We start from the raw sequence: 53,528 nt of genomic DNA, 5'->3' as shown, positions 1-53,528 counted from the left end.
AGTTCCACATGTCCAAAAGGAGTAGGAAGAAGCAAAGCTTATTAAATCCTACCCCTCCATCTGGTACTTTTACAATCAGTAACTGTTACATTTGTTCACTTCCTGCTTTCCTAATATAGTTCAAGTTTTTTATTATATATATATATATATATTTTTTTTTTTTAAATCATGTACCAAAGTACGAGGTGATATGACCATACAATGACAATTTGGTGATCCCAGCCCAAACCATAAGTTTACTATATTGAACTTTATGACAATTTTACCGATTACAAGGGATGCTCTCGTCAATTGGTCACCGACCAAAGCCAATCACATGTGTCCTGTGTCAGATAAAGTTGCCAACACTCATATTGAACCGACAACGGATGTTGTCATGTATTACCGTTACAATCCAAACTAGTCTGTAAAACCTCATGGATTCAGTTAGACAGTTTGACACAGGCTATGCCAATCAATGCTAGCGTGTTTAATCACTACCTTATCCCTAGCTGTCAGTAGCAGCAGCTAGCTAGCTCACTAGCTAGAGTTATCTGCCTAGCTTCTCATCTTTGGACTCCAAACATAGTGATTATTTAAAACAAACAAGCGATGCGGTTAGTGTGGAGCTTGTTTTTGCCCCACAAGAAAGCTATAAAGTGGATATCCCATTCACGGGGTATGTAGTAACTTGCCAAAATTACTGATCAATAAAACACAAATAGTTAACCCCTCCTACCTGAAGACTTAAATTGTATTAAGTTTTAAAATAAGCAGGAAATATTTATATATTTTTTTATTTATTCATTTTATTTATTATGTTAATTGTGTAATATTTTGCAAAATTTACTCCAAAACATACATCATATTAAATTCAGGTTTGTGTCATATAGTAAATAAAATAATTGTTCACACAATAAAATTATGTATATATAATTTTTAATTAAAATTATAAATAAATTAATTTAAAATATATATACATATATAAATATAAATAATGTAAATATAAAATAAATAAAAATATAAATATATAAATAATATATTATATATAATATATAATAAATTTTATATATTTTAATATATAATTTTATATATTTATATATATATATATATATATATAATTTTATATATTTTATATTGATATTATATATATATAATATTAATAATCTGCTAGTTGAATTGTCTAATGCCTGGCCAATACCACATCATATTGAACAATCTACAGTTAATCAATGTGATCGGCATCAGTAACGGCAGGACTCACCCAGGATGATCGGAATCAGCATCAAACCCGGATCGTAGCATCTTTACTGACTGAATTTGGGGTATTTTATTAGTTATTAGCCATATTGGTCTCCATATCTAAGAAATATGCAAATACATTGCTGAAATATTTCATTGAGTGTAATGCATCTCCAATATCAGAGCTTTCGTACGTACATGTGTGACCATGCTTGTGTATGTTTGCGGTAATTGTGCATTTGCACGTGTGCACGTACGCAGATTTGCTCTCGTGTGCATGTTTAGTAGTACTACTCCAGTGTGTGTGTGGGGGGGGGGGTGCATTAGGAAGTAAAACGTGTCCAAAAATACTTTGTTGTGAAGCTGGTGAATTTCAACGTGTGAAGAAGAAACGTCACAACATTTGACAAGTCCTGTGACGTGACGTTTTCTAATATTTACCCACGGTGCGCGTGACGAGCGTGTGTAGTAATGTGTATCCTTGCCAAAGTTTCGTTTCTCCCGATGGCGGCTGGGCTTTGCATGCGTGCGCAACACGGTCCAAAGCGAACCGCGTCACCTCTACGGTGTGACTGGTGTTTATTTATAAAGCAGAGGAGGGGGCAGAGAGAAAGGGGGGTGGATGATGGGGGGGTTGAAGGGGCACTTCCGCGGTCCATCTGAGGCCACCCGATTCCTCTCAACGTGAAGGCATAAATGAATGGTGGGCTCGGCAGCCACACCATGGCGCACCAGCTTCTGATTGGCTCGGTACGGGGCCGGTATAAACCCACTCTGCATATATATATGGTACTAAGGTGTCATACTTCCAAGAAAGCGAACAGAGGCTTTAAAAAAAAAATCCACGGCTGCGGTTTAGAAACTTTTAACAAGTTACTTTTTTAACAACAAGCAGACCAATCAAGGAGGATGAGGGCGCAGATCCAAAGAGTTCCACAGATTGTAGAGCTGCTAAAGAAGAAGAAGTCCGTGGGGTTGCAGCACTTCAAGCCCACATCCTCAGTGTGCGTTCTGGAGGAAGAGAAGGATGCTGTGGAGGCTGCGAGGTGCCCGCATGCTGCTGCTGCTGCTGCAGCCGCCTCATCCTCCTCCTCATTAGGGGCGCACAGCTTGGATGCCTTACCCGGACCCACCAACTGGCCTCTGGTCGGCAGCCTGGTGGAACTCCTCCGGAAAGGAGGTCTCACCAGACAACACGAAGCACTGGTAGGGTAAATATAATTACATTTTTTATTCTATTTAATTTACTTTAATTTATTATATTCTTTTTTTAAGGTGGATTATCACAAAAAATTCGGTAAGATCTTCCGCATGAAGTTAGGCTCATTCGAGTCAGTGCACATCGGCGCACCTTGCCTGCTGGAGGCGCTCTACCGGAAGGAAGGCAACTACCCGCAGAGGCTGGAGATCAAACCTTGGAAAGCCTACAGAGACTTCCGAAACGAGGCTTACGGACTCCTCGTCCTGTAAGTCACCGTGGAATCCTCACACTCGTGGGTGAAGCTGACTTTATTTAAACTTTATTTAAATGTAACTCAGGGAGGGGAAAGACTGGCAGAGGGTGAGGAGCGCCTTCCAGCAGAAGCTGATGAAGCCCACAGAGGTGGTGAAACTGGACGGCAAAATAAACGAGGTGAGGCTGCTAAACATGTGCAGTGATTCGTATTAAGAAGCGAATGAATAATGTAAAGATGAGTTATGTTTCTGTTCATGCGTGAAAAAAAAAACAGGTGCTGGAAGACTTTGTTGGCAGAATTGGAAAAGTAAACGTGGATGGGAAAATTGATGACTTGTACTTTGAACTGAATAAATGGTCTTTTGAGAGTAAGTAGTTGTTATATTTACCCTTTTCGTGAATCTTTAATGTTGTTTATGGCTGTACTTATTATTATTATTTACTACTTTCATTTTTTTTTAATTTATAGCTATTTGCCTAGTGCTCTACGACAAGCGGTTTGGATTGCTGCAAGAGAAAGTCGACGAAGAAGCCATGAACTTCATCACTGCTGTGAAAACTGTGAGTATATACACTTTGTGTAAATTATAATTTGTAATTATAGTGTTTTAATGACAGTAGCGCTACCTAGTGGCGAAGTTGATTAACTCTTTCGCTACCAAACGTATTCGACGTATTCGACCCCGATACCCGACTCCCAAAAATGTGTTTATACATGCTTTATGTTTTTTTGCGCAAGAGACAAAAATAGGTGATGATGCAACTTCACAATAAAAGAGATTTTAAGAGGTTTTAAGTTGTAAAAATGGCCACAAGGTGGCAGAAGTGCATTTCATATGAAGTCGCCATGCATTTTTCCCATGTAATAGAGCGTGGAAAGCATGGAGCTGTGTAGCGTGCACAAGGTTGCACATTTAAGGGAAATTTGTTTGTGGAAACTGTTAATAGTTTATGGTTTTATTTTTGTAATTTTTTTCCCCATGTAAAACAATTTTTTGTGTGTTGTGGCATAGTGTAGATATTTTAGCTAAATATATGTGGCTAATTTGGTGAAGGTTATGAGAACTGATATTTTGCTGAAGTCTACCCATGTTCTACTGATGATTACTAAAAAAACGGGAAAAGGTGTTTCATGCACCATGTTTCAAGTAAGTTTTCCTATGGCGACAGTTTCACCCTGGAACAGATTATTCCTATTTTTATGACTTCCTATATGGGGAAAATTCCACATTTTTACCAAAGTGTTTTCTGCTTTGTCACACCTCTCTATAAAGCTCAGTGCAAAATCAAGCAAGTTGTGGAGTTATTTTATGAACATACTAATAAACTTAATCAAAATATTGCTTCCTAGCTATCACATTGGGTTTGGTGGAGGTTAAAAACAATTGTGACAACATCTAAAAGGAAAACAATGTATTTGCTCCTCTTGATAGAAACACAATAAAGGACCTGTGTCCACTGATACAATGATTTGCAATGAGTTTCTTGAGGCCTTCAGGTTCATCAAGTTCACCTGAGCCGAGGTCAGCTGAATTGCTGCCAGTAAAGCGGGGGCTCAATGTGTGTGACTGACACCCTTGCTTATGTACTCTCACAACAGAGGAAGGGATTATCCTGATAAATAAGGTGATGATTGGATTCAAAGAGCCAACTACCTCTCTCTTCATGTCACAGATGATGAGCACCTTCGGCATGATGATGGTCACACCAGTGGAGCTTCACAAGAGCCTCAACACCAAGACCTGGCAGGACCACACCATAGCATGGGACCGCATTTTCAGCACAGGTACTCACCCCCTCCTACTGCAGTGAAGGATGCATATGAGCTCAATGCTCCCCCTTTTGTGTACTTGAGCGAATCATAGCCAGAATTGTAGTAAACTGACTGACCTATGAGGGAGAAACAAATATTGGTAGTAAAGGGAGCAATGGGGGTGAGCTGGGGTGGGGTGGGGGCGACATTGAGAAGATCAAATAAGAAGACCGGGTTTTAGAGTGGCTTCACACAAATGGATTTCAGTCCATTAAATATTCTATTAAAAATATTCTATTAAAAAAAATATATATATAAATATTCTTGATTATATTTCAAATATAAAATATTAAAAAATAACACATAGGTCCACTTTAATATTCTATAAAAAATATATGTATAATATATATATATATATATATATATATATATAAATATTCTTGATTATATTTCAAATACTAAATATTAAAAAATAACACATAGGTCCAGTATAAATATTCTATTTAAAAAAAAACATATATATATATATATATATATATTCTTGATTATATTTCACAATATAATCAATTAATGGGCAATTTTGTATATGAGTTCACTCATTTAAAAATCTATAAAAAAAACAAATAATAAAAAAAAACGCTTACAAATAATATTCACCTGACCTCAGACCTCACACACGTTAGGTACACCTGCACAATTCATTTTAGTCAATGAATAAAACAAAAATAATATTATATGTGTAAAATATTAAAAAATAACACATAGGTCCGGTATAAATATTCTATAAAAATATAATATAATAATATAATATATATAAATATATATATATATATATTTCACAATATAATCAATTAATGGGCAATTTTTTAAATGAGTTCACATATTAATACATTTATTAAATGAGAAAAACTAATTGGCTTTAGCTGTATTAAATATAAAAATAACATAGTATCACATTTTGGGACAGACACCCTCCAAATGAATAAAGTAGTATTATTTCAACCATTCCAGGGTGTACACTGCCCCTGGCCCGAAGTCAGCTGGGATAGGCTCCAGCATACCATCATGACCCTAATGAGGATAAGCGGTATAGAAAATGGATGTAAAATATATAAATGTCACCTGGTACTCTCTGCAGTTGAGTAAATCAACACCCCGGCCACTACATAAGGGACTTTGGTCCGCACACAGTATTTGACGTGACGACCCTCTCTCCTCAGTCAAAGTTTACATTGACAAGAAGTTGAAGAAGAACGCCCTGAGCGCGCCGGATGACTTAATCGGCGACATCTTACACCACAGTGGCCTCTCCAAGAAGGAGCTGTACGCCGCCTTCACTGATCTGCAGATTGGGGGCGTGGAAACGGTGAGCCGCAAAACTGACAGATGATTTTCATGATGTAGTAAGGCTCTGGAACCGCTTCACCTTTCCCCTATTTCCCTTCCCGTAAAGGAGGCGGATTAAAAAACAAAACAGGTGGTGGAGTTACGGTGTCTCAAAATGTGGAACTGGGGAGCCTTTGACGAACACTAAACATTTCTCAGCTCCTTTTGAGGACCTCACAGAGGAATGCGCTTGGAGGAGCTGTCTAACTGAGCGATGTCTCACTCCTTTTTTTTTTTTTTTCTTCCTCAGACCGCCAACAGTATGCTGTGGGCTATTTTCAACCTGTCACGTAACCCCGCCGCACAGAAGAAGCTGCTGAGCGAGATTAGGACTGTGGTGTCTGCAGACCAGCAGCCGTGTGGAGAGCACCTGAAGAGCATGCCCTACCTCAAAGCCTGCCTGAAGGAATCCATGAGGTACACCGCCATCATATCTTACGATGCTCACTCATGACATCGTGGATGCACCCGGCTCTATTCGTGCGGTGATTTCACACAGTACCACGGAGATTAAAAAAAAAGTCTCGCACATGACCACGCTTTGAAAACAATCTCCGTGAGATGTAGTGATGGCATGACTGGCCGGCTTAAGATCTCACCGATGGGGGGTCAAAACGCTCCGTAAAACCCCGATGCCTTCCTTCACGTGCAGTCACAAGTTGTCGATGATGTTATTGAGGCCTACTAAGCACATCACTGGAGGGAATGTATATGACCTATGATTGGAGATTATACCTATAACACGGCAGTATGTTTAGCTCACGTTAAACAGCTTAGACATGCTACATTAGACCTTAGACCTAATTTTATTTTTTCTCTCTTTTTACAGGTTATCGCCATCCGTTCCATTCACAAGCAGGACCTTGGACAAAGACACTGTGTTGGGAGATTACGCCATTCCCAAAGGAGTAAGTGGCTTATTTGCAGTTATACACCTTACATGAGCAGATTACATTTATATACATTCAATTATATTCAACACATGTCTGAAGGAGGCATGTTGCCCTGGGAGGGGAAAAAAAAGGGGGGCAGCTCATTTACTGTACAAAATCCTAACTCTGCTAACGCTCCTAATCCTTTTAAAGCACTTCATTAGAAACACAGTTGGACAACATCCGTAAACGTGACAAATAAACTATAATATTGGACGGCGTTAGAATATTCATTCATTCATTCATTTTCTACCGCTTTTTCCTCACGAGGGTCGCGGGGGTGCTGGAGCCTATCCCAGCTGACTTCGGGGTACACCCTGGACTGGTCGCCAGCCAATCACAGGGCACATATAGACAAACAACCATTCACACTCACATTCATACCTATGGACAATTTTGGAGTCGCCAATTAACCTAGCATGTTTTTGGAATGTGGGAGGAAACCGGAGTACCCGGAGAAAACCCACGCATGCACGGGGAGAACATGCAAACTCCACACAGAGATGGCCGAGGGTGGAATTAAACCCTGGTCTCCTAGCTGTGAGGTCTGCGCACTAACCACTAGACCACCGTGCCGCCCAGCGTTAGAATATAATGTACCTAATTTTAACACGCCTAACCGCTGTCTATCTATCTGCCTGCAGACCGTTTTAATGCTCAACAGTCACGCCATCGGTGCCAACGAGGAGTACTTTGACGACGGCAAGCAGTTCAAGCCTGAGCGCTGGTTGCGGGAGAAGAGCACCATCAACCCCTTTTCTCACATTCCCTTCGGCATCGGCAAGAGGATGTGTATTGGGCGGCGGCTAGCCGAGATGCAGCTCCAGCTGGCCTTGTGCTGGGTAAGACGGGATGAGTTTTGGTCACCTTGGTGGTGGGTCATGGATCGGTAAAGCCGGATTTGGACTTAGTAGTTTAGAACGGTTGACCCGGATGTGGTAAAACCATAAATGCTCCAATTAGCATCAGCTATTCAATTAACCTCTGAGTCTGCTATTGTCGCTGGGTGCATGCTAATTATCACTGGTTCATCCTGATGTAGAGTTTATTACCTCAACAATATGGCGGTCACTTCTTAAGTGGTCAGCTTTATCTAGATCTGGTTGCGCTTTAAAATGTTGGAACGACTACACAGCTTTTATATGTATTAAATATAAACATTATATAGTATCACACTATAAATACAAGGTATTTTTGTGCCAAAGAAGGTAGCATGCCTTTTTTCTAGAGTGTACTGACTCATACTCGTACTTCAGTACGTGAAAAAAGACAAAAAAAATGTTTTCATTATATTAGGAAAGCAGGAAGTGAACAAATAACAGTTAATGATTATAAAAGTACCAGATGGAGGGGTAGGATTTAATAAGCTTTGCTTCTTCCTACTCCTTTTGGACATGTGGAACTGTGAACTGATTATGTGATGCATTCAATTGTAATCTGATGCATGTTCAAATGAAATTAAACCATTACCATTACATTTACCATACGGCAAAATGGCAGTACTTGCACAACTTTACCCAGTACTGCATGCGATTGAAAATGGTGGAATAGCGACTGAGCATTTAGGGAAATAACATGCCTTTCAATCACTTTTCTGTTTTTCCATCAGCTGATTCGAGACTATGAGATTGTGGCGACGGACAATGAACCACTAGATGTGATCCACTCTGGATTACTGATCCCAAACAGAGAACTACCAGTGGCCTTCATCAGAAGATGAGGTGAAATTACAAAGCATTCATATTGCTCACTTATTATTTCATTTTTTTTTAAATCTAATTAGCTCTTATTCCCGTTCCAGACGTCTGTGTTCTTCTGGATTAGAAATTTCGTACCTCTGTTGCCATGGCCCTGCTTGGATGGACCACTAACTCCCTGTATTGCTGCTCTGTACATAGAAAAACCACCACATACATTATTGCTCTTCATGTAATCATGCCATAAATACCTCAAACTTATTTAAAAATATATATAATGACTTAAGGCTGTTAAATGACCAAAATACCAATTGTGTACAAACTGAGTGTAGGCAGCTGTCTATAAATCTTATGTCCTGTATGTAGATGTCAAAGTATAACTTTATATACAGTATATATATTGTGCATGTTTATTTTCATTGTGTATATAAAAGTGCAATTATGATGTACATTGTTTTACTTAGAGACATATTTTATTCCCCTACATAAAAGAATAAATACACAAACCTCGTCTTTCTTTCATGTAGTTGCAACTGTTACATATTAAAGTATTTTGGACATTTCAAACTGTATGGATATTATAATCCTTTGTTTATCAGACTACACAAGATTTCATACACAAGATATCATATTTCTATATGACAGTAGCGTTATTATAAATATTTTTGGGTGACATCCATTAATGTGTAGTAATATACTCAAAGTGGATGGATGTAGTACAGTATGTGTTAACACAGGGAAAGGAAATTGAACAACACTACCCCCTAGTGGTCATTTGTTATTTATTGCTATTGCTGTACAGTACTGCATAGCTGCAGTGTTTATCTTTTCAGATCCTGTATTAGTCACTACATTGTCTATCGGTGAAAAATCTAAACAAATTAGCAAACATTAAAAAGTAAACAGTGAATCATAGAGTCTCACACACACAAACAGACACCCAATCAGATTATCATCAGGAAGTTCTTTTTTTCTTCTTACCCTTGACACAGTGTCGCCTGTTGTGGTTATGAATCAAGCACCTCCCTTAAACTGCACATCTGAAATTGTTGTCGCTTGCTGTTGTCTAGTTTATTTGGAAATTTGTCTGTAAAAAAAAAATAATTCAGAGAGAGATGACGTCTGACATCAGTCAGGAGGAGTTGGACTTTGCAGATTTGTTTCTTTATAATCCACCAGAGGATGACTTTTCTGGTGGCTTTATGCAAGGTATGTATACTTTATATTGACTGCACCAACATGAATGTAAATACGAGGTTTTGCTTGCAAATGAATCATAATAGATTGAGAGAGGATGCAGTATTGCAAACGTTCCATTCATGCGTCTTTAGGAAAAAAAGGAAACAACCATTTTAGCTTAAAATAAGACTAAAAACATGGACACAATAAACGTATCTTCCCTATTTTTACTTCACTATGACGGCAGTGCAGTTTACAAATGGAAGTTCCATTCTTAAAGTTAAGGTGGCAGTCTGAAGGGGAAACACACACACACACACATTGGCAGTCAATAAAAACTTTTGAGATCACAAAATAATTTTGATTTTGAAGCCCTAAACTGGAATTTCCTCACATTAATCCTTTGTTTAGGATATTGGCATACATAAAAAAAATTCTGAAAACAAAACCGGCCAACACCGGGTTGAAGCCCAGTAGGGTTGCTGATCCGGGTGTTGTTCCTGCTAAGTGTTTCCCGTACTGTACGACCGGCACGGCAAAACCAGTCCCGCAGGTGTTGCAATTGGATATAGCAATACTATATATAGATATACTCTCTCTCACGCTGGATGCGGTCAAGCGTCAACAGAATCTGTCGTGTTGTGGCTTTTGTGCAGGTTTCTGATTATGGTAATGGTTTTATTTCATTTGAACATGCATCAGATTACAATTGAATGCATCACATAATCAGTTCACAGTTCCACATGCCCAAAAGGAGTAGGAAGAAGCAAAGCTTATTAAATCCTACCCCTCCATCTGGTACCAACTGTTACATTTGTTCACTTCCTGCTTTCCAGAAAGTTTTTTTTTTTGGTTTTTGAATTTTGTAATTTTTTGTCTTGTACTGAAGTACGAGGTGATATGACCATGCAATGACATAATGGGTACCATAGTAAGTGTCAATATACATAGTGATATGTATAGCACATCATGACTGGTTCAAGACTCTTCATCCTTGTATTTAGCAAACATCAACTGCTTGTATTGTTTCTTGAATTGGCTCATCGTTGTGCATTGTTTGAGTTCCTTACTCAATCCATACCATTCCATTATGAGTTGGGAACAGCTCATAGGTTGTTTTGTTGGGTGTGAAAAAAAATCTATTTTCACATTGGATCTGCCCAACTCCCAAAAACATAATGACACTTAATTGGTCTATTTGTTAATCTCAATGAAACAAAAAAAATCTGCTAACTAATACATATACATGAAACTGTTAAAATGGTGGCCTTGTCTACATTGTTTAATCTGACATTGATTATATTGACAGCTAATGGCGAGCAACACCCACTTCAGGTGGTCAACACTTCATTCATTAAGGATGCCCCATCTCAAAGCCCTGCTAATGAAAGTTCATCATCAGAGGTGGCTTTTGACTCCACGGGCTTGGCTACAATACCAGGGATAATCCCAGCTCCGAGCCCCAGGATTGAGATCACTCCATCCGGGGACTCCCTCGGCTCTCAAGCCCTGGAGCAGAGCCCCGGCTCCAACGTTCTGGGGACCTACCGGGAGTGTGCAAGCCCTGCCAGTAGCAACTCCTCCACAGGCTGGCCAGCAGAAGGAAGCTCTCCATCAGCCTCGCCAAGCATCTCTCCTTCCAATAGGGGCAGATGTGCGACGGAGTTGTCCACCCTAGATCTCTGCCCCTACATGCAGGGTATCCACACTTGTTCTACCCACTCGTCTCCGGGTAACAGCTTCACCGATGAGCCTTTTCTCCTGCCTCAACGCCAAGGAACCTCCTCACCACTAGTCCAGCGCCGCTCCCGTTCTGTCTCACCACAAGGAAAACGCACTCATAACCAGATCTTCTCCGCTCAGGAGGCCACTCCAGTCAAACAACGCTCCCGGAGCTCCAGTCCAATCCCTTCGGCCTACGAACTCTTGGGGTCTTGTCACCTCCATCACAGGCACATTCAAGGCGCGTTCCAAACCCAAGCTCAGCTGCCGAGATTAGGTCTAGAAGACTGCAGTCTCAACTCATGTCAAGAAGTTTTGAGAAGCGTACATGGGCCAAACCTTGGTGTAGGTTACGTGAACAGGGATGGAGCTGAGGCCGGGACTGGAAGCTTCTGTGTAGTTCCAACGTCTTGGCCTCCTCATCCAGTCCACCTTGGAGCATTTGGGTATGTTACCACTGAGGTCTGTTTTTATTATTTTTCTCCTTCCTAACAACAAATTATCTTTCTTCTAAAGAGGTCTTTCTTTAGTACCGCTGCCGTCGCTAGAGTGGCCATTGCCTAGTAAGTCCGGTCAGTACGAGCTGTTGATCCAACCCCAGCCAAGATCTCACCACAGGGCTCACTATGAGACCGAGGGCAGCCGTGGAGCTGTCAAGACACCCAATGGCGGACACCCAGAAGTCCAGGTGCCCAGTTTTATCTATGATTTAAACCACTCATGGACTCAGACAAGCAGTGTTGCTTGCTGATAGAAACTTCCTGCATAAGGGTTTATATAAAAACAGGCATCCATGAAAAGTAAAATTAGCAGTGCTCCCCACAGGTTCATGATCATGACATGCCTTGTTGAAACTGCCTGTAAACACACCAGCAGGTATGCATATAAAATACAAAATCAGCTTTATTTACTGATCTGGCAAATAAATAAATGAGCTGTTGCTGCTGTTTTTCCTGGCACTTGGAGGTCATGCCTACAGCCTGTGCACAAGCATCCCCAGAGGAAGGTTTATTGATGTGAAGTTGTTCTCTATAGTTAGAAACATTATTGCAGTTAATTAAGACTGTGCGCCCATCAGCTCTGCGGTTATCAAGGAACGGCTCCGCTGGGGCTGCAGGTCTTCATTGGGACGGCTGATGAGAGACTACTGAAACCCCACGCCTTCTACCAGGTCCATCGCATCACCGGGAAGACCGTGACCACACCAAGCATGGAGAGGATGGTCAATGGGACCAAAGTGTTGGAAATCCCTCTCCAGCCAAAAAACAACATGAGAGCTGTGTAAGTAGGCCACAAAGACCTGAATAGTTGTTGACTTTCTTCTAAACGTCCTTAATTGTGTTGTCAGTAATGGCATTGGCTGCTTATGCTACCTAGATTCTTTTATTTTTATGTTGCTGCTGATGGAAACATAACATGCACCACTTCCTGTGTGCCAGCACAGTTTTTCCAAGAAAGACCCACAGCAGGAGTTTACAACCATAACCATAAATACTTTGACTAACCCAACAGTTGAGAACAATTTGAACTAAATAATATTTTATCACAGTGCATCATTAAAGTGGCTGTGAAGCAATGGCACTACAGTCTAAAACCAATATTTTCAAATATTTATTTTTCAACAAACATATTTTTAGTATGAATCTGGCACTAAATAGCCAAGATTTAATCCGCATCATTGGTATTCCGAATATAAAGGGCTCAAGCCAAGATCAGTATGTGGCGAATCCGAAGTCAGGAAAAGGCCGAAATAAACTAACAAAAAGATCTAAGTCAAGGTTTTGTTATATCCCCCAGGATCGACTTTGTGGGGATCCTAAAGCTGAGGAACGCCGACATTGAACTGAGGAACGGAGAGACGGACATGGGGCGCAAGAACACCCGGGTTCGCTTGGTGTTTCGTGTCCACATACCGCAATCCGGGGGCCAGCTGGTGTCTCTTCAAGTGGCCTCGCTTCCTATTGAGTGCTGTAAGGACGTATAGTTGTCAAGGATTTCCATACTGTTCTTATTCATTTACAGTTGTTCTGTTTCTCCAGCCCAGCATTCCGCTCAGGAGATCCCGTTGGTCAAGAAACAGAACCTCGACCGATGTTCTGTACTCGGTCGACAACATATGCTCCTGACTGGGCAAAACTTCAGCTGTGACTCCAGGGTGATATTCTCCGAGAAGACACAAGGTAAATCGAAAATGTCTCTACCATCTCGCCCAGGGTGGGTAAACTATGACGCCGGGGCTACATCTGGCCAGTGAAGCATTTGAGTCCGGCCCACCAATTGCTTCCAGAATATTTAATTTAAACTTTTAAAGATACAAACTGGCAACATGACCTGCAAGTCATCAGAGTCAATCTGAAACAACCGTTGGATGGTTTAAGTAGGTTCTCACATGTCGCAATCCAGACTACCTCACCCATAGTTTTAGAGTTCATAGTTCATATTGACTATCATACATCCTTTATTCAAGAAAATTCTTGTGTCTTATTCATTTTTTCATTTTCTACTGCTTATCCTCACGAGGGTCGCGGGGGTGCTGGAGCCTATCCCAGCTGTTTTTGAGGCGAGAGGCAGGGTACACCCTGGACTGGTCGCCAGCCAATCACAGGACACATATAGACAAACAACCATTCACACTCGCATTAATACCGATGGACAATGTGGGAGGAAACCGGAGTACCCGGAGAAAACCCACGCATGCACAGGGAGAACATGCAAACTCCACACAGAGATGGCCGAGGGTGGAATCGAACCCTGGTCTCCTAGCTGTGAGGTCTGTGTGCTAACCACACGAGCACCGTGCAGTCCCTGTGTCCTATTCAGTTTAAAAAATAACCTGTAAAATTCTAATTTGTTATTTGATATGGTCTGATGTTTAAAGTGCTCCTGAAAAAATTGGACACAAGCACATATAGCAGATTGTATGACAACCTCTACAGATTAAATAATACAAATAATAACAGGTGAATTGTCAATTTTGTTAACTCAATGCGCCCCACAAGTCAAAACATTTGTCCGCCGCTAATCTATTTGGATTCTAAACAAGGTTATTGTCAACTACATGAACAACTTCACGCTTGCATGGTTTAGTGTTTCAGTCAACAGGATGTGGTAAGAAAGACGACACTTAGAATAGAAAGTAGAAACAGCAGGTTAGTAATCCAAGACAAAAAGAAACTAAGCACTTCAAAAAACACAAATAAAAAAATATATACATTTTTATAGTATGTACTACTACTTTCAGACGGCCTACAAATCTGGGAGGTGGAGGCATCTGTGGACCGAGAAAAATCCAACGCTGTGAGTGAGTTGTTTACAGTTTTACTAAATGAGCATTAGAAGTTTCCACAATTGTTGTCATCCCGTTCCAGAATATGCTATTGGTTGAAGTTCCTCCATATCGAGACCGGACCATTTGCCACACAGCCAAAGTAAACTTCTATGTCACCAATGGGAAGAAGAAGCGCAGTGAGCCTCAGCACTTCATCTACACCCCCATGATAGGTAGTTAGCCATCTTCTGCCTTGAATGTGAATGTAGAACTCGTGCTTCTCAGTGATTGATCATATTTCTTTTGGTATCTCAGCCATTAAAGTGGAGCCACTGGATAGGTGGCAGCTTAATCTGTGCGATTACTCAGACATCCAACCTCTGTCTGGCACATCAGCAAAGTCGCTCATCCACTGGCCGGAGCAGCAGAGCAATATTCAAGCATTCAGTGTTTCCCCCACAAACGTCCATATAACCAAAGGCGCAGATCAGCAGGATTTCCAACCAGCGTTCTACCGTTCAAGAGCTGGCAACATAACCAACAACACAGAGCTTCTTTATGGCCCTACAAACCAACTCTTCCATAACAACTGTGCTGCTGTACTCCATGGTGGCTTTCTTACGGCATCAAACCCTGCCAACATCCATGCCTTTGTAGTCCCACTCCCTCAAGCTGTTACTGTCAAAAATCCTTCAGGCAAACCGAGTCAAGGCTCCGAGATCAACCACGCATTCCAGACTTATTCATCGACAGGACATCAAAGTACCGTGCAAGCGGTGCAGTCTTTGGAAAAGTCACCGCCTTTGCGATGGGTCCAAGGTGACATTTGTGAGAAGGCTCAAACCCAGGACTCTAAACCCGACTCGGTCACAGCCAACCAAGATGCTCGAACGGAGGAGAGACTCGCAGTCAAAGAGGAGGACCTGGGCTGTGTCTACCTGGAAGATGGTAAGTATGTGCAATTTTCATTCATTCATTTTCTACCGCTTATCCTCACAAGGTTTGCGAGGGGTGCTGGAGCCTATCCCAGCTGTCTTCAGGCAAGAGGCGGGGTACACCCTGGACTGGTCGCCAGCCAATCACAGGGCACATCTAGACAAACAACCATTCACACTCACATTCATACCTATGGACAATTTGGAGTCGCCAATTAACCTAGCATGTTTTTGGAATGTGGGAGGAAACCGCAGTACCCGGAGAAAACCCACACAGAGATGGATGGCCGAGGGTGGAGTGCTATTTTCAAAACAGGAAAATATAACCATCACTATTCTCAAAATCAAGAACTACAGCGGGGAAAATAAGTATTGAACACGTCAACATTTCTCTCAAAAAACATATTTCTAATCAAGCTATTGACATGAAATTTTCACCAGATGTCGGCATCAACCCAAGTAATGCACACATACAAAGAAATCCAAACATTTATGTTCATAAATTGAGTTATGTGTAATAAAGTGAAATGGCACAGGGAATAAGTATTGAACACATGAAGAAAAGGAGGGGTAAAAAGGTCTGGAAAGCCAAGAAAGCAGCTGGAGTTTGTCAGTATTTAGAAGGTTAACCTGTCCCCTATTAGTGCAAAGTAATATCAGCTGGTTTAGTCCTGATTAATGCCTTTTAAAAAGGTTTCTCACCAGCAAGGTGTTAGACAAGAAGCATTGTATGATGGGTAAAAGCAAAGAGCTGTCCAAAGACCTACGCAGCCTTATTGTTGCAAAACACACTGAAGGCATTGGTTACAGGCGCATTTCTAAACTTCTGAAAGTTCCAGTGAGTACCATTGGGGCCATCATCCGGAAGTGGAAAGAACACGGCATTACCATAAACCAGCCACGGCCAGGTGCTCCTCGCAAGATTTCAGACAGAGGAGTCAAAACAATCATCAGAAGGGTTCTCCAACAGCCCAGGACCACTCGTGGACAGCTTCAGAAAGACCTGGAATCAGCAGGTACCGTTGTTTCAAAGAAAACAATAAGTAATGCACTCAACCGCCATGGCCTCCATGCACACACACCACGCAAGACTCCATTTTTGAAGAGGAAGCATGTTGAAGCTCGTTTGGAGTTTGCGACACAACATTTGGATAAACCCATGACATTCTGGGAGAACATACTCTGGTCAGATGAGACCAAAATTGAACTCTTCGGATGTCATAAGACACAACATGTTTGGAGGAAAAATGGCACTGCACATCACCCCCAAAACACCATACCAACAGTCAAGTTTGGAGGTGGGAGCATCATGGCGTGGGGCTGTTTTTCAGCATGTGGTATGGTAGACTTCATATCATTGAAGGAATAATGACTGGAGAAAAGTATCGAGACATTCTTGATCAGAATCTGCTGTCATCTGCCAGGCTGCTGAAGATGAAAAGAGGGTGGATCTTTCAGCAAGACAACGATCCCAACCAACTGGTTGAAGAAAAAGAAAATAAAGCTGCTAGAATGGCCCAGTCAATCACCAGACTTGAATCCAATTGAAAATCTTTGGAAAGAACTGAAGATCCGGGTTCACAGAAGAGACTCCCGGAACCTTGAAGATTTGAAGGCAGTTTGTGTGGATGAATGGGCCAAAATCACACCTGAGCATTGTATTCGACTGGTTTCTCCATACAGGAGGCCTCTTGAGGCTGTAATCACCAACAAAGGTTTTTGCACTAAGTATTAAATAAATTTCAGTACGCGTGTTCAATACTTATTCCCTGTGCCATTTCACTTTATTACACATAACTTAATTTATGGACATAAATGTTTGGATTTCTTTGTATGTGTGCATTACTTGGGTTGATGCCGACATCTGGTGAAAATTTCATGTCAATAGCTCGATTAGAAATATGTTTTTTGAGAGAAATGTTGACGTGTTCAATACTTATTTTCCCCGCTGTATATCTTTCAACAAACAATATATTTATATCCATTTTTGATACCAATAATCAGCATTTAACGACGTCATAGACTGTGTGGTTCAAAAGGATGGTTAACAGAATCAGAACAGAAGTATAACAGAATTAAGTCTGAAGCCACAATAAAAAAATGGGGTATAATATACCATATATTAAAGCAGTGTATCTAAAGATATGTAAATGGAATGATTAATTATTGCGGCCCAGCCTGCAAATGCATGCAGGCATAAACTGTTTGCTTGCAAATCCTTGTGGTTTGCTTAGAGGCACTTCTCTATCCACTTTCCGGTGTTGTTACTCTCGCTTTCACTCACTCTTGTCACTTGTCAAGACACGCAAGGTGCAGAAGTGTCATGAGCATTTTCAAACAAAGAAAGCAACATGATTTCACATATGTGTCCACATAAGTCCTGCGCCCTGACCTCATTTTCATGTGGACCAAAATATTTGCTATCTGCCTTGTGGTCACACGTATAGGAAGCCGATATGCAAATAAAAGCGGTCCAACTGGTAGCAAACACAGCAGCAGTGTGGCTTTTTAGCGTGAGTGAGTGAGTGAGACTGGAATAATGGTGGATGTCAAACAGCATCAATCTTTATTCAGTATCACTAAAACGCTATATGCTGTAGTTCTTCATATAATAATTTTAAATTGTTTGTCTTAGGTTAATTCTTATTATACTTATGTGTGATTACATTACCCTGCAGACTCTGTTAGCATATTTTGGTGGATTTTAAATCAAAACATTAATATGAAAAAATAGAATTGTATGTGGGGCTGCACGGCGGTCGAGTGGTTAGCGCACAGACCTCACAGCTAGGAGACCCGAGTTCAATTCCACACTCGGCCAAGTCTCTGTGGAGTTTGCATGTTCTCCCTGTGCATGCATGGGTTTTCTCCGATTTCCTCCCACATTCCAAAAACATGCTAAATTAATTGGTGACTCCAAATTGTCCATAGGTATGAATGTGAGTGTGAGTGGTTGTTTGTCTATATGTGCCCTGTGATTGGCTGGCGACCAGTCCAGGGTGTACCCCGCCTCTCGCCCGAAGACAGCTGGGATAGGCTCCAGCACCCCCTGCGAACCTCGTGAGGATAAGCGGTAGAAAATGAATGAATGAAGACTTGTATATAACTGGTAGTACAAGAACCAAAGAAGTTGAACACCGACATCTAGTGGTCATTTACAGAACTGTAATTGAATTTAAATACTCAAAAAGGCGATTTACTTTTGCAGGCCTGAATACTTGTTGTCCATTCCTGTTTACAGTGAATGACATCATACATAGAGACCTGAGAGACAATCACAGTGATGTTGGAGGACCGCAGCGTCATGACCTCTAAGGAAGCCTTACAACACCTATACATGCATGGTTTTCAAAGTGTGGTACAGTGAGCCCCCCCTCTTAGAACAGAGAACATTTACAGTTAACTGTATAAGGCTTAAACTGATTTTCTGGACCATATTTTGTTTTCTGCTGTGCTCTGTTTAGGAACTAAAAATGTGTGGGAATTGTGTAGGAAGTAAAAATAAATGTGTTTTCCCCTTTTGATATGACTGGAAGTTATCAGGTTTGGAAAAATGTTTTGTTGTTGTTTTTTGCCTGTTGCACCTCCTCCTCTTAAGTCATAAGGGTGGGCCTTCTCACATTTGAATAACCCTGATCTACATTAAATATAATAATAAATCGTAGCATATTTCATGTTTTAGGGGATGATGTACATTATGTGACCACGTAAAGAAGAAGAAAGAAAAAACATGGCTGATATATTGTACATACCACTGATTATAGACGTCATTGAATAATCAGTAATTGGCCTGGGCTCATGTATACTTATTTTTCACTAATAAAATGCAATGGTAGAAGAAATACATATTCTGTGTATGTGCAGGCACATAATTTGCATGGGGATGGGGGGGTCATGACCCCCGCAATAATCAGATCCAGCCAATATAACCCCCGAATATAATCACATCATTCCGATTCAATAAAAAAAATATACATTATCTTGCATTACCATTTTGTTGATTTCCTTTATTTATATAATTTGCCAGCAAAACACGAGAATGTTTAATCACCCGGAAATGTAACCCCCCTCCCCCCGCTGAATACTTGGTATTACCCAACCTGCTTTCTCGCTATTGGCTATTTGTACAGTGTTCGCTGTATTTTTGACATGTTTGACATGGGTGGAGATAGCAGAACTACAGAAACGTGAAAGGGGCACTAAAAGGCGGACAGACAACATGTTTTCATTGTTGGTGGACACATACAGCTAATAAAAAAAGACGAAATCCTGATTAAAATAAATACGTTTCCACCATGAAGATGTTATTTTAACATGAACATGTTCGTTAGGAAATCGTTAGGAAATTAATATTAGTAGCTCGTTTTCAATTAAAGCTAACTATCATGTGTTTATCCAGCTAAAAGTTTGTACTATTATTGAAGGTTTCCAATCAGAGCCGGGTGTGCTCCATGCTAGCAAGGCTCCTGTATAATACATTCAAATTAAAGCAAATAAAACACTTCACAATATTGTTTCATAAAACTTCAAACACTAAACTGTTAAATAATAACACGTTCGCACACAGGTGAAATGAGGGGGAAAAACAGCTGCCATATGCAAAGGCAAACGTTAGAGGACGACATTTGCAAACGAAGCTACCAACCTGAAACAGGAAGTACGTCACAGTCGATACATCACTTCCGGTACAGCCCAGGAACCAGAGGTATACGAAAAAGAAAATCTGGTTTGTTTTATTTTCATCCGTGGCGCCATCTTTCCCGAAATTATCTCATATTCTACTGGTTTTAGCAAATTTACGTTTGACTATCGCTACAATTTATTAACACAGCGCTGTATTTTCGCATTTGGTAAGTTAGTTTTTCAATCATACTGTGCCACGTTTAGTAGTTTTAGCAGTATAAGCGCTCTGTTGCGTTCAGGGGACTGCTGGCAGGGTTGTAAAATACCATTCCCTATATAACGTTTAAGCAAATGAATGTAAAGCCAGGCGTTTACGAATAATTTGTTGCTAAGTGCTTCTGCTGTACGTACTTATGGACGTTCGTGTGCTTGTTGGGACTGTTTACTAATGTAAATGTGCATTTTCACAAACACACACACTTACCCTAATTATGTGTTTTCTGCACATAACATGTATAACTTGACTAGCGTGAATCCAATGTGTAGGGATTTATGGCGTTTTTCCTTTGTGTGTACCTCAGGTTGCTGAAGGAAGCAAAAGATGTCTGCAGATCTGGACCTGTCTCCTCCAGAAGTCCCTGAACCGACTTTTCTAGAGAGCCTACTGCGATATGGTCTCTTTCTTGGTGCTATCTTCCAGCTGGTGTGCATCCTGGCCATCATTGTCCCCACCTCCAAAGGGCATGAAAAGGTAGGAACATGTGCCATCCTTTGATATGTCAACCTACAGTTTTTTTATACTTCATAACTGCACTCTGTTCAGAGATTCCATTTATGACCTGATTGAAATCTAATGTTCATTCATTCATTTTCTACCGCTTATCCTCACGAGGGTCGCGGGGGTGCTGGAGCCTATCCCAGCTGTGGACAATTTGGAGTTACCAATTAACCTAGCATATTTTTGGAAGAAACCGGAGTCCCCGGAGAAAACCCACGCATGCACGGGGAGAACATGCAAACGCCACACAGAGATGGCCGAGTGTGGCATTGAACTCTGGGCTCCTAGCTGTGAGGTCTGCGTGCTAACCACTCGCTCGCCGTGCAGCCCATAATCTAATGTTATAGATCTATTTTTAGACATTGTCAGCACATGGACTAATTACAGCCCGCTGCTTTTCGCTGACTGAACAATTAGACTGACTCCACTGATTCAGCAAAAAATAATTAGCAATTACAATGGAACCTCCAAGCTGGAAATGAATTAATCTGTTCTCGAGTCAAATTGCCACTATCATTGATGGGGTGTACAGGCAATGTTCAAGCTTAAAAACAAGTTAACTAATGATAAAACATTGGTTACATTGATCGCAATGTATTTTCTTAAACCTCATAGTTCTGCTCTGTCAACTCCTGCCTCAACGTGCCGGCCCGCCATTGCACTCATATATGACATTTTGGGATTTTAACTTGGGTGTTTCTTTTCATAATACTCCTTACTGGGGTCCAAGTGCCACAAAAAAGCTGAAGAAAAAGCAAAATATATATAGTTAATGGCTTGATGCTCGCTGAACTTTCACAGCATATTTCCCTGCAATTTTACAGTAGAATGTCAGAATTTTACATTTGGGGGTACAACTGTAACTGTGAAATGACACTTAATTGATCCTATCTTGTTTATCTTTTCTTTGTAGGAGGAGAGTGAGTCTGTTAATGGCAAGGTAGCTGAGCAGGCAAAGAAACCCAAAGGACCAGCGCCTCAAATTCGACCTAAATCAAAGAAAGAAAGCAAAAAGAAGCGATAGATGCTTGTGTGTGTGTGTGTCAATTTAAAGTGATGTTGTCAATTGATCATGTTTTAGCGAGTATTGCTTATCTTCAAAGCTACATAAAACACTACTCATTATGGTCAAATCGTAGCATATTTGTTTGCATTTTGTATGACTTTCTTTTAATAAACTTGGCAAGAATTGTCTTTCTTGAATAACATTATTGCTCAGCTCTGTGTGGTTCTTTAATGATGATGCAACGCCCTGTTTCTTTCTTAATAGTTGTGTCTCAATTCAGGGTCTGCATCCTTCAGAGGACACCTTTTTGGTGGAACCTCAGAAACCAATGAATTGGGACACAACTATTGAGTCATTTTTGGTTGGCAGGATATATCAAGACTTCCTGATATTGTTTAGATTTAGATTTTAACAGTGGATTAATGATAATCACCTAAAGCAATACTGCAGTTGCTATTATAACTGCTTTATGTAAACCTGTACAACAAAATCTACAATACTTTTCCAAATATTTTGTATAGTATATGCTCAGTTCACGAACGAGATGATACGCAAGATTTTGTCCGCCACTAGATTGTAATGTTACATGTAAGAAAAGTACAATGCAAATATGAAAATCTATTACGATCCACTTCTTTAGGTTACCTTGCATTGAGTCTGGCAAAATCATTAATTTCTATTTATTGTGTATTATCGTCTTGCGAGACATTACGACACTCCTACATATTACACTAATTTTCTTTGTCTATTGACTTAGAGACCGTTTTTAGCATCTTTAATGCACAAAATGTATCAAATTGGCCCCCCATATATTGTATTTCTTCTCTATGCAGCCCTCTCTGGAAAAATTTTAAATGGGGGAGAGAAAAGGCTGAGAACCACTGATATAGAAAATCTTTGATGGCCATTTTTGGATGTGAAGATCTTGTTTTTCAATAAGTCCTTAGAAAACATCAAGATATTTGACTGACAGGAGCTAGGTTCTGTTATGTATATTTGTATTAGTATTATAATATTTATATTGTTTTTTATATCTGTATTTTTGCAGTATGTCCGTTAAAAACAGCGGTGCTCCTGTTATATAGAGGATCTTTGGCGAGTGTTTTTTCAGCCATTTCTGAAAAACAGCAACAGTAACTCCTTAAAATTAGTAGAGGGCTCCTGTTATGTGGAAAACTTTGACAGTATTTTTGCAGTAGATCTTTAAAAACAGCCAAACACTTGTCATATAGACAATCTTTGACCAGTGTTTTTTGCAGTAGGCCCTTAACAGCAGCAGCCTGCTTCTGTCATTTAGAGAATCTTTGACAGGCGTTTTTGCACAGTATGTCCTTAAAAATGTTATGTTATGTTAAGTATCTTATTCCATCCTATTCACTTATTCCAGTAGGTCCTTAACAACAGCAGAGGGAGGGCGCCTGTCATTAAAAACAGCAACGCTTTCCTGTCACATAGAGGATCTTTGACTATAGCGCTTTTGTAGATCATTAAAAACAGTGCAGCGCTTCTGACTGCAGTTTTTGCAATAGGTCCTTAAAAACTGTAGCACACTAGCATAAACATATTGTGTGTTTGAATTCATAACTACATTTGGTGAGTTAAACGTGTAGGTATTGAACCAATTAGAATAATGAAGGTAGTAGATTAGTTTTAATAAAAACGTCCCGCTATAGGGAATTGTATTTTATTAAAAGAGCTACCTGGGGGGTGTTTTGCCAACGCCTCACTGAAACCACTCTACGCCACTTTTACGTGAATACGAGCTTCCACGCAGCCCACTAATAACGAGGAGGAGCGGAGGGGAGGGGGGGCGCTAAACGTCGTGTTATCTGGTGGTTCCTCTCCTCTTCCTCCAAGGTGCTATGTCTGCTCCACGCCGCTCCAGCTTCCCTCCTGCCCGCGTCGACACATAGACACGCCGCGAGGAAACCCAGCGTCGCCTCGTAGCTTTGTCCGGCCCACTGATTGAAGGACTGACTGTAACGGTGAAAGAAGAAGAGGCACCCCCCGTCATGACCTCCTCTTCTTTCTCCTCCTCTCCATCAGATCGCTAAATGGGATTGACGACAGCCACTTGCCATCAGCTTGTGTGCTTATTTTTCAAATGAGGACGCCAGCGAGGATTTAACTGCTTTGTGTTATTTCAAGACGCGATAAAAGGTGAGTGAAATATGTCAATTTTAGTAGTAAAACACTTGATTGTTTTCAAGCTAGCCACTGCGTATTTTCCTCATTGTTGTAACGCAACCATTCAGTCCGCCGGTTCCATTCAAAAAGGAGAGGGGGGGCAAACATTTGTTGTTGACCGACACCCCCCACCCCCCAACCCCCCAGTACAATAAAAGCCAGGCTAAAAAGGCAAACGTCGCTTTGACTTATTAACCAAGGGGAGTAAATAATCCGTTTAATTCAAAATGGAGCTGTTCCAGCACCTGTTTAGACTCATCTGGCCGCATTTGGAACCTCAGCAGCACTTTCGTTGATTTTTTTCTTTATCCTACCAAGCTACACAGAAAATGCATGGTTGTTTTGTTTGCCCCCACGCAATCTCCCCCTCTTCGTTTATGTTGAGGAATTTTCTGCAATATATCATTTTTATAATTCCATTCCCCCGTCCATTCTCTCATTTTGACAGCTGCTACTCCTGCTGGCAGCCCAGCGCCACCCCACCCCTCATTTTGCCGCTGTTGCTTTGCCCACAACTGGTGTTTTAATCCTGAGGAAATAAGAATTATAATTATGTGCCAAATCCATTTACAGTTAGTTTTTCGTTTGTGTGTGTGTGTGTGTGTGTGTGTGTGTGTGTGTGTGTGTGTGTGTGAGAGAGAGAGAGAGTGGATGGGATTTGGACCAGTTCCAGCTCATTTACATAAAGCAAAGCGGATTCAGGCTTGCTATAGTGAATGAGTTGGATGAATCATCAACACAACAATATTTGGGCTTTTTACCTTTGGATAACCTCACAAGTTTGGGATGAATTTTGCAGGAGGGAACGTTTTGTTCACTCTGAAATCAGTCGTCGAGATTATGGTGGCACCGGCTTTGTTTGTTTGCGAGCAACTTCCTGTCTACAGTTGTAGATGGACAAAATTGGGGTAAATACATACACTGCCAAAAAATCAAGCAATGCATATCATTAAGAATGGACAAATGTGCTTTATTCAAATTTAGGATTATTACAATTTTGTGTGTGCACGCATGATCTGATGCAGTCAGGTCAAATCAATTTGGATGTAATTTGAATAACATTTCCTGTGGGCCTGCATAAACTATAATTTAGTTCCATTTGGATCCATAAAGAATTCTGGATTTGAACTCGTTTATTGTCACTAGTGACAAACGCCTTGGAAGATGTCTGTGCCGTTTGAGTACAAATTTCCCCTTGAAAAGGACGATAAAAAACAAATCCTACCTACAGCAACCTAGTTTCAGACCGTATTAACAGACTATATTAAGGAGGCATATGACTAGATATGAAAGGGGTATGTGTTTAGTTTGAGAGCTGTGTTTAATTAATAGATTAATTTAATTGTGCAGTTGTTACTTTTAGTGGGATGGGAGAATGTTTTGAAATCCTATTTCAAAGGGTGTATTGAGAACAATAATGCTCAACAATTGCTGATGTTATGTTTCGGGCTTCTTTAGACAGCAAACTAGATGAGCCTGAATCAACAGCACCTCTGCTGGTTGCAGCCGAGTACTGCACTCCAATAATAAACAGTCAATCGAAGGAATGGTCAATTATTACATCTCTGGAATGTATATAGTACATTTCCATGATTCCCTACTAACACATTTATTTTATAACAATCAAACAGTCAAATATTGACTCTCTTTGGTTGTGGTACGGCTTCAGTGAAGTAGCCTTCAACCTTTGACCACCTTCATAGAATTAGTAACTTGTGACCACTCCCTCCAGGCTAATACTTGCAGATGGTAGGAAAGGGAAGTGTTTTTTTTTTAATCAGGCAAATGCCAGCATCCTCTTTGTTGCCTCAACTTCTTGACAGGTTAGAAGATAACAAATGTGTTCTGAGCCTATAGAAGATCCGCGCACAATATTGTAAGACTTTAATGCAAACAATTATGCAACTACGGTATTTTTATTCTGGTATCCAAGTCGAGGAGCTAACATTGTAGCAACCCCCCCACCCTCTTGACTGCGACGCTCTCATTGGGCTGAAACATTGGCAGCAGCTTCCTTCATTCTCTGCAGCAACTGTTACCGTCTGTTGTGACTCATTCATTCGTTTGTCACAGCCAAATGTTGCGGATTGGCTTTATAAACGCAGATGAGGGATAGAAAAGATGAGGAAAAAGCTCTACATTGGATTAAAAACGTACTCTCGGACGTAGTTATTTTGGTAAATGTATGGTTAACATGAAGTTGAATTTGTTTGGATTAAAAACTGCATTAAAAATACCAAACTGTCATACAAGTCTAAAAAGAAGCAAACCACAAATGTAAGGTCAAATGTTAAGATAGTAACACTTTGAATGTGAGGCCGCTTACTTGACATATAACTTTGTGTGGTCTTGCTGAGGCTGCTTAAAATTTTGGAAGTGGGCGTGTCTAAAAAAAAAAAAGCTAAAGAAAAATCCAAATGTGCAGCGTTAATGCACCGTATTTTTGTAAACAAACAGTCAGTATTTATACTTATGTACTGCAGTTATTTTTATATCAATCAATAACTTACTGAATGGGACTATCATTTCTAAATTCAGGCGCCTGCTCATGTTGCATTCACAGGCAGGTTCCCTTGTATTCTTCTTAATCTTGAGTGTACAAGTTTTTTTGTTTTTTTTAAATGTCCCATTTCTTGTTCACTTTCCATTTTCCTCTGCAGCATTTGTTAGCTTTTTGCTTCTCTGTTAGAATGTTTTTTTTTTATTTTCCGCAATGATGGAAGTCACAAGTCGTGTATCAGCACATGCTGATATGAGGTCGCTCTGACACCATATTAGGAAAAAGCATAAGGCTCAGTGGCAGTGTGGGGTGTGTCATTTATACTGCATACAGTATATGGCTGTGAGAATTCATAGGCCTGCTCTCGTGTCTTGAGAAATAATCTCACTCAAGTGAGTAGACCTGGCATATTTTAGCACCCATTTTTATAACGGTATATCCTCTCAGTGGACAATAATATAGTGAGTAAAGTTGCATATAGTTTACAGTATTCAGTGTAAAGCTTGTGTAGACTTAGATTGATGTAAATAGCTGGCAACACAAGTTTGTTGACCTCAGAGTGAACATCTCCAAAGTGTCAATATTTATTAAGTGTGAGCACTATTATTATCAAACACCGCCTTAATTCGTTTGGGCAGAGTTGCACAGGTTGTAATTGGACTCCTCTTCCATTTCTCCATGATTACATCACTGGGGGAGCTGGTCCTATTGAGTATGCCCTACAGGTGCTCAATTGGGTTCAGGTATGGAGGAGAAATGCTCGGCCACACCATCAACTTCTCCTTCAGCTTCCTCAGCAAGGCACTTGGAGGTGTGTTTGGGCTCCTTATCATGTTGGAAAACCACAATTATGTTGCTTCCCATTTGTGTTGCCATCTATTTAAACAGTGTGTTGACTACTCTATTGTATATCCAACATTACTTTCTATATTATTGTGCCTTGAGAAGATTTTTATGTACTATATGTACAACCCTGTTAACCAAAAAGATGCCAAGTACTGTATAGTTCCAATTTGAATTCCAAGGCATTATTCCATTTTTGACACATTTGACACCCCTTTGCATAAATGTGTGGCCTGTCGCTGTGTGAGTCAATGTTGCGCCATAAGGATGCGTTCACCCCCTGGAGTGAGTCAAGACTACTTCTTGGCGGGAGTTGAATCAAAGCTCTCATAAGCGTGAATGCCTGTGCATCTCCTCCCTCAGCAGGGTCCTTCCATGTCTTTTGACATGTGCTGTACCCGTGTCATTATGTGTGCACGTTACATTTAAAAAAAACGCCCACTAAGCCTCAGCTGTCCGCACCATACATAAACCAGCACCTACGCATTCTTTTTAGGGCGACTGGCAGTTCCTCCTTCCTCGTCGTCTGTTAATAGCCAACTCAGACTTGCGCATCGGAAAAACCCACAAGGGCTCACGCATGTGTTGGAAAAAGGATGTGAGATGCAACCGATGTTGAGTGCGAGAGCTTCCCCGAGACACAGGAACAGCTGCTCGCACACTCACAATGTCTGGAACTGAGAGTACCTCCATCCACAGAGGATGTCTTCATGTGTCTCTGTTTCAGCCGGCCTGAAATAGCTGGTCTCACAGTGAGTCATCTTCAGCGGCCCACAGGGAGGTCTGGAGTCGCTGTGTGAACACACACACACACGTACACATACACAACATCACAACTATCCCGTGGAGGCACTTGACTTGATTTTTGTCTGCATTCACAATAGCAACGGAGTTGTCGCCACAATTGATGCTTTCAGCACCAAAAGAACAAAATGTACAGACGTGCCAGTTCTTTTTAGCGCAATTGCTAGTGTAAAACTGTAAGAGAACACAAAAGATGAGTGAACTGCACAATTGTATTGTTGTAAGTTGCAGTCGTTCCACTACAGTCCTGTATGTAGAGGTAATGCGCATTACAGAATTGTTGACAAATTCCTTTTAAACGTATTAAGGGATCCTCGTCTGCACCTAAACGTAGTGCTCGCTTTCTTTGCCCACCAAGGTTTTGGGCGAATCCTCAGAAAAAGTATGCTAGTTCAAGGTTATGGCGTGATTGTAATATATACTGTGTTTATCTGTCCTTGAAGAACATAGCAGGAGAGAAAACAATGTCAGCTGGGGTGGACTGATCATTTGACTGTATAAATATTAAATGTTTCTTTTTCTCATTGGAGAGTATTCTTGTACTTTGCCATCCACATGCAATGTATAACTTTTTTCTAATCTTGTAAGGTTGAATCCAAATAGACAATACCTTGGTGCTTTCCAGCTTGAATCCAGTTCCCTGTAGCAATATGAAAAATATCATTAGAGTAATCATTCTAATTATCAAAGAACAATAACAGCCTGAATTCTGTGTATAAACAAGGTAACTGTTATTGTCCTTCTAACTTGCAACGGTCGCTTTGCTTAGCACAACTCTCTTTGGTTTAATACGCATTGATTAAGGACAGATTGATTCCGCAGACAGCTAACTTGTCTTGTTGGCGTGTTGACACTTTTTCAAGGTGTCCCATTGGACCTGATAGAAATAGGAAGTGAAAGACTTTTACAATTAGTGATTTGTATTTGGTCAAGTACACTTAAATAATAGTGTGTATAGTGTATATTGTACATTAAAGACTTAAATAGAGGAAACAATTGGAAAAGCCTTGAAATGTTTCCCCCTCTGAGGCTGATTATTTCCACATAAAAAAAAGGATGTGTTCGCTGTGTTAAGGGAAGTCCTTGTTAGTTTTGTCTCTTTGCAGAACTATGAAAATGAAAAATTTACTAGGGATCGTAAATGAAATGTATCATATCTGTATGACTCAGAATGTACTGTTCTCTCAGCAATTGCACTGCTCAAGTTGCCGAACATGCTCCCATCAGTTTATGCTCAATGACTAGGTAGGACAAACACTCGTCTGAGGAGTTGGTGCGGGATACAAAGTATGTATCCTGTAAAGGACGAGCACATCCAGACAAGAATGGTTCGCTCTTTTGTGGGGTGAATTGACAGTCATTAGATTACAATGGAGTGGGGTCTCGGCCAGCCAACAACATTCAATATCGTTTGTGTGGTATCACCCTTTTTAGCCCTCCATTCAGATGTAACGCTGGTCATGGGCACACCTGAAAGCAGAGGCTAAGTGACTGAATCTTTAGAAAGGAATGAAAGGACAGCATTGTATTGGGGGGAGGGGGGAGGGTGTCATAGTCCTCCGCTTCTCTTCAAAATGTTCTACCAAGTAATTAAAAATGTTGGTACTTGCTAATTCTTACCAACACTGCATCCTGACTCATCAGTAGCGCTCTTCTCAGGTCTGCACATGGGGGCGGGCAAGAGCAAGCCCAAGGAACCGGGCCAGCGCTCCATGAGTGTTGACGGCACCATTGGCACAGGCTCTGACAGCGGCCACTTTCACCACCTGGGCCCCGCCCAGCAGACCCAAACCCCAAACAGGAGCCCAGCGGTGGGGACAGGCCGTCGGGGCTACCAAGGACAGTATCAGCACGCCCCCACAAACACTCCTGAGCTAGCTCTCTTTGGAGGAGTGGACCACACGGGCACCGTCACCTCACCCCAGCGAGGACCTCTGTCAGGTACGAAGCGCTGTTCAGTTGACTTGGATGGGTACATTTCCGTTACACAAGAACCAGAAATATGTCACATGCTGTCCCCCCCCATGTAATCAATTATTTATGAGTGACCCACTGTGGCGTCTTTGCTGTTTGCCTGGTAATCTCATTGCTGCTAACGAGAGGCTCAAAATCTAATTATAAGTGACTGGGAAGAATTGATTCCAATTACAGGGGCTATCCACATGGAAACATTTTCAGGTCAAAATGATAAAGTATTTTATCGTTTCAGCCTCTCATCATTCTGAGTGCCGTGAAACAGTAGTTTTTGAAAACTGAAGTGGAAGCACAAATAAACACCCTTGAGGTTTGCAAAATAAACCAAAAATGTTGATTACTGTCATTCATAGAATTACTTCAGCTCATACTGTTTTTGATTTTTTTTTATATGTGTTTTTGCAACATTTATTCCTAAAATAGGTTCAACAAGGCTTGTTAGGATGAGAATACACACCGGTAGTAAGACACTATATGTGACAGTTTGACTTAGGAATAGATTGTTTCTATTTCCGTATGTCCTTGAAATTGTCGTGAGGTCAATCAGTGTTCTTAAACAGCCTCTTTCCTCTCGACCTGAGATGTTCTGATCCATACCAAAGGACAAAATGTGATTGCGTTGTGCTACCAAGTTGTGTGACAGGAAATATTTGAAAACCTACAACATACAGTATGTGTTTGTTTAGCCTTGAGACAGTGAGTCACATCAACAACAGCAGATACTCGCTCAAGTACTTTTTACCGACCTTCAGCAGTGAAGCATCTCCCATTAAAAACAAAAGGCCGCGCAGACCTTACTTGACATTAAGCCTTAATGTGTCTAGACTGGCCAGATGGTTGAACTAATGTAGCTGCATTCAGCGAGAAAACCACTCTTCTCATACCTCCTTATCGCTTCTTTTTGAGTTGACAGAACACTAAAAGAAAGACCGTAGACAAGCACTGGCTTAAGGGCTTTGTCCTTCATCATGCACCACCGGACCTGCACGCCTGTGTGTCGATAGTTCTCATCAAGCCACAGTAAATTGTTCTATCTACATTTAGAACAGGTGTAAAATAACTGTGGATCTGTGCCAAAGTATCTTCAAGGTCTACCTGGATGCTCCTATAGAGTAGATTCATTCCACTCAATTGTTCTGGGCCGTGAGGCTTTTACGAAATTGTGATCTGGTCTGATGTCATTAACGGGCCAGATTTTAGTCGGTCACTAGTTTAAAAGCTAAAGAGAGAGAGAGGAAGCCTTGTCTTTTAAATACCTTGTTCCCTAAATGCATATGGTCTGTTACAGGAGGTGTTACTACATTTGTGGCGTTGTATGACTATGAGTCACGGACGGCATCCGATCTGACCTTTCGGAAAGGCGACAGACTCCAGATTGTCAACAACACGTAAGAAAGCCGATATACAATTCTGCACTTTCGCCACAGTCTTAACAGATTAGTAGCGTATATGTTTGAGTAAACACATTGGAAGACGAGGAAGCGCTTGCAGAATCATGTAGACACCATGGCGCTGAAATGTACACTCACCAGTCACAACATTAAGTACACCTTAATCTAATGAGTTCAACCTTTTTTAAAGAACATCTTGACTTCTAAGCATTATTGTGTTTTTGATGGGCTCCTTTTCCAGCTTCCTGCCATAACCGTATCTGCATTTTGGAATGACATAGTAGGGTCAATTTCCATAAATTTGTATGTAAATAAATAAATATATTCACAAATTCTGTGAGGATTCGATCATTCATGGATTACATACTATATTACAAAATATAATTTAATATATAAACATCGGCCCTACTGTGTTGTACCGCCGCATATTCTCCACCTCCGCTGTCTGTGCCGCTTGCCTTGCTGTGTTTTGATGTGTCTGCTGTGTCTGTTATCTCTCCCTCTTTCTCTCTCTCACGCCTCATGGTCTCTCCTAGGAAAAAGTACAGCTTCAGGTCAGTATTTCTTTCTGCAATCAAACAGAAAATTCTACGCAAACCCCGTTTTCTATTACACTATGCTGATCCACACTGCATTTAACGTATTTATATGTACATGAGATGCCTCCATTCAAAATTAACCACAGTTGTATGTTTTACAAAAGAAAAATGGCATTAACAGCTGTGGCTGTAGGCAATCTCCTGGTGTGTTTTTATTACTACCTCCACAACATGGTGGTAACTGCATTTTAAAGCATCATGGGTGGTCTGCATCCAGCAGCTTTATTTACCTCTGCATGCACCTTAAAATGCTGATTCGGCTACCGGAGTTAAACACATGCGTGGTTCCACTCACCATACTGGTTTTTGCAATGAACTTTGTCTCTGGAATTAATGTTGGCTAAGCAGTTTGTTCGTTACTGCATTTACAGCATTGGTTCTGTTGCTGCAGTACAGTAGATCCCCGCTTTTCACGGGGGTGACATTCTGTAATTACCAACTACTTAAAAAAAAATCTTGAATAACTGATATGCCCATAAAAATGTCTATTTTTTGACACACGACACGCTGAACTCCTGTTTTGATGCCATATGCTATGGATGTAGGCTTTAGCTAACATCAGTCCGTTCTTTTTTTGAGTCACAATACAACAGTGCCTCTGCTGGTTGTAGCCAAGTAATGCACACACTTTTGACCCAATCAGTTCCACACAATGAACAAAACTCTGCAACTGTGGTGTGGCTCAGCATGTGCTAAGCGTCCGGCCTCCACTTCCCTTATTTCACAAACACATTAATCCTGCTAAGATGAGTCAAGGTAACAAGATATCAAGCCAACTGTCTTGTATTCAATTTCATATTAGTCTGTAAGAAAAAAAGAGCCTGTTATTGTTAAATCCTGATGCCTTGCTTTGTCTGCACAACTAAAATCTTCCCCACATTATCACAATGACAACTCATCACATCTACTATTCTGAAAATATCACAAAATTACTGTTTTCATGTTTTTTTTCAACATTTCTGTCTCTTGTTGCCATGACAGAGAAGGAGACTGGTGGCTTGCTCGCTCCCTGACGACCGGAGAGAGCGGTTATATCCCCAGCAACTATGTGGCTCCGTCAGACTCCATCCAAGCCGAAGAGTACGTACTTCTCTCTTTGAGACACGAATGTCGTTTATGACAACCATCTACGACAACAGCAACTTCACAACTGATCTCTGTGGTCCACTTTGGCAGGTGGTATTTTGGGAAGATCACAAGGCGGGACTCGGAAAGGATCCTTTTGAATTTACAGAACAGACGAGGGACCTTCTTGGTGAGGGAGAGCGAGACTACGAAAGGTGAGATGACAACAATGCAGATATAATACAGTATAAAGATATTTATTAGTATTATATTCTTGACTTATCTAGCATGAAACAGGGGATATTAATGTGAAATATTGGATATGTCTGAGAGAAGCGAAGCAATAATAAGTTTTGACACTGAACTTGTTTTCAAATAGTGAAAATAGCTTAACAGAAGTCTTAGAAATTCACTGAAACTCAACTTTGGCTAGGCTATTATTATTATTGTTATATGATTATTAATGTAATCCTTATGAATCATATTATTATTGTGTGATGATTTAGTTGTATTAGTTTAATCATTCATTAATTAATTCATTTTCTACCGCTTATCCTCACGAGGGTCGCCGGGGTGCTGGAGCCTATCCCAGCTGTCTTCGGGCGAGAGACGGGGTACATTGGACTGGTTGCCAGCCAATCACAGGGCACATACTATATACAAACAACCATTCACACTCACATTCATACCTATGGACAATTTGTAGTCGCCAATTAACCTAGCATGTTTTTGGAATGTGGGAGGAAACCGAAGAAAACCCACGCATGCACGGGGAGAACATGCAAACTCCACACAGATATGGCCGAGGGTGGAATCGAACTCGGGTCTCCTAGCTGCGTGGCCTGCGCGTTCACCACTCGTCCTTAGTTTAATCATTTAAATGTATTAGATGTATTATGTCCGCCTATAAAGTGTCTGTAAATGCTCAAAATCAGGAGGTCATTCAAGAGATTGATGCCCTTTTAGCGGCTGTATTAATTGGATCATGTCCTCACAAGGTGGTCATTACCCACATCTGAGCCATTGTCATGGGAGACTGGTCAAAAGCAATTCATGAACTGATAAAGACAGATGGGGCTGTACAATTTGAGGAAGTGTCTTGAACAAGCTAGTAAAATATGCATCACAAGCCTCGGAGGTACGGTGTTCCTAGGTCGTTCAGGCGTGTGTACAATAGTGCACCATAAAACTAAAACCTCAGCTTCCTATTTGTCCCTAGCTGGCCATTTTAAATTATGAGAAAGCAGGAAGTGATGACGCCATCTAGCCATCCAAGGAGTTAAGCGCATGCCGAGTACGAGGCTACGAGATCTTCAGGGAGCCAATTTGAAAGAGACACAAGCTCGTAATGAAGTCATTTGGAAGCACCTTTTGTTGTCTGGGCCCGTGGCGGCATTTTCTCTTGTCCCTGTGACATACTGCAGGCCTTTCAAGGGGGTTTGTTTTTGAAGGAAGCGGGCTGGAGAGGAGGAGGGGTGGGGTTTGTGCAGTGGATTGGGGCTAGTGAATGGGATGGGGTGAATCACAGTGTCAGAACTAGGTCAGCCTACGAGGGTGCTGAAATTCCCTCCTGGCTACAAGCCCCCTCTTCATGTTGAGAGACAGAGAGAGGGGGGGGTGAATACCATATAAAGGAGGGTGGGAGGAGCTCCAGCAGGACATGTGTTAGCTTCTGGGCTGTGTATTGGATATCTAATGCGAATGTGAATCATGTCTGACTAAGATGAACGACTCACGACACCTGTCAAATGGTGGAGGTGAAGTGGTGGCATCCTTTCCTTTCTTTCACCTGTTCGGACAGTTCGGTTTTCGAGATCTTTTATAAGATCATCAACCACAACTTGACTGTTCATGCTGTAAGGAGCACCCACAGATGAGAACAAATGGCACTCGTGGATTTTTCAGGCTCTAAAAGGGGCCAGTGGGGGGGACGTGACCCGCTACAGCTGCTAGAAACGCCACATAGCAGCTGCCCCACACACCTGTCACGTCCCTTTTATTCTTCCACTCCTTTTCTATATGTTTTTTTTTTCTCCCTCCCTTCCATAGGGGCCTACTGCCTGTCGGTGTTGGATTATGACAACACCAAAGGCCTGAATGTGAAACATTACAAGATCAGGAAGCTGGACAGTGGTGGTTTCTACATCACGTCCCGCACGCAGTTCACCAGCTTGCAGCAGCTAGTCTTCCATTATCGCAGTGAGTCATTCTCACACTGATGCTCGCCGCGTGTAGTTATGTTCTCTGACGTCTTCTCTCGCAATATATACGTCTTCTAGAGCACTCTGACGGGCTGTGCCACGCTCTCACCGACGTGTGCCCTGTGGCCAAGCCTCAGACCCAGGGACTAGCTAGAGACGCCTGGGAGATCCCCCGAGAGTCCCTCCGTCTTGATCTTAAACTCGGCCAAGGCTGCTTTGGAGAAGTTTGGATGGGTAACAACTCCAATCAGGGTAAATCCTATCAAGTCATTCATTCACTGACGTATATATTTCTGTCAGGCACGTGGAACGGTACGACACGGGTGGCCATCAAGACCCTCAAGCCTGGCACCATGTCACCAGAGGCCTTTCTGCAGGAAGCACAGGTCATGAAGAAGCTCAGGCACGAGAAGCTGGTGCAGCTCTACGCCGTGGTCTCAGAGGAACCCATCTACATCGTGACCGAGTACATGAGCCAAGGTCTTTATGACATTTAACTCTCTCAATACTGCGTTCAAGTTAAACCTTCACTGAAGTCAAGACTAAATTCTATGTGGATGTAGTAATATATCATGCTAATATAATTGTATTAAGTAAATTGCTCAAGGTTTTTTAATTGAAAAAAATATTGAGCCAGTAAATAAGAATAAATTAGATATTTTAACAATTTCTTAGTAACTGATGTATTTTTTTTTTAATATCTGACTCCCCACAGGCAGCTTACTGGACTTCCTTAAAGGGGAAGCCGGCAAAATGCTTCGACTGCCTCAGCTGGTGGACATGGCCGCTCAGGTTTATCCTCGCGCTGCATAATGACACGTCTATAACCCATCATTTCGATGTGATAGCAAAAGGATCACGTCCTCTCTCTCCCTGTCTGTCATCCAGATCGCAGCGGGGATGGCGTACGTGGAGAGGATGAACTATGTACACAGAGACCTGCGTGCCGCCAACATCCTGGTGGGAGACAACCTGGTGTGCAAAGTGGCCGACTTTGGACTGGCGAGACTCATCGAGGACAACGAGTACACTGCCAGACAAGGTACGAGTACAGTGCAGGTTATTTTTAACCTTTTTATTAATTATAATTAGGAAGATTGATTTAAATTGTTTGTGTTTTCTTTCTTCATTTTTTTGAGAATCTTCTTTTTCATACTCCATAGGAGCCAAATTCCCAATCAAGTGGACGGCCCCAGAAGCGGCTCTTTACGGCCGTTTCACCATCAAGTCGGACGTGTGGTCTTTTGGGGTGCTTCTGACGGAGCTTGCCACTAAAGGGCGAGTCCCTTATCCAGGTAACGACAACAACAAAAACTCTTTTTCCCAATCTAAATACAAATCATCTGTTTTAGGTCAGGGTTCTTGACAGCTATAATGTCAAGTGTGAAAAGAAGCTAACCGCTGTATACTAAAACTTCCGTTTGCACATCAAGACTCTTATTCCTTTCGTGTTTACGTTCTTATTGTGGACCTATCGTAGCTTCAGCTACATTATACTGAGCAGCCTGGACAGTGCTTCTGAATTAAAGTGATGTACATAATTGAAAAGAAAACTAACTGGAAAAAAGGAAATATGAAGCCAATTACAATAAATAGTAATTAATAATCATTAAAAAAAAAAAATATATATATATATATATATATAAATAAATAAATAAAAAGTGTCTAATAATTAAATATTAGGGATGTTCCTATCACAATTTTATGCTGCATTTTATGTGAATGTTTGAATGTACTACTGGCTACAGTAGTGATATCAGTGTCAGTGTGCAGAATTTATATCACTCTCACAAAGACAGGAAGTCACAAACACGGCAGCCATGCTTGTTCTGGATGCTGCAGCGGAAGGGGATCGGCAGTTTAAAGCAAGTATCGGCCAATGTCAATACCGTCCTTTTTCGCTGATATCGGCCGATACTTATCTGTGGCAGATCGATCGTAGCACATCTACTAAATATATTAAAATGATGCAAATATTTTGTCATATATGATTTATTTTAACATTTTTATTAATATATTTCACGAGTTTATTTAATGCTAAAAAGTGTCTTTAAATAAAAATGCTATGGCAACATGAATGAGTCAGCCCTCAAAGAGGTGGTGGGTTGGCTCTGTGATCCGACTGGTTGAACTGGAAACATAACGTACCTGTGGTTCCTTCCCTGCAGGCATGGTGAACCGCGAGGTGCTGGACCAGGTGGAGCGCGGCTACAGGATGCCATGTCCGTCCGAGTGCCCCGGCTCCTTGCACGAGCTCATGCTCTCTTGCTGGCGGAAGGATCCGGAAGAGAGGCCGACTTTCGAGTACTTGCAGGGCTTTCTGGAGGACTATTTCACCTCCACGGAACCCCAGTATCAGCCTGGGGAGAACCTATAGAACCACATACACACAGTCACGCTCAATGTGCACTATATGACCTCAGAGAGCCTGTGAGGAACTTTACATAGAAGCTTGGCTCCTCTGTGCCATCATGGGCTCGCAGAACCTCCTTTTCTGTAAGCACTCACTGTTTACTGGACACTCAGGCTTTGAGGGACGACACTCATGTGGAGGAGCCAAAGGAGGAGCGACAGACTGGGTCAAAGAGGCAAAAAAAAAAAATTGACTTTTTTTTTTTTTTTTTTTTTAGTGAAACTGTCACTCATTCTCTCCATGAAGAGCACCCTGTGCCCTCCTCGTCCTCCTTTCAGTGTCTCTCCAGTTTTTAAAAGCACTGCTGCTTCTTCTTCAATCGACTTTGCTCTGAAACTTCATGTGTAACGTGGATATGGACACATGATCCACATTCTTTTCCTATAGTCAGTCAGGTTGGAACCTCCGCTGACCAGTTCTTTTGTAGTAACAGTACGCATTCACATACATGTCATGCAACCTAACAGTAAAATATGACATTTACAGACCTGCCAGCCCTCCCAATTTCCCATCAGGAGGCGGAAATTGACGCCTTGTGATTTCAAAACTTTCACATTCTACTATTTATCAACCAATTTAAAATAAGTCTAGATAAGAGATAGTGTATTGGCAGTATTAGTCTTGATGCTGGACTTTAGAACAAAAGTGCTTTTAGTAAGCCCTGCTTGGAACATGACATTTTGTTTTGTCTGTAGCTTTAATGCTAATGAGCTGTGTTTGAACACAATCGTCTTGGACAGTTTGTGTCTTCAAGAAGCGCTGTTGTGCATTGTATCCACTTTTTTTTACATACAGTACATATATAGTGCAACATGTGTCCATCCTAATAAATAGCATATGTAAACATGAAGGCGTGGCACAGGAGGACCCAAAGCTTCAATGCTAGCATGACACTCACATTTTAACAGCAACTTCACATTAAGTGAACTTGGTTGTAAAATGATCAAACTTACTTCTCGCACATCTGTAGGTGACTGAAGGATAGTTGGCTTTATTTTCAGTCGTGTAGCGAAGCCTTTTTTTTGCTGTCCTCCCGTGAAGTGGTGGCTGTAGGGACACATACGTATTACTGTTAGATATGACACCAGGTGGAACACATGAATATGAGGTAAAGAAGGAAGCAACGACACGATTCACTGTAGCATGAAGGGAAAGAACAGATAATGAATCCTTATTTTTGGAATGGGAAGGATGTAAAAAATGATTTGTCATGTCGGGAGTTGTGCTGATTTCTGCCTCCCGGGAAATCGTGGAGGCTGGCCTGTGGGGTACATTGTGGTCATCTACTTCTGTTTATTAGGAGCTTTATCATCATCATTATCAGCGGCGTGACTGGGGTCCATGTTTATGAAATATTTACCCACTAAAAAAATCATTCTTTCATCACTTGCCTTCTATTTTACTGTGAAGGGGGCTTACATGAACTTTTACAATACAATTCATTCTTCCCTTGCTTCCTTTTTTCTAATGAAATATGCAAAGCCAGGGACCCCTAAAAAGAAACGTTTGATCAGGTAATCTTAATAAAACTGTGCTGACAAATTAGCATGCTTTTTGTGCCATTCTCTGCTGGGTTTTGTATTTATAATGCTGTACATCCACCATAACTGTGCTTCTTTTGTGCTAAAAAGTCGTCCACTGTATTCACACTGTACATAGCGTAGCGCTCCAAGGGTTGCTTTTGTATCATATATATGATTAGAACATCACTCATTGTGTTTTTATTTGAAGTAAGTAGATGTTTAGGTTGCTGCCAGCCTCAAAGACAACCACAGAAGCAGCAATAAGAGCCCGCATCCCCCTTCTATGATATTTAGCCCATCATATAAACAGGAAGTTCTCCAATAATGAGATCAAAGATGTAAATAGTATCTTCAACGACTGTGACTATCAAGTGTTTTTCATTTGACTGACTGAGCTTTTTACACCAACTGCTCCCGGGAGAGGTTTTAATAATGAGATGCTACTGTATTTTTATTTTCTTTATGACTCAAAACATACAAGTCAGGCTTATTTCCAGTAAGTTTTTTTTTTTTTAAGTGTGTGTTGTGATTCACTGGAGGGTGGTGGGCCGGGAGGAAGCGCTCATGTGAATAAAGCCAAGGTCTGATTGGAAAATCTGTGCCATGATATAAATAAAAGTGTCTGTGTTATTTTATGTTGACTTTTTTTTTTACGAAGCTATGCAGTTTCGGCAGGTCTGGCATTCCTAAATTGGGAACAAATTAGACACAAAAGGTGTGAAGTGAGCATTTTGTTATTTTCTAAAGACATCCTTTTTTTTGTTTGTTTGAGTTTTCAAATTGTAACATGACTGAAATGGGTATTGTGCCACTTTTATGTTCTTTAAATGTGCAATAAAATCTATTTCAAGTGTGTTTTGATAAGAGTGATAAAAAGTGTGTGTGTCATCAACACTGACGTCGGTAACGCGTTACTAAGTAACGGGTTACTCTTGCTTTTTGACTCTGCCTTTTTTTCCCAGTAACGAGTAATCCAACGTTACTATTTCAAAACAAGTAACCTGATTTAAATTACTTACCCACGGCCACTTTGCGTTACTATTATCGCGGCGGTTGTATGCAGTTGGCTGTTTATTTTGAAAAACAACATAAGGCACTTGCTAGCTAACTATGTAAACACACGGAAGTACTTCCTTTGAACTCTTGTTCTACTTTTCTTCCAAACGCCAGCCCCAACCCGCGAGCTGAACTCGACTGCCCTCCAGTGTCCACACATGAAACAGCAGCTTGAAACAACACAACACACCCAAAGCTACATACACTATTTTTCAACAAATATAAGGCAACTTCAAGTGCAACTTTAAAAACATTGCTGATGTGACAGGCAGCCGCTGTTAAGTAACTGAAAAAGTAACTAGTAATGTAACTTCGTTACATTTAAAATAAAGTAATAGTAAAGTAATTAAGTTACATTTTAATTCAGTTCGCGCTCTGTCAATCATGTGATCTGGACCTGTCAGAGCACTGCGGTGACAACTGTGGCCACAAGAGGGCAGTATAAGTTAAAGGCCATGAAGCAGACACCTGCTGTGTTTGCCACCATGATTAACATCATTATATTCTTTTCTGAATTATTTTCACAATGACTATCTTTCATTATGGCATTCATTAGTGATGATAATTCATTATATTGGTGGATATACTAATAATGTTATTCATTTCTAATAAAAGAAAGGCTTGAATCAAAAGAACATCAACTTGCTGCTACACATCCTATGTATCTTTGCGTATGTATGTGTGTGTGTTTTCCCCATCTGCTTTTGGCGCAGTGCATAGTCATCTATCTCAGTTAACCAGACTGTGTCAAAGCTCCATCTGTGAAAACAGTAAATACACTGACTCACTCACTCGAAAGCCACTGCCATTGATAGCGGAAACACACACACACACACACACTTGAGTAAAAAAAACAAAAAAACTACAGCATGTCAGCATGTCACCACACACATACACACATATATATACAGTATAGTGTTACTGTTTGTTTTTGCCATTACAGTATGAGTAGCATGGCAACCATACACACAATGTTGATCACTTTTTTCTTTGTTTCTTCTTTGTTTCTATAGTACTGCATATACAATTTTAACAAAACTTTATACAGTATTACCTTGTTTCTCACGGTTAAGCAGTATTCTTTCTTTATAAATGCAATATTGTTGTAGTTAGAGGATTAAAAAAAACAACGAATCTTCTAAATTGGCCTTTTTAAAATGATTAGAGCCCTCTAGACAAACTAACACCCCTATAGTCACGTTTACACTCATATTATCCAATAAAGTTGACATAATAAGAGTGAATAAGCCATTTAAGACATAAATATGGCTGGTGATGGTGTGGATTGCTGTGAAGCGTTCCTTATGTGAAGTCTGGTGCTTGTGTGTCTCACCGAATATTACAGTAACATATCTCAACCATGTTTAATTTAGGCAAAAAATGTTAGATTTGCTTAAATATGCGTACGTAATGACTTATAATAGGCTGTATTTGACCACCAAACAGCATGATTTATTAATTCATATTTTTTTGAAAACCCATGATAGAGTGTAGCCGTGAAATTTGAACCACAAAGTGGCAATTGATTACTACATATGAGTTATGATTTATCATATGACATGCCTCTACTGTAATAAATTAACTCCTAGCAAAACATTAAAACAAAAAGTAAGACAATATAAAAATAAAGCACATTAAATGAAAAGAATGAGTTGTAGCCTCTCAACTTTAACTAATTGAAGTACTGTAAGGTTTGGTCTTATTTGAGAATATATTATTAGATATCACATGATCATCTTTGGTATGAATATGATGGATGACGGCGACTTGTTTGATACGTAAGTATGTGACATGCACGATGTGAAGCTAGGGGGTTGTGCAGAGTAGACTGCTTGTAACGAGAGAACTGGAGAAACCGCTGGTATGTAACAACTATATTTGGTTCTAAGAAGCAACTGTCTCTAGTCGGAGTAGTATTGGTAGTATTAGTAGTATTAGTTAAGTGTGAAATTAACTCAAGAAAAATGACTGGAGTTGAGTTTACAACTTTTCAAGTGCAGGATGACTAAAGAGAACTATGTTTTCCTTTGCACTTTATCATGCACCCGCTATCATTATCTAAGCTTAAAAATGACCTACTAATAAAATATTATTAAAAACAGAATATGAATGCCTTAATTATTTTATCTCAATTTCTTCTAATATTACAACTTTATTGTCCTTATAATATATATATTTATAATATATATATTTCTTGCACCATTTGTTCTTATTAATTTTTTTATTTCAAAGTTTTTCCTTGGATTATTCCAACTTTATATTTGATATACTTTTGCTCTTATGAAATTATTTTGTATGATAAAAACATACAAATATTTTATTGTAATATTATGACTTTATAATTTAGTTTTGTTTTTAGAAAATTATTTTTTATAATAAAAAAAAAAACAAAACAAACTGTTTTTTCTTGGAATATTCCAACTTTATACTTTGATTTTCATTCATTCATTTTCTACCGCTTTTCCTCACAAGAGTTGCGGGGGGTGCTGGAGCATATCCCAGCAGACTTCGGGCAAGAGGTGGGGTACAACCTGGACTGGTGGCCAGCCAATCACAGGGCACATATAGACAAACAACCATTCACACTCACATTCATACCTATGGACAATTTGGAGTCGCCAATTAACCTAGCATGTTTTTGGAATGTGGGAGGAAACCGGAGTACCCGGAGAAAACCCACGCATGCACGGGGAGAACATGCAAACTCCACACAGAGATGGCCGAGGGTGGGATTGAACCCTGGTCTCCTAGCTGTGAGGTTTGCGCACTAACCACTCGACCGCCGTGCAGCCACTTTTGATTTTATGAAAAAAAAAATCGTTTTTTTTTGTCCTATAAAAACTCATTCATTGTGGTGACAGTTTGACCCTGGAACAGACTATTTGTATTTCATATGAGAAAATAGTTTATTTTATAGTGTTTTGTTCCACATTTGACCTGTTTGAATTCTGAATTGTTGGTCCTCTAATTTCACTGTTCTCTAATTCCCTGCTTTTCCATCAGCCTACACAAATAGTCCACAAGTTCAGTAGCGAGCTAAAAAAACATGGAGGACAATCTTGTAATAAAAAATGCTGACTATTCTCTGTCATTTCAGGACGTGTGGAAGAAGATCATGTCCTGCCAGACTAGCAAAGACCTCCAATAATAAACATTCTATTGTGCTTGGACAACAAGGGAAGCTCCCAGCTTCTCATGTTTTATTCTTCTCATCCCTATCTTTTTTCATGCTTTCATCCCCCACACAAATCTTCCTCCTCCTCCTCCTCCTTCAGTACATCTTCAAGAAATTGATGAACGCGTGTGTGGGAGTGAAATAGTGGAAGCCAGCGTAGCAGATGTTGGAGCTGTGGGTTTTTTCTTGCTGTGCAGTGTGGTGTGAAAGAGCAGCATATCGAAGATCTTTTATTTAGCCGCCCCGCCAGATTAGAAGGCAGGTTTGGCCTCTAAGATTAAAGTTGTTTGCAAAAACAGATTGTGGCGGCAAACATACCAGGAGGTGCATGAACATGTTTGAAAAAAAATGGATTATAGCAAAAATACCTTTCAGTAGATATTGTACTCAGGACAAAGGAAGATGAAGATAAATCTTGGTGAAGATCTGGATAAAAGTGCAAAAACAGATCACGCTCTTAAGATCTAGCGATGTAAAACAGGGCGAGCCCCACCCACTTGGACGCTGACTGTATACCCCCAGCTAGTGATTGCCTTTGGGTGGGGCGGTGAGAACACAAAATACTGAACAATACGTGCTTTCACTTTTACGTTCCCAAATACCACAGAAAACAGAAAAGTCACTAGATTTGTCGTTAGTCGTTTTGGAGAAAATATGTCATCAAGTGGGGGTTAAAATGTTGCCAGATTTAGCGACAAATTGCCAAGTTGGCAACACTGGTTGGGTCACCTTTAGCAGCAACAACTGCAATCAAGCGTATGCGATAACTTGCAATGAGTCTCTTACAGAGCTGTCGAGGAATTTTTGCATCTTTGCAGAATTATGACATTTTTCACTGGGGTGACCATTAGGGTAGTAATAAGTAATTAGTTAATATATTTTAAATATTCAATTATTCATATACTTATTATTTAGACATAATAAAATATTTTTAAAAATTATATGAATGCCTCAGCATTGGAGTATACGTATATTTCTTAATTATTTTATTTAATAGAATAGGCGTTTTTTTCTTCTAATATTACAATTTTATAGTAATATATATTACATAATACATATATATATTTCTTGCATCTTGTTCTTATTAAATTTTTCATTTAAAAGTTTTTTTCTTGTATTTTGCTCTTATGAAATTATTTCGTATGATAAAAACATATACATATTATCTTGTAATATTATGACTTTATACTTTAGTTTTGTTTTTTCGGAAATTATTTTTTTATGATAAAAAATATTTTCCAGTTGCAAACTTGGAGTGTTTCTTGGAGTATTCCGGTTACGCAGTTACAAAATTAAGCATTTTTTTTATGATCAGTTATCAGATCTATTTTCAGTTACAAAATTAATTAGATTTTATAGCACTTTTCAAGGCATACAAACACAATTGAATTGAACCCATTATTCATTCACTCCTGAGTCACACACTGGAGGTGGTTAACTACATCTGTAGACACAGCTGCTCTGAGGTAATCTGACAGAAAAACGGTTTTGATTACTCTTATCCATGCCTTTTTTTCCATCGAGTGTGAGTGTGACAAACTTTAAATAAGATAGCAGTGAACGTATTTCAAAAAGGGTGAAAACCACTATTGAATTCGAGATAGGAGTCATTGTAAAGTTCAAAGACGGGTCCGTGCTGCCAATCTCATCAGGATGTACTGGAAGCCCTTAAAAACAATAAGTACATCCTTGAAGAATAACAATGTAATCATTGCAAAAGGAGGAACGGTGTTAACAAAACAGAGACAACAAGAAGGACAACAAGAGGGAAACAGTTTTAGAGGCGAGGCTGATGGGGGGGGGACTAAGAAAAAATGTAAAACTGTGCATTTTTAAAAAGTCAGACCTTTATGCATGGAGTCTTTGTGCCACATGAGTGCAGTAATAGTTAAAAACATGTATTGCCCTCCAAGCATAAACTACTTTTATCACTCTTTGTTCTTTGCAAAACCGGGTAAAAGCATTTATTATTATGTTCAATTATCAATTAATTTGTCATTATTCTGGAAAAGACTCTACTTTTGCATTTGGTAGGTCAAATATTTATGGATCCATCCTAATAAATGTTATGTTACCAGCGTGTAACACGTCTGCAAACATGAAATGTTTGTGTTCGCACCTTCAACAAATGGATGTTAAATTCAAGTTATTTTGGCTCCAGTGAGGGAAGATTCTGTGGGAAGGTGGTGTTGAAAGAACCCCCGCCCCTGCCTGCAAATGGAAATGATTATGTGTGATTGAGAGGTTTGGCTGCCGTCTTCTGTCTCTGCTGGAGGAAAGCCCGACCGTCTCTGGACCCGAGACCAGCTCACAAGATTCCATTTGTGATAAAAGCATTTGGCTGTAAAGATCACAAAGAGAACCTCTGCGTTCCGTATGAATATGATGGCTGATATGCATGGAGCCAACATTTATTTATCTGCTGTTGGAGAGTCCGCTAAAGGTCAGCAGGGCGGGCTGATAAGGCGGGAAGAAAAAAATCAGCACAGTAATCAGCTTGTCTGCTAGGCTCCTGAGCTGGGAGTTTATCCTCCATTTTTCCTTCCTCTAAGTCGACTTCCTCACTTTTATCTTTCTTTGTCGCCGGCGTCAGACTCTGTGATCAGACTTGGTGCTGACTAACCTTTATTTAAAAAAAAAAAACTAAAAAAAAGAACTATTCTACACTATATGGTATATGGTTTACTAGGATCGACAAACATTAAAATACTCTCCTCTGTGATCAGGCTTGGTGCTGACTAAACTTTATTTAAAAAAACAATTTATTCTGGTTGACATTTCACTTTCTGCAATATGTCTGTTTCATAACTATTCTACACTATACGGTATATGGTTTACTAGGATTGCCAAACATTAAAATACTCTCCTCTGTGATCAGGCTCGGTGCTGAATAAACTTTATTTAAAAAAACTATTTATTCTGGGTTACATTTCACTTTCTGCGATATGTCTGTTCCGGAACTATTCTACACTATACGGTATATGGTTTACTAGGATTGACAAACATTAAAATAGTATCCCTTTTGAGCAATTTGACTTTGTTTTTCTGTTGCTAATACGTACATGGTAAATGGGTTATGATTTGGTTTTGCAGAACATGCTAGCATACATGTAATACAGGTACAGTATCATCAAGGTTTTATGGTCAATGAGTAGTAGATTAAATTAAAAATTAAAATTAAATGTGAGCTTCCAGGTCACCTCCAGGACAATTTGTGCCTTGGGGGATGGGGAGGAATATCACTAATTTTCTGCAAAATTTTGTTTATTTCGGGTGGTTAGCACGCAGGCCACACAGCTAGGAAACCCAAGTTCGATTCCACCCTCGGCCATCTTTGTGTGGAGTGTGCATGTTCTCCCCGTGAATGAGTGGGTTTTCTCCGGTTACTCCGGTTTCCTCCCACATTCCAAAAACATGCTAATTAATTGGCGACTCCAAATTGTCCATAGGTATGAATGTGAGTGTGAATGGTTGTTTGTCTATATGTGCCCTGTGATTGGCTGGCCACCAGTCCAGGGTGTACCCCGCCTCTCACCTGCGACCCTTGTGAGGATAAGCGGTAGAAAATGAATGAATGTCCTTTATTTTGAAATGTGAATGTGAGAACTATACACAGGCCTGCTCCTAAAGAAGTATTATATCCCACATACTGTATGAGCTTAATTTATTAACTTCCGTATGTTCATTAAAATTCCTTTCAGCATGGCCTCCCGTCTAATCCAGCCCAGCCTTTCTTCTCCAAATCCTCTTTTAATAATGCGGAGATTTCGAAGACATTTCTGGACCACTTCCAAGTGGTCTTATCCCCAACCCCGCACCCCGTGGCACCCTAAAATCCCACAAAAATCTCCTTATCTTCAACCGAGCCCCTCACCGCCGAAACAGTCCGCTCTACCCCAACGCCCTAATCTTGACCCCGGCCCGCTCTTTGGCCCACTTCCCTAATTCTGACCTCCCTTCTCTTCCTCTTCTTCTTACATGCGGGGGCTACATAATGAATGCACCCCCACCATGTTGCTAAGCTGTGATGGATGTGCACATAGCAGCCTTCCAAAAAAAAAGCTGACTAGAGAAGTAGTGGAAATGAGCATCCATAAATGTCAAGCCCCCCCTCCGCTAATATGAGCAGGGACTTTACGGTGGTCTTTGACGAGGAAATAGTTCATTGATGTCACAGAAGAAGATTAGTAGATTTGGTGTTTGGGGGACTGGGGGGGTATACACCGAATTTTCTGGACTATAAGTCGCACAAGGTCAAAAATGCATAATTAGGTAGAAAAACATACATAAGTCATCATTTCGTACTTTTTCTAACAATTCCGCAACCCTGGAGTTAGAAACCGTTGTGATATTGAAACTCAAAAGCGTTTGTTTGTGTAAGCCGTGTGTGTGTGTGTGTGTGTTTGTGTGTTGTCAGGAGGTTCTGGAATCAAACAAGTGTCAGATCTTGAGCCACCTGTGTGTTATCAAGGGTGGACCGATAATCCCCCGCTGCCCTGAGTCTGCCCCCGCTGCTTCCACACACACACACACCAACAACATACACACACACACACACACACCTTCTACACTCATAATATCTATTTTCAAGCTGTTTCAGCACCTTACAGCTACCCTACATTATAGAACATTATAGAATTACATACATACAGTCAGTCCAAGGGTGTCTAATGCTTCAGTGGTTGATTTGCTTAAAATTTAGAAGTAATTTTAAGGAAAATTGTTCAAAAAGTCAAATAAGAGTCAAGATCTTAAATGGTACTTATTGTGATTTTTCCACTTTTCTGACATGAATAATAAATAAATGAATAAATGCAGTTAGAATATTATATTATTGTGTTAAGCGATGCCAAAGTTTCAGAAAATTAGGTTTGCGCATTTAGAAGTGAGCCCTGAAAGAAGTTTGGGATGACTCTAAACAGTTGGATTCAGAGAGTTATTTATAACACTGGCTCACTGTGACATCACAGTGATCCTAATTGGAGATCTTGAAGACCTGGGTTTGACTCTTAGCTTGGGCATCTTTGTGTGGAGTTTGCATGTGTGTAGATTTTCTCCGGGTACTCCGGTTTCCTCCCACATTCCAAAATAAAACATGCTAGGTTAATTGGCGACTCCAAATTGTCCATAGGTATGAATGTGAGTGTGAATGGTTGTTTGTCTATATGTGCCCTGTGATTGGCTGGCCACCAGTCCAGGGTGTACCCCGCCTCTTGCCCAAAGTCATAGGCTCCGGCACTTGTCGTGTTATTAATACATTGTGTGAGTCAAAGTGTGTTTTTAATGTAATTTTTCTGTTTAAAATTTGTAAAAATTGGAGAATTCCAAGCTGCACGGCGGTCAATTGGTTAGCGTGCAGACAACACAGCTACGAGACATGAGTTCAATCCCACCCTCGGCCATCTGTGTGTGGAGTTTGCATGTTCTCCCCGTGCATGCGTGGGTTTTCTCCGGGTACTCCGGTTTCCTCCCACATTCCAAAAACATGCTAGGTTAATTGGTGACTCCAAATTGTCCATAGGTATGAATGTGAGTGTGAATGGTTGTTTGTCTATATGAGCCCTGTGATTGGCTGGCGACCAGTCCAGGGTGTACCCAGGAAAAACATCTCTGCATGCGCTAACTATAACTATGAACCAGACAAAATAAATGCTTTCACAGGATTTTATGATTTTTATTTTTATTTTTTTGGAACGTGAGTAAATTCATTGGGTCAACAGGAAGAAAGGTCATGAAATATCCCGATGAAGATGCTGTCTGTTTTTGGGAGACGGAGGACAGGAGCCGACATGTCGCTCACACGCTGCACCATCAACACTTTTCTTTTCAGCCATTTTGCTTTCATGGCTGTGGTGTAACTACGGTAACTCTATCCCACAAGGGAAGCCTTTCTCTTGAAGGATCACTAAATTTGGGTGTAATCTAATTCCTGCATGCCTCCTGTCTGTATCGCGGCTGCATGTCTCCAGTGTAAATAATAGCTGGGGGGCGGGGGGGGGGGGGGGGGGGGGGGTTTCGTGGAGGGGGTTCCACATTTATTCACAGGGCTATTATGTCTTTTACAGTAGAGAAATCATAAAGCAAAAGAGGCCTGTGGTCATAAATACACAACAGCTTTATGTGACTCCACAGACGTCTTCATAAATTAAGGCTTACAATGCAATGGTTCGCCTTTCACACAGAACAACACACTGGTGTACACTTTACCATGACACGGCATCCTGAAATAAAACAATGTCAACCAGCGACAATTGCTTTCAACACCACAGGGCACACCCCAGTGCTTTCCGCTGTTCCCTTTTCACACAGGCGCCATTTATGACATTACAACTGAAATTGCTGGTTTTGTCTCAAATAAACAAAAAATAGGGACACAAAAGTCGGTTACAAACATTCAAAATTACATGAAAATGTTTAATACATGCTTGACTTTTTATTGTTTTTATTTTGAAGGAGAAATATTTGGAAAAATATTTTTGGAAAGCAGGAAGTGAACAAATGTAACAGTTACTGATTGTAAAAGTACCAGATGGAGGGGTAGGATTTAATAAGCTTTGTTTCTTCCTACTCCTTTTGGACATGTGGAACTGTGAACTGATTATGTGATGCATTCAATTGTAATCTGATGCATGTTCAAATGAAATAAAACCATTACCATTTCAGTACCCGCAAATCATCACAAAATTTGGTACACACTTTTATGGGACTGAGAAGTAAATTTGTGTAAAATTTCAACAAAATTGTCCGAAAAACGCAGCTGCCTTCAAGCAAAATGTCTTACTTTTTTCAACTAATTCTCCATAATTCATTTAACATGTTATGTTTTATGTTGTGTTTTATGTTATGTTGTGTTTTATGTTATGTTGTGTTTTATGTTGAATTTTATGTTATGTTATGTTTTATGTTGTGTTTTATGTTGAATTTTATGTTATGTTATGTTTTATGTTGTGTTTTATGTTGTGTTTTATGTTATGTTTTATGTTGTGTTTTATGTTATGTTATGTTGAATTTTATGTTGTTATGTTGTGTTTTATGTTGTGTTTTATGTTATGTTATGTTGAATTTTATGTTATGTTATGTTGTGTTTTATGTTATGTTATGTTGAATTTTATGTTATGTTATGTTGTGTTTTATGTTATGTTATGTTGAATTTTATGTTATGTTATGTTGTGTTTTATGTTATGTTATGTTGATTTTTATGTTATGTTGTGTTTTATGTTGTGTTGTATGTTATGTTGTGTTTTATGTTATGTTGTGTTTTATGTTATGTTGTATTATGTTGTGTTATGTTATGTTATGTTACCAGTGAATAGCTTTAGGTGATGATGGATGCCATAGTTTTCTTTTCAAAACAAAGTTAGTCTTTCATTCTCACTTTGCGTCTCCAACATTTTTAATAAACTAAACTTTGAAATAGTTAAAAATTGAAATGTTGAACTATGAATGTGAACCATTCATATTTATACTGTGTAAACTGAACGTTGAACTAGTTCAGGTTAACTATGAACTTGCACAACACTGCTGAGGGTGTTATGACTACAATGTCTGCCTCACTATGGTGTCTATCAATTTTAGGGCTGGGGGGGGAGGGAGGTTAACAGTGTGACCCTCTTTGATCCCCTCTGCAGGTCCTCGTCTCATGTTGGTGCACCTGTCCTCAGCTATGACATTGGACAAAATGCCTGCAGCACATGCTTATCCACACATCCGTCAACGCCACAATGTCACACTGATTTACTGCCTTGGAACCGCCATGATTGCCATCAGATGCTATACATTTTTTTTTTTTTCCAAAAGACTTGTTTTGCAAACTTAGAAACTGTCTCCAAGCAGATGCGGCATCTTACTGTCCGTGTTTGGCTTCATGAATCCCTTCAGGCTGAGTCTTTGTTTAGCATTATCAAAGACGCTACTCCAGCAGGCTGACATATTTTCGTTGGAGCGTTTAGCACTTCTTTCAGAGGGATTCTTACGGCCTTTTCTCTTTGTGCACGGAGCGTGCCATGCTTGTCGGCTGTGTCTGCACTCACGTCCTGTCTCTTTACAAAAGGAAAACATGTAGCGGCAGCTAAGTCACTCAGTAAGCGAGAGCTAAAAGCAACAATATTTAAAATACACACTAGTTTTTCCCATACATTCATTATGTATGCTCACCACAAATACAGTAAAAAGAATGTACTGTACATGTTGGAGTTCTGTAGGAAACGCTGCACACAGTACATTCATTCATTCATTCATTTTCTACCACAAGGGTCACGGGGGGTGCTGGAGCCTATCCCAGCCGTCTTTGGGCGAGAGGCGGGGTACGCCGGTTTCATCCCACATTCCAAAATAAAACATGCTAGGTTAATTGGCGACTCCAAATTGTCCATAGGTATGAATGTGAGTGTGAATGGTTGTTTGTCTATATGTGCCCTGTGATTGGCTGGCCACCAGTCTAGCGTGTATCCTGCCTCTCGCCCAAAGTCATAGACTCCGGCATAGGCTCCAGCACTTGTTGTGTTATTAATACATTGTGTGAGTCAAAGTGTGTTTTTAATGTAATTTTTCTGTTTAAAATTTGGAAAAATTGGAGAATTCCAAGCTGCACGGTGGTTGATTGGTTAGCGCGTAGACCACACAGCTCGGAGATCTGAGTTCAATCCCACCCTCGGCCATCTCTGATTAATAAGTCAAAGGTCATACCTGATTGAATGGTTCACATACAGTTCAAAGTAGCCAGTGTACAGCTTGCGTATCAGTATTGACTTACTATGTACTGTGTGAGGGCGGCACGGCGGTCGAGTGGTTAGCGCGCAGACCTCACAGCTAGGAGACCAGGGTTCAATTCCACCCTCGGCCATCTCTGTGTGGAGTTTGCATGTTCTCTCCGTGCATGCGTGGGTTTTCTCCGAGTACTCCGGTTTCCTCCCACATTCCAAAAACATGCTAGGTTAATTGGCGACTCCAAATTGTATGAATGTGAGTGTGAATGGTTGTTTGTCTATATGTGCCCTGTGATTGGTTGGCGACCAGTCCAGGGTCTGAGGCGGGTACCCGAGTACCCGGAGAAAACCCATGCATGCAAGTCAATACTGATACGTAAGCTGTACACTGGCTACTTTGAACTATATGTGAACCATTCAATCAGGTGTGACCTTTGACTTATTAATCAAGGCTCCACCTGAAGCTTCCCAGCAGACCACCATGAGGGTCTATCTATGGTCGGCATCAGCTCTCACTTTGGTGTCTCCAGTTAATCCCCCATGGGTGGACCGCAAGGCCTGGCCGAGACACTCGGTGGAATGCGCCAAGTCATGTGACCCTATTTCCCTGCATGCCACTCTGTGTGTGTACGCATTTTGAGAACAGCGCTATAAAATCAAGAGGATATGAGACACAATGGTAGCTGACCCGGGTCGCGTGAAAATAGCGGAGGTGTGTTTGATTTACGATACGTGCTCTCTCAATGTGCTGATGTGCTGTAAGAGCAGAAGACGTGTTTCTCGGAAGAAATCGGCATTATTGAAACACGTGTTCAAGTGCGGGAGTAGTAAAACAACATCCTTCATAAATCAGAGCGTGGCAGGGCCTCATTTTGGGAAGGCGGGGCATGACACTCCACCCTCCCACCCCCCCATAGAGGATGAGTAAAATCATATGTGCCTTTGAATCCACATGACAGCAACCGCAGTGTGGGAGCTGCACGTGTGTTTGCTCCCATAGCAGCAGTGAGTGGTGGTGGTGGTGGTGGTGGCGGAGGTGGGTGGGTTGGGGGGGGGGACGTGAAGAAGAGCCAAAGATGGCAGCTATGTCAATAACATGCCTGACCTTTGCCACTCACCCCATTAGGTCTCTACAT

The 53,528-nt window shown here is 40.6% G+C and overlaps 4 protein-coding genes across 7 annotated transcripts; all 4 read left to right on the top strand.

The window, feature by feature from the left end:
• Positions 1-1,975: 1,975 nt before the first annotated feature.
• Positions 1,976-8,723, top strand: LOC131106042 (1,25-dihydroxyvitamin D(3) 24-hydroxylase, mitochondrial). The gene is made up of 12 exons (XM_058054708.1): positions 1,976-2,427; positions 2,497-2,687; positions 2,761-2,854; positions 2,952-3,045; positions 3,147-3,238; positions 4,352-4,463; positions 5,651-5,796; positions 6,067-6,233; positions 6,646-6,724; positions 7,393-7,590; positions 8,358-8,469; positions 8,550-8,723. The coding sequence occupies exons 1-11, from the start codon at positions 2,131-2,133 to the stop codon at positions 8,466-8,468; spliced, it is 1,581 nt and encodes a 526-aa protein (XP_057910691.1). The 5' UTR covers positions 1,976-2,130; the 3' UTR covers position 8,469; positions 8,550-8,723.
• A 151-nt stretch (positions 8,724-8,874) lies between these two features.
• Positions 8,875-19,344, top strand: LOC131106040 (nuclear factor of activated T-cells, cytoplasmic 2). The gene is made up of 10 exons (XM_058054702.1): positions 8,875-9,654; positions 10,934-11,792; positions 11,863-12,034; positions 12,425-12,627; positions 13,144-13,316; positions 13,386-13,526; positions 14,588-14,643; positions 14,715-14,847; positions 14,930-15,562; positions 18,791-19,344. The coding sequence occupies exons 1-10, from the start codon at positions 9,561-9,563 to the stop codon at positions 18,862-18,864; spliced, it is 2,538 nt and encodes an 845-aa protein (XP_057910685.1). The 5' UTR covers positions 8,875-9,560; the 3' UTR covers positions 18,865-19,344.
• Positions 19,345-20,093: 749 nt separating this feature from the next.
• On the top strand, positions 20,094-22,158 carry manbal (mannosidase beta like). Of its 3 annotated transcripts, none has more exons than XM_058054712.1 (3): positions 20,094-20,254; positions 20,754-20,923; positions 21,864-22,158. In XM_058054712.1, the coding sequence occupies exons 2-3, from the start codon at positions 20,774-20,776 to the stop codon at positions 21,972-21,974; spliced, it is 261 nt and encodes an 86-aa protein (XP_057910695.1). In that variant the 5' UTR covers positions 20,094-20,254; positions 20,754-20,773; the 3' UTR covers positions 21,975-22,158. The 3 variants fall into 3 exon arrangements, with proteins under 3 accessions (XP_057910695.1, XP_057910696.1, XP_057910694.1); XM_058054713.1 differs by having other exon boundaries at positions 20,238-20,275; XM_058054711.1 differs by having other exon boundaries at positions 20,254-20,399.
• Positions 22,159-23,742: 1,584 nt separating this feature from the next.
• Positions 23,743-40,310, top strand: LOC131106143 (proto-oncogene tyrosine-protein kinase Src-like). Of its 2 annotated transcripts, XM_058054946.1 has the most exons (13): positions 23,744-24,116; positions 29,950-30,231; positions 31,553-31,652; positions 32,192-32,209; positions 33,236-33,334; positions 33,431-33,534; positions 35,369-35,518; positions 35,599-35,754; positions 35,821-36,000; positions 36,236-36,312; positions 36,409-36,562; positions 36,684-36,815; positions 37,689-40,310. In XM_058054946.1, exons 2-13 carry the CDS (start codon positions 29,958-29,960, stop codon positions 37,895-37,897), a joined length of 1,653 nt encoding a protein of 550 aa, XP_057910929.1. In that variant the 5' UTR covers positions 23,744-24,116; positions 29,950-29,957; the 3' UTR covers positions 37,898-40,310. The 2 variants fall into 2 exon arrangements, with proteins under 2 accessions (XP_057910930.1, XP_057910929.1); XM_058054947.1 differs by lacking the exon at positions 32,192-32,209 and having other exon boundaries at positions 23,743-24,116.
• The last annotated feature ends 13,218 nt before the right edge of the window (positions 40,311-53,528 follow it).

The sequence above is a fragment of the Doryrhamphus excisus genome, chromosome 18 (assembly GCF_030265055.1).
Source record: "Doryrhamphus excisus isolate RoL2022-K1 chromosome 18, RoL_Dexc_1.0, whole genome shotgun sequence".
Lineage (NCBI taxonomy): Eukaryota > Metazoa > Chordata > Actinopteri > Syngnathiformes > Syngnathidae > Doryrhamphus > Doryrhamphus excisus.
Note: the sequence above shows the minus strand (reverse complement) of the source record. Positions and strands in the feature narration are given on the sequence as shown.

Bases quoted from the DNA above. Each gene is read 5' to 3' on its own strand.
- LOC131106042 (XM_058054708.1), top strand. From the start codon at position 2,131: ATGAGGGCGCAGATCCAAAGAGTTCCACAGATTGTAGAGCTGCTAAAG. The intron at 4,464-5,650 runs GTACTCACCCCC...CTCTCTCCTCAG, and splicing joins GGACCGCATTTTCAGCACAG to TCAAAGTTTACATTGACAAG. The intron at 5,797-6,066 runs GTGAGCCGCAAA...TTTCTTCCTCAG, and splicing joins AGATTGGGGGCGTGGAAACG to ACCGCCAACAGTATGCTGTG.
- LOC131106040 (XM_058054702.1), top strand. From the start codon at position 9,561: ATGACGTCTGACATCAGTCAGGAGGAGTTGGACTTTGCAGATTTGTTT. The intron at 14,848-14,929 runs GTAGTTAGCCAT...TTGGTATCTCAG, and splicing joins CATCTACACCCCCATGATAG to CCATTAAAGTGGAGCCACTG. The intron at 15,563-18,790 runs GTAAGTATGTGC...TCCTGTTTACAG, and splicing joins CTGTGTCTACCTGGAAGATG to TGAATGACATCATACATAGA.
- manbal (XM_058054712.1), top strand. From the start codon at position 20,774: ATGTCTGCAGATCTGGACCTGTCTCCTCCAGAAGTCCCTGAACCGACT. The intron at 20,924-21,863 runs GTAGGAACATGT...TTTTCTTTGTAG, and splicing joins CCTCCAAAGGGCATGAAAAG to GAGGAGAGTGAGTCTGTTAA.
- LOC131106143 (XM_058054946.1), top strand. From the start codon at position 29,958: ATGGGGGCGGGCAAGAGCAAGCCCAAGGAACCGGGCCAGCGCTCCATG. The intron at 35,519-35,598 runs GTGAGTCATTCT...TACGTCTTCTAG, and splicing joins GCTAGTCTTCCATTATCGCA to AGCACTCTGACGGGCTGTGC. The intron at 35,755-35,820 runs GTAACAACTCCA...TATTTCTGTCAG, and splicing joins CTTTGGAGAAGTTTGGATGG to GCACGTGGAACGGTACGACA.